Source organism: Dermochelys coriacea, chromosome 1 (assembly GCF_009764565.3).
Source record: "Dermochelys coriacea isolate rDerCor1 chromosome 1, rDerCor1.pri.v4, whole genome shotgun sequence".
In the NCBI taxonomy this organism is placed as follows: Eukaryota; Metazoa; Chordata; order Testudines; family Dermochelyidae; genus Dermochelys; species Dermochelys coriacea.
This window is the reverse complement of record NC_050068.2, coordinates 213949839-214021612: the sequence shown is the minus strand read 5'-3', so window position 1 is coordinate 214021612 and position 71774 is coordinate 213949839. Positions and strand designations below refer to the sequence as shown.

The window sequence follows — 71774 nt, the reverse complement described above, 5'->3', positions numbered from 1 at the left end:
GACTGTGTGGGTCCCTGTAGCCTTCTCCCCCCCCATGTTCTTGGGTGTCTGGGTGAGGAGGCTATGGAACTTGCGGAAGAGGGAGGGCGATTATACAGGGGCTGCAGCAGCTGTCTGTGGACTTGCTGCCTTTTCTCCATTAGATTCACCATACAGCAGAGCAAGTCAGTTTGCTCCCCCATGAGCTTGACCATAGCATCCTGACTGCTCTCATCGTGCGCATCCCTCCTCTCTTTGTAGTCATGTAACACTTTACATGACTCTGCAATGGTTTGCCTCCATACATTCAGCTGGTCCCTATCAGTGTGGGAGAACTGCATGAGCACGGCGAACATGTCGTCCTGAGTTTGTTTTTTCCACCTTCTAATCTGAACCAGACTCTGGGACGGAGTAGATAGGGGCTGCGTTGGAACATTTGCACATGCTGGGGGAGGAGAAAAAGGGAGGGTAGTATTTTAAAAGATACATTTTAGAGAACAAAGGCGACACTCTTTCTCAGTGAAACAGGCAATTCATAGTACACAGCACATGTTCTTTCTGTACAAGGTCGCATTTTGCCTCTTTTACTGAAGTGCCTGCCACTTTGGTGTGAGTAAGCCATCACATGCAGTCGGGCAACAGAATTCAGCTTGAGGCAGCCATGGTAAGCCCTAGGGGCACGCGGGATTCTGCTTCTTCCACATTCATTTCAATGCTTTAAAACTGCCGGGCCCCTTTTCCCATAGCAAGCAATGCCTGGTGGGTTTGCCATATAAAAGGAGGGCCTGCAGGCTCTCTGGGATGATCGCTTCACTCAACACCCTCCCCTCCTCCCCCCCCCCCCCGCACACCGCGTGGCTCCGATGAGGCTCTGAGCAGGGATGAGCCCTTTAAACTAACCGCAAACAGCTCAGCATGGCTGGGTTTCTCCCCACCCCCCACTGCGTGACTCCGATCAAGCTCTCACTCACCAAAAGTGCCTTCTCCAGGGTCATTGTCCGGGAGCCTGCCTTGGGCGTGGGGGGAGGCTATTGGCTGCAGCGTTAAGAATAGTTCCTGGCTAGGGGGGAAAATGGATTCCCCACTTGCCGCCTGTGCACTGTCCTCCTCCTCCTCCTCTTTGTCCTCCAAAAACTCATCCTCCTCGCTCCGTGCTACTCCCCCCTTGCAGGTGTCCATGGACAGTGGTGGGGTAGTGGTGGCATCTCGCCCCATAATTGCATGCAGCTTTACAGTAGAAGCAGCATGTGTGGGGTTGTGACTCAGAGCGCCTGTTCGCTTCCCTGACTTTTTGGTACGCTTGCCTGAGCTCCTTGATTTTTGTACGACACTGTTCTGTGTCCCTGGAGTAGCCTCTTTCTGACATGGCCCTGGAGACTTTAGGGTACGTATTTGCATTTCTTTTTTTGGAAGGTATAAAAGATCTGCCATAAAAGATCTGTCTCCCCAACATGCGATGAAATCCAGTACCTCCCGTTCGGACCATGCTGGAGCTCGTCTGCGAATCCGGGACTGCATGGTTGTCTGTGATGGTGGACTCTGCATGGTCGCCTGTGATGGTGGACTGTTCTGATGGTCACCTGTGCTGATGGTGAGCAAACAGGAAATTCAAAAGTTCCCGGGGCTTTTACTGCCTACCTGGCTAGTGCATCGGAGTTGAGAGTGTTGTCCAGAGCGGTCACAAGGGAGCATTCTGGAATAGCTCCCAGAGGCCAATAACGTCGAATTGCGTCCACAATACCTGTCACCTGGAACTGCGATCTCAATTTTAGCGCTACTCCACTTGCCGAGGTGGAGTACAGAAATCAGATTAAAAATCCCTTTAAATCGAAAAAACTGGTTTGGTCGTGTGGATGGAATAAGTTTTATTTCGAAGTAACTCGGCTAATTCCGAAATAACTGTGTACTGTAGACAAGGCCTAATATAAGTTATTTAAATTAATACTGACAGAGAACACTTTCTCCTTTCTCATATGCAGGGACCAGATAATTTTTTTTCTCTTTCAACCTTCCCAGCATGGAGCTTATATCACCATCAAAAGGTACAAGCTCTCTGTTCTCTTTCAATATGTCATGTGCAATCACCTTATGTATGTGGCGTTGCCCTTTGTGCAGCCAACTCATTTGCACATTGTGTGTTTCCCTTTGTGCATCTGATCAAATTTAGCTAGAATGGAGGAACACTTCTCTTGGTGCTAGCAGATGTGTGAAGTATAAAGGTGGGTGTTCTGATGCTGCATGCATATCAGTCGTGTATCAAGTTCTCTCTGTGTAATTTCAGTGTTGGCACGTGGATTTTCCTGGTGCAGCTGCTGCACTGGCACATAGTATTGTGGGACCTCCCCCACCCCGAAATGTAGGTGCAATAGAGACATATAGGGTGTGGTGTGGCAGAAAAGTTGACTAGATCCCTCATCCCATTGAAGCTGCTGTGCTGGCATATGGTGTGCATTTAGGTGGAGGGAGTTCCTTGGTGGTTCCCATACATGGGCTGAGTATGTGCTTGGGGTTCCTTCAGTGCAGCTGCCACATTGATGGGAAAAGGAGAGCAGTGTATAGGAGAGGGGGGAGTACAGAGGATGTGAAACTGCCCCATCAGCACATAGGATTGGGAAAGGGTTTCTTCAGTGCTCCTACTACATTAGCAGAGTGAGAGTTTGGAGTGTTTCCTAAGTGGAGCTGCCACATTACCATTGTAAGTTTGGAGGGAGGGAGGGGTTGTGGGTTCCTATTCCATACACTTCAGCACAGTAGGATGCCTGAGTTCCTCTCAGTGCAGCTAGTAATAGGGAAAGTAGGACAACAATAATGTGGGACTGGAATTTGTTCAGTGCAGATACTGTATCAGGGTCATGTTGACACTGACGGACAGGGAACACCTGGACTCCGTGTGTGTGCGTATCACATGAATTTTCAGAAACCAGGGTATAAGATAGTAGGGGTCCTCTCCTGCAGCAGATGTAGTGTAGGGCTCTCCTTTCAGTAGTATTACCATATCAGCCCAATAGCATGGGTGGCCTTCCCTTTGTGCGGCCGCAACATCATCCTGTTTGTTTGAAAGCAACTTCAGTGAAGATATTGCAGAGATATTTGCTGTCAAAAGCACTTAGTGCCAGGAAAGTATTAGTATATGCCAGTGGTCAAGCCAGAGGAAAACTAGAATTTCCATCCTGTGGTAAATTCTGCTATTTCAACAGTTTTCAGTCCGAATCAGGATGAAAAGTCAAAATACTGAAATTTGTTGCAGAAGGAAAAGTTAAGAAAAACCTTGATTCAAAATGTTTGTTCCAACCTTTTCAGACAAAATGAAATATTCTGACATTCCCAAATCAAAATGTTTTACTTCTCAGTTTAACTTGGAAGTGCATCTGCCCTAGTATCTCATGAGTGTTGTAGTGTGGGTGCCTCGTGTGCCCGTCTTTCTTTCTGCTGGACTACACATCCCATGTTGCACCATAGTCTTTGCTCTGGTTGAACCACTCTGGTATATCATGGGAATCTCAAACAAACATTTCAATGGAATATTCTTGACCAGTTCTAGCAAAGAGTTGCATGTTTTATATAATTTTTGACACTGTAATAGATGGGAGAAATGCAAAACAGGGGTGGGAAGGGTGACAGTTGGGGGGTGGAGTTAAAGTATAGGAAAGAACTATAGAATTTAACAATATAAGAGAGAAATTAGCATAACTTTTTGGATACTCAGGCTGATTATGCCCACCCTTTATTTGGAACAGAAAGTCAGATTAATAGCCATATTGGACCTGCCTTTGGGAGTTGTGTCAAATTCTGTTTTCATTAAAAATCTCCACCGACTAGGGTAGATTTTTTAGTTTTTCATCTTAAATTGAGATTTTTTGAGTTCTGACACAAGCTGTAATGTGTAGCGCCACCTCTGCTTTCATTGTGCAGTCTTTCGTCAGAAGGGAATGAACTGTAGACTGGGCCAAGCTAGCTCAGTGAATATGCACTGAGAGAATTTTATAAGAGAACAATAATGACATTTGCTCTCCAATTATTTAGCTTCTAGGAATCCTAAGTGTAAAGATCCATGTCCTGATAACTGGCTGCTCTACAAAGGAAAACGTTACTACATTTCTGATGAAGTGAAATATTGGGAGACTAGTGAGGAATTCTGTTCTCAGCAAGATGCTTTACTTGCTGTAATTGAAAGCAAAGAGGAATTGGTAAGTAGATCCATAGATTCCAAGGCCAGAAGGGACCTTGATTATGATCATCTAGTCTGACCTCCTGTAAAAAATAGGCCACAGAACTTCTCCAAATATAATTCCTAGAGTAGATTCTTTAGAAAAAGATCCACTCTTGATTTAAAAATTGTCAGTGATGGAGAAGCCACCACAACCCTCTGAAATTGTTCCAAGGGTTAATTACTCTCACTGTCAAAAATTTACACTTTATTTCCAGTCTGAATTTGTCTAGCTTTGACTTCTGACCATTGGATCGTGTTTTTCTGCTAGACTGAAGAGTCCATTATCAAATATTTGTTCCGCAAGCACCTCCCCTGCAGCTCCCATTGGCCCTGGTTCCCAGCCAATGGGAGCTGCAGGGGAGGTGCTTGGGGCAGGGGCAGCATGTGGAGCCCCCTGGCTGTCCCTACACATAGGAGCCAGAGGCGGGACATGCCGCTGCTGCCGAGAGCTGTGTGTAGTGGGGCATCTGACCCCAGTCCCTGGCGGGAGCTAGAGGACTGGATTAAAATGTCTGGAGGGCCAGATGTGGCCCCCGGGCTGTAGTTTGCCCAGCCCTGTTATATTCAGAAGACTTCATGGAAGGAGGCTGTAGTGTGGTGGGCCTGCCCGCTGGCTCAGGGGACAAAACATTCAGACACTCTCACTCCATGTCAGCCTTCTGCACAGACTCTTTTACTTTCTGTCACTTTTCTTTGTTCCTTATGGTTTTGTAACAAATGATAGTCCTGAGCTGGACTTATACTGCAGAATCCCCTACCCCACAGCTCAGGGAATCGGATCACAGCCCTCTCTTAACCTCAGGACACCAACCCTGCCAGAAAAGTGTTTATACCTTCTCACCTCCACCCCACAACAGCACTGAGGCCTCACTTATATCTTCCAGCTGGGAATCAGAGCCAGTCATTAGCTGCTGCTTAATTGGATCAGCTGGTTCCCAACACCTGCCTGCTGGACTTCTCCTTATGGAAAAGCCACAAGAAAAGCAGCACAAATAAAAAGGGTACAAGGTACATGAGGCATGAAAAATGCCTCATTTTAACGTTCAGACTTTTAAAAGCAGGCACCTGTTTAGATGCCTAAATACAGACTTAAGGGCATGACTTTAGGCACCCATTTAACAAAGAATCTTGGCGTCTGTTTTCAAAATCCACAACAAAAGTTTGAACTGGGCAATACATAAAACAAAAACAAAATAAAACAATTATAAATAACTAATATTAATATCTCTTCACTCCTTAACTCTTCAGATTCAAAATGTGAGCTCTGCCCCAATTTCCTGGTGCAAGTGCTGGAGGAACCAACTAGGGGCAGAGCTCTTCTTGACCTGCTGCTCACAAACCGGGAAGAATTAGTAGGGGGAGCAAAAGTGGATGGGAACCTGGGAGGCAGTGACCATGAGATGGTCGAGTTCAGGATCCTGACACAGAGGAGAAAGGAGAGCAGCAGAATACGGACCCTGGACTTCAGAAAATCAGACTTTGACTCCCTCAGGGAACTGATGGGCAGGATCCCCTGGGAGAATAACATGAGGGGGAAAAGGGTCCAGGAGAGTTGGCTGTATTTTAAAGAATCCTTATAGAGGTTACAGGGACAAACCATCCCGATGTGTAGAAAGAATAGCAAATATGGCAGGCAACCAGCTTGGCTTAACAGTGAAATCCTTGCTGATCTTAAACACAAAAAAGAAGCTTACAAGAAGTGGAAGATTGGACAAATGACCAGAGAAGAGTATAAAAATATTGCTTGGGCATGCAGGAGTGAAATCAGGAAGGCCAAATCACACCTGGAGTGCAGCTAGCAAGAGATGTTAAGAGTAACAAGAAAGGTTTCTTCAGTTATGTTAGCAACAAGAAGAAAGTCAAGGAAAGTGTGGGCCCCTTAATGAATGAGGGAGGCAACCTAGTGACACAGGATGTGGAAAAAGCTAATGTACTCAATGCTTTTTTTTGCCTCTGTCTTCATGAACAAGGTCAGCTCCCAGACAACTGCACTGGGCAGCACAGCATGGGGAGGAGGTGACCAGCTCTCTGTGGAGAAAGAAGTGGTTCAGGACTATTTAGAAAAGCTGAACGAGCACAAGTCCATGTGGCCGGATGCGCTGCATCCGAGAGTGCTAAAGGAGTTGGCGGATGTGATTGCAGAGCTATTGGCCATTATCTTTGAAAACTCATGGCGATAAGGGGAAGTCCCTGATGACTGGAAAAAGGCTAATGTAGTGCTCATCTTTAAAAAAGGGAAGAAGGAGGATCCTGGGAACTACAGATCAGTCAGCCTCACCTCAGTCCCTGGAAAAATCATGGAGCAGGTCCTCAAGGAATCCATTCTGAAGCACTTAGAAAAGAGGTAGGTGATCAGGAACAGTCAGCATGGATTCACCAAGGGCAAGTCATGCCTGACTAACCTAATTGCCTTCTATGACGAGATAACTGGCTCTGGGGATGAGGGAAAAGCAGTGGACGTGTTGTTCCTTCACTTTAGCAAAGCTTTTGACACGGTCTCCCAAAGTATTCTTGCCAGCAAGTTAAAGAAGTATGGGCTGGATGAATGGACTATAAGGTGGATAGAAAGTTGGCTAGATTGTCGGGCTCAACAGGTAGTGATCAATGGCTCCATGTCTAGTTGGCAGCCGGTATCAAGTGGAGTGCCCCAAGGGTCGGTCCTCAGGCCAGTTTTGTTCAATATCTTCATAAATGATCTGGAGGATGGTGTGGTTTGCACCGTCAGCAAGTTTGCAGATGACACTAAACTGGAAGGAGAGGTAGATATGCTGGAGGGTAGGGATAGGATACAGAGGGGCCTAGACAAATTAGAGGATTGGGCAAAAAGAAATCTGATGAGGTTCAACAAGGACAAGTGCAGAGTCCTGCACTTAGGATAGAAGAATCCCATGCTCCGCTACAGACTAGGGACCGAATGACTTGGCAGCAGTTCTGCAGAAAAGGACCTAGGGGTTATAGTGGACGAGAAGCTGGATATGAGTCAACAGTGTGCCCTTGTTGCCAGGAAGGCCAATGGCATTTTGGGATGTATAAGTAGGGGCATTGCCAGCAGATCGAGGGACGTGATCGTTCCCCTCTATTCGACATTGGTGAGGCCTCATCTGGAGTACTGTGTCCAGTTTTGGGCCCCACACTACAAGAAGGATGTGGAAAAACTGGAAAGAGTCCAGCGGAGGGCAACAAAAATGATTAGGGGACTGGAACACATGACTTATGAGGAGAGTCTGAGGGAACTGGGCTTGTTTAGTCTGTAGAAGAGAAGAATGAGGGGGGATTTGATAGCTGCTTTCAACTACCTGAAAGGGGGTTCCAAGGAGGATGGATCTAGACTGTTCTCAGTGGGAGCAGATGACAGAACAAGGAGTAATGGTATCAAGTTGCAGAGGGGGAGATTTAGGTTGGATATTAGGAAAAACTTTTTCACTAGGAGGGTGGTGAAACACTGGAATGTGTTACCTACGGAGGGGGTGGAATCTCCTTCCTTAGTAGTTTTTAAGGTCAGACTTGACAAAGCCCTGGCTTGGATCATTTAGTTGGGGATTGGTCCTGCTTTGAGCAGGGGGTTGGACTAGATGACCCTTCCAACCCTGAGATTCTATGATTCTATGAATGGATGGGTGCTGCACAGTGGGAGATGTTACTCTTACTCAGAAGATCGTAAGACTTGGAACTACAATAAAGAATATTGTTCAGAAAAAAAAATCTGAGCTGCTTGTTATTGAAGAGGAAACTGAAATGGTAAATCTGTATTGCTTACTGTGGCTCAACTTCTGATCTCGTTTACATGGATATAAATCTGAAAGAGCAGAATATTTCCCTGTATTAACAGAGGTCATTTCTATAAATATGCTCATATAATGCAGTATTAATGGCTAGTAAGCAAGTGTGCTGAGGGAAAATAGACCCCTGTATATGAAGAAACCTCTTGGCTGTCTGTATGAATGATGGGATATGCATCAACCTAAATTTCACATAAACAATATTTGCAGTAATTTGTCTTAGTGATAAATCCCAACAACAATAGATATTTAGTAACTGATTCAGGGATTTCTGTCCTTCAATTTTTGTCCTAAACTTCTGTGCACAACTAAACCACTCTAACGGCTGCTGGTTTTCACCGGTGGCTGGAGTGATTCCTTTGCATACCTTAGGCCTCCTTTGCAGAAGTTTAAATGTCTGTACAAGGCAGTGGAGAATCAGGTCCCATGGGCCAAATCCTAAACAACAAGTTTGTCACCCCTGTAACAAAAAAGAGACTAGAAAGCAGCTGGACCTCCCCAAATGGGGACTTCCCCAACATTTTTTGGCTCTTCGGTTGACAGAATTAGTGAAGTGCTCTTCAGCATCCCTAACCCCTGCAGTCCCTCGGCAAGAAGGCCCATTACAAGCCGGTGTGCTTTAGAACTTGCAGCTGGTCTGAAGTAAGCTAGCATGGGCTGGGGAGAGCACAGAATAGACCCCAAGATCTGCCTCCCATGCCACTCCCCCCATAGCAGCTGTAACCAGTGAACCTGGGCATAGCTGCAAATCTGGCCCCATGTGCATAGGTTGATGGTTTGTAAAACACTGTTGAATCCTTAGGCAGAAAAGTGCACAAGCAAATATTGTGTTACTATTGTACTTTATTACCACTGGAGTTTTGCAACATGCCATTATTATTAGGGTGTAATGATGTAATTCTATCTATAGGAATTTATAAACAAATTAAAGGACAAAGATGCTGTTTTTCTTTGGACTGGATTAAATTATGAAGAGAAGAAAGGAAGACGGATATGACTTGATGATTCCAAACAACAGGGACACAAGTAGATTAATTTTCAAATAAGAACAGTGAACATTTCCAGACATTATATTGAAAGCTTTTAGGTTTTTGCCTCTGGAGATGTGAGGTCAGATTCTCAGCCCCCAATACTTAAAGTGCTGTATGAAGGAGCTGTAAACAGGGCAGCTAGGGATTTCCTTGGCACAAGGGAATCCCTGCCTGGTGTAGAGCTGGAGGGGAAAAAGGATCTCCCAAGTAATTTACCCACCTCAAGAACCTTAGAAGCCTTGCAGAGATGTGAATTGCCCCATTCATTTCTATGGTGTGTTCTCCTTCCCAGTCCCCATTGGCTCCCAGCTTCCAAACAAAGAGCCAATCAGGTCAGCAACTTTCCCCACTCTCCACCCAACAGCAGGTAGGGTCAAAATATTTCTCCCCAATAGAGAGGCAGTAAACAGACCCTGCATGTCTGACATGGGCAGATGAGCTAATGAGTGGGCAGTGGTGCTTCTGCCCAGAAGGTGTGGAGCAGAACCTGAGGAGCTGCATGAGTCTACAGCTTTGATGTGCAACCCTTCTCAAGTTTTAAAAAATGTTTTCCATGCCTGTGATCCCCCTTTACTTTACGCCCTGCTCACCTGCAGCCCTAGCCATCACTTTAACTTACCTCAGTTGCTTGGACAAGTATATTCCTCCCCTCCCCCGCAAGATGATTTATCCATACAAAGGCACATTGCAAAAAAAGTAAAGCATACCACAAACCTCGAGCCCACTCTTGACAGGTGTAAATGACTATAGAAAGTGCAAGCAGTGTTGTTGCATCCGTATCTGGCCCAGCATATGACAAAGACAAGGTAGGTGAGAGAAACAAGGTTTCAGAAACATGTCTCTCTCACCAACAGAAGTTGGTCCAATAAAAGATATGCCCTCACTCACCTTATCTCTCCATATGAGGTGCAAGACAGTGGAAAGGCAAATCCAATGCTTGTTTTATCATCGATTCAAAGAGAGCAATCACAGGTCCTTGCTTTTCTCTCCACTAGGATAAATATTCTACATAGTTCCAGAGTCATTTTGCAGTGTTTTGTGTCCCCTCCCAGGACATTGCAAGCTTGATCCATAATTCATCTTTCATATACAAATTCCAATAAGCCAATATATTTACAAAAGGCTGAGATTTTGTAACAATGATAAGAATAGCAACCTGTTTTACTGAGAGGGGGAATGTTGGCCAAGATACTTCATGGACACCTCTACTCATTCCATGGGACCTTTAATTTCCAATTGGGTAGCCACCAGTGAGACACAGAAGGGTTAAAAACCATAAGGAATGTGTGAAGTCCATCAATAATGGCAGATCCTGTGAGATGCCCCCCTTCTCTGTGATCCAAAGGAAGCCCCATCTCTGTGGCCTTTGGGGACCTGACCCCCGGTCCTCCATGTCTCAGTCCCTCTGAAAGTAAGGTGGTACCAAGAAAGCATCTGTTCTTCTTTGTTTCACTATTTATGTTTTATGGTGTTGTAGAACCAAGTTATACTTTGATCTCCCTTATCTTTGTGTTGGTTTGGTTTTCAGTTTTAAAATAAAAGGAAGGAAGCAAGGAGAAAATTGTGCAGCTGATAAGATGATGGGAATGCATGCTGATAGCTGCAACTCCTGATACAAATGGATTTGTGAGAAAAGGGCCACTTTGATGCATATTGTGACGGGGCAAGGCCAGATGGCTATGGAAGAATAGTCTTATTGGGATCCGGGAAGTGGGCGGGCGAAGCCCGTCCACTGCTAAAGGATCCCCCCCAGCCTAAAAGGGGGATCCACAGGACCTAGATGCCCAAAAAATTCCGGGGGACAACTAATAAAATAACAGGGACCGGAGTGCGGTCAAAGGGTCAAAAAAAGGGAAAAAAAAGGGATGGGGACACCGAGCAGAGAACCCCGGACAGCGCCCACTGCTCCTCAAAGGCGTCAAGGGAGTCAGAGGACGCCGCCCAGAGGAACTCTGCCCGGATACGTGAACGGACCGAGGATTGGAAATAGGCCCTACAGTCACAGGAGACTCCATCGGCCAACCTCCTCACTCTGGTTTTGTAGATGGCCATTTTAGCTAGGGCCAGGAGGAGGTTGACCAGGAGATCCCGGGACTTTGTGGGGCCACGGATAGGGAGTGCATAAATGAGAAGGTGAGGGGAGAAGTGCAACCAAAAACGTAATAAGATATTGGTGAGGAGCCGGAATAGGGGCTGCAGCCTGGCACACTCCAGGTAGACATGTGCCAGGGTATCCCTCACGCGGCAAAAGGGGCAGGTGTCTGGGATTGTGGTGAACCGCGCCAAGTACACGCCCGTGCTCACGGCTCCGTGAAGGAGCCGCCAACTGACATCCCCGGCGGGCTTTGGGACTAAGATGGAATATAGGCTGGCCCACCGGGGCTCTTCACCCTCCAAAGGTGGCAGGAGGTCCCGCCATTTTGTATCGGGGCGGGACACGAGGGTGCGGGCGTGAAACATGTGGAGCACGAGCGTGTAGAGATGTTTTCTTGGCGCGGTTTGAAAACAGACCGGCTGCATCTCGTGCAGCCGGCTTCTAGTGAAGGGGTGAAGGGATCGATTGGGTCCACGGGGCAGGGGTCCAATTAAAAGGTCCGGCGGGCCTGGGGTAGTGGGTGGGCGGGGCGTGCCCTCGTGCAGGACCCGGTCGAGATAAACCCGAGCAGCGGGCGGCAAAGCGGCCTTCACCTCCTGAAGTATGCGTTGGGGAGTACAAGGTCTGGAAAGCCCCATGCGCTGAGCGAAGGTTAGGGGATCCAGCCAGTCTCCCCGGTCATAGTCCAGGAGGTCTCCGACTCTCGTGACCTCTGCCAGGACCAACCTCTGGCGCACCGAGCGGGACTCCGCCACCTGCAAACGGAGCTGGGGGTTGTGTAGCAGGGGCTCCGCGAGGAGATCTGCCCCCTCGGTGGCCGCCACGGACCTGCTCGTTGTAAAGAGTTTCCAGGTCCGGAGGAGGTCCTGGTAGAAGACCGGCAGCCCGGAGAGGTCTCGTGGAAGACCTCTCGGATGGAGATAAAGGAGCTGCCGGTCGTATCGGAGCCCTCGGAAGCGGCGCAGGAAGGAGTGCGCTAGTATGCTCCACGCCGGACTACCTGCACCATAAAGGAGCCTCTGCAGGGTCTGGAGGCGGAAGACATGGACCTGAGTAAACAGACATTTTAGGCCCTGTCCTCCCTCCTCCACAGGTAGATGGAGAACCCCTGCAGGGACCCAGTGCAGTCCTGACCAAAAGAACTCCAGAATCGATGTCCGCAGGTTGGTCAGGAAAGCCGGGGCTGGGACCAGGGTTTTGAGCCGGTACCAAAGCATGGACAGGACTAGTTGATTAAGCACTAATGCTCTCCCTCGAAGGGAGAGGCACCGGAGCAGTCCTGTCCATTTCCGGAGCCGCTCTATCACCCCGCCCTCTAAATTCTGCCAGTTCTCCGGCGGAGAGGGATGCGTGGCAGAAAGGTAAACGCCCAGATAGAGCAGCGGACCCGTGCTCCACCGGATGGCTTGAAGCGCGGGTGGGCGGGGGCTCGCCTGCCGCCAGTCCCCTACCACCAAGCCAGAGCTCTTGACCCAGTTGACCCGCGCAGAGGAGGCTGCTGAATAGATGGCCTGGCAAGCCTCCACTCGCACCAAGTCGCCCGGGTCCTGGACCATGAGGAGCACGTCATCAGCGTACGCCGACAGGACCAGCCGCAGCTCCGGCTCCCTCAGCACCAACCCTGTCAACCTCCTTCGGAGGAGACAGAGGAAGGGCTCGATCGCCAGAGCGTAGAGCTGGCCTGAGAGGGGGCACCCCTGCCGTACTCCTCGCCCGAAGTTGACCGGTTCGGTCAGGGTCCAGTTGAGTCTTACTAGACACTCTGCGGAAGCGTACAGCACCCGGAGAAAGTTCACAAACCTGGGTCCGAAGCCAAATGCCTGCAGAGTGCTCAGGAGATATCCGTGATCCATCCTGTCGAACGCCTTCTCTTGATCTAAGGACAGGAGGGCGAACGACAGACCATCCCTACACCCAAGTTCCAATAGGTCCCGGACCAGATATAGGTTGTCGAAGATACTGCGGCCCGGGACGGTGTAGGTCTGGTCTGGGTGGACCACGTCCGCCAGCACGGACCCTAGCCTCAGGGAGATGGCTTTTGCCACGATTTTGTAGTCCGTGCTGAGGAGCGAGACGGGACGCCAATTTCGTAAATCGCGGAGGTCCCCCTTCTTCGGCAATAAGGCGAGCACGGCTCGCCTGCACGAAAGAGGGAGGACCCCGCTCTGCAAAGACTCGGCCCAGACGGTGACTAGGTCTGGGCCCAGGACGTCCCAGAACACGCGGTAGAACTCCACGGTCAGCCCGTCCATGCCGGCAGATTTATTGGTGGGCATGCGACGGAGGGCTTCCGAGAACTCGGCCAGAGTGAGAGGCAGCTCTAGCCGGTCTCGGTCGCCCACGCTGACCGTCGGGAGCTCCTCCCACAGCACTCTGCAAGCGTTAGGATCGGTCGGCTCCGGGGAGAAAAGGCTTGCGTAGAAGGCTCTCGCCCTCTCGCACATCTCCACCGGATCCGTGAGGGGGGTGCCATCCTCAGTCAGTAGGCAGATGATATGTTTCTTAGCCCCCCTCTTTTTTTCCAGGGCGTAGAAGAAGCGGGAGCCGCAATCCATCTCCCGAAGGAGACGGATGCGGGATCGAACAAAGGCACCCCGGGCCCGATGGTCCTCGAGGCTCCGGAGCTCCTCCCGCTTCTCCCGGCACGCTCCGCAGAGGGGTGGATCCTCGGGGCTGGCGGCCAGACGCCTCTCCAGCTCTAAGACCTCCCGTTCCAACTGCTCTATCGCTGCATCCCTCCGTCGGCTGGTGCCCCGGGTGTAGTCACGGCAGAAGAGCCGGGCGCGCACCTTCCCTACGTCCCACCACCGCCGTGCCGAGGGAAAGGCACGCCGCTGCCCTCGCCAGGCCAGCCAGAATTCCCGGAAGGATGCCACGAAGCGCGCATCCTCCAGCAAACTGTTGTTAAAATGCCAATAGGCCGGCCCCGGCCTCTCCGCGCAGAGGGAGGCTGTCACGGTGGCTATGTGATGGTCAGAAAATGGTGCCGGCCGGATGCTGGAGGAATGGGCTCGTGTAAGATGAAAGCGTGATAAATAAATGCGGTCCAACCGGGAGTGGCGCGACCGATGGGCCTCCACCCGGACAAAGGTGAACGTGGAAGTGTCATCTGGGTGGTGGTCGCGCCAGACGTCCACCAGGGAGTGGTGTTCGACTATCTCCTGGAGGACGGCCACGGCGGCCGGGCTCTGCTCGGTTCCCGAGCGGTCCCGTTCCTCAAGGGTGATGTTAAAGTCCCCTCCCAGGACCAGGCACTCCTGAGGATCCAAGGTGCCGAGGAAGGCGGATGCCTGCTGATAGAATTGCAGCCGCTCCGGGCTCGCTGCTGGGGCATAGATGTTGACGAGGTTGACTACGAGCCCCTCCATTTGGACCCGGAGGTGCAGCAGGCGACCCGGCACAGCCTCGGCGACCCCCAGCACCTCGGGCCGTAGGTCGGGGGAGAACAGGGTCGCCACTCCACCCGTATGAACTGTGAGGTGGCTAAAGTAGACCCTGTCTCCCCAATCCAGCCGCCAGCTGTCTTCGGCGGTCGGATCCGTATGGGTCTCCTGCAGGAAAACCACAGAGTACCTCCCCTCTCGAAGGAAGGAGAGCACCTGGGACCTGCGGAGACCCATCTTACAGCCACGGGTGTTCAATGTTGCGATGGTAAAGGGTGCCATGAGGAGGGCTGGGGGGGATCCTCGCCGGCAGGAATGCTCGTGGCTCCCGGCGGGCCGCGTAGCAGTCCGTGACCCACCCCGTAGGTGAGTAAGGAGTCACGGAAGTGGCGGACCCGCTGGTAGGCCGCGGCGCCCTGTCTCCCGGTCCTTTTCCCCTCCCCCATGAGGGCCCTTGCGGCCCGGAGGATTTGATTAAAGTCCCCCCATCGCTGGAGGGCAAGTTGGACTTTGTTGCGGGAGCCACGGACGTCTTCTAGGAACTCCCGCAACTCCTCTCGCAGCGCATGGGGGGCTGGGGTTATGGTCTGGTTGCTTCCCGATGGGGCCCTTGGTACAGCCCCCTGGCCCAGCGGGACGGGCAGACAGGGTGCGGACCCCCGACGGGGCTCTTGATGGGTTGACCTGAATGCTGGGGCAATAGGGGGCGGCGGAGGGAGGATAGCAGCCCCTGGTGGGTCGGGACGGGCAAACACAAAGGCCATTCCCTGGGAGTCATCTGTTGGAAAGGGGAAGGAGACTGTCCCAGGGGTGGCAATAATATCTCGGGAGGTGGGCGGGAGAAGGGCAGGGGCAGGAGTAGAGGTGAGAGTCTGGGTCAGGAGAGGGCTCTCACCGATGCCGGGCGCAAGCTGTCTGGGGGATTTGGCAGCCACGGCATCAGGAGGTGGACTTTCTTCTGTAGGGTCCTCTCCCGGAAAGGAGGTCGAATGCTCCTCACCAGCGAGGGATGCCCCTGGTGGTTCAGGTTCCAGCCGCGTGGCACTGGCCGTCGCCTCAATTGGCTCGGTGGCTCTCAGCAGGGTGCCTTCTGCAGCCGGGTTGATGGAGGAGTCCAGGGGCTCCTCGAAGGTGGGAGCAGAAGCAACGGTTAGGGGGAGGGAGTATGGGGAAAGGGGGGCTGGAAAGAAGTCGCCCAGATCGAGGCCCGCTGGCATAGGATCGTCCTCCCCTTGGGTGACCGGGGTCAGACCCAGGGCCTCGATCTCCTCATATATAGAGGGGAAATTGTTTTCCGCTACCCCGGGATTCTCCCCGCCGGCACCTGACGCGATGGTTACTTCGGGGCACACTGGGGTTTCAGATGGTGCCTCGGGGGTCTTGGAGGGGAGGGACTCCCGTGGAGGGGAGATACCGTCTTCCAGTGCTGCCACGTCTTCCCCAGCCGGCTCTAGTGGGTGGAACACACCCGTGGGTAGAGCGGAAGGCTCGGCATCGGTGCCCCCCTTCCTGGTCTTCCGGGGGGCCTCCGCGTCACATGGGAGGAGCGGAGCTCGAGCCTTCCGCTTGCCCCGCTTCCCCTTGACTAGGGCCCAGCCCTCCATGGCATCATCCGGGGGCTGGCTAGCAGGGGTTGTGTCAGGGGGCAGAGGCGATGGCTCAGGGACTTGAGGGGGTAACGGTGGGGCAGCACCAGGGAGGGAAGATTCCCCTTGGGGCGGGCCCTCTCCCATGCTTGGCGCTGTCCCTGCCGCACCCTCCTCCACAGGCCCCGCCAGATTGCAAGCAGCGGTGGCGGGGTTCTCCCGCTCGTCTGGGCATAGTGGAGGAGGTACCCCTTGGGCCCGAGCGGGAGCAATGGTGGACTGGGAAGGAGAAGGGGCAGTTTCGGGTGCCGGGCAGCCAGGGGCGTCGGCGATGACGGGGCCGGTGCCCTGCCGGGGCTCGGGGGTTCTGAGTGCCCCTTCTTCCCGGGCCAGGGGGCAGTCCCTCCGGATGTGCCCCATCGCCCGGCAGAGGTAGCACCGGGCCTCCCCCGTGGAATAATGCACCCTGTAATGGGTCCCCTGGTAGGGGACTAGGAAGGACCCCTCGAGTGCCTCTCCCTTGCGCGCCGCCGGCGGCAGTTGAAGCTGCACTTGCCGGCGGAACGAGAGGACGTGACGGAGGGCGGGGTCTTTGCAGCCCAACGGGAGAGGGCTGATGACAGAGATGGGCTTTCCCAAGGCAGAAAGGGCAGGTAACAGGGCCGCATTGGGCAGAAAGGGAGGGACGGAGGTCAGAACCAGGCGGACGCCCAGGTCCTCTAGCGGCTCTAAAGGGACGAACACGCCCCCCACCGCCAGGCCCTTCTCCACCGCCTCCTGGGCAGCGGCCTCCGATGCTAAGAAGAAGACGACCTTGCCATACATTTTGGAGGCCGCCACAATGGCCGTGGGTCCCACCACCCTCGCCAACGCCCGCACATAGGTTTCCACGTGGGGTGAGGCGGGCACCAGGAGGCAACGGACGCCGTGCTTCCTGGTCATGGTGGGAAAGGGGCCCCGGCCGCTATAGATGGTAGCGGAGGCGGTGTGCTGGAGAAATGACGTAGCGGCAGGCGGGGGGGCTGCCGCCACCTGGGCGTATGCTCTGGGGGCCTGGGGAGGGACACCTGCAGAGCTGGTGGAGGGAACAGCGGGGAGGGGCGCCCCAGCTGGAGATGGGGCCGGGGCATCGGGGGCAGCCCCTGCCATGGAGGGCCTGGTCTTTTTAGCGGGGCCCTTCCCCTTCGTCTTCCCCTGGCCCTTCCCGCCGGCTGGGGGGACTTCCCCCAAATCTGAGGGGGTGAGAGACGTGGCAGCAGTGGAGGTCACCCCGGTGCCCGTCGCTGCTGGTGCCCCAGCGGGGGCGATGGCAGATGGTTTGGCAGCAGAGGTAGAAGCTTGGGGGGGTGACAGAGGGGCAGGCGGGGGAGGGGGAGTTCGGGCTACTGAAGAGGTCTCACCCGTCTCATCCCCCGCCATCATGAGCAAGGAGGAAATGGAGGACATCAAAAGGAGGAGGGGAGAGGGGAAGTAGGTCGACCACTCCTCCCCGCGAGGCTGCAGGCAGGGGAGGAGGGCGCCAAAAGGGGTGGGCTGGACGGGGGGCAATCAGGGGTTAGGGGTCAGTCACCGACACAAGGTGGAAATTCCGGCTCCTCTTGGTGCACTATGGAGGGGGGGATTCAACAACATTGAAGGTGCAGTGAAGAGGGTTGCAACTGAAATGGGGAATTGCACAAGCGCATGGGAGGGTGCATGGGCACATGGAGCGAGGGGTTAAGCGGTCTGGGGGTAGAACAGGGAAACCAAGGGGCTAGCTTCAGAGGCTGGGGCGGGGCGAACAAACAAAGGCTGCAGAAGGAAATGGGCGGGGCAGGCAAACAAACTGAAGCTAGTAAGGGGGGCTGGGGCAAAAGAGGAGGCAAAGTAAGTGGCAAATGGGGCAGGTAGTAAAGGGCAAAGCTGGGGGGTAGGCAGTCCAGGGGGGGCACATGTGCCCATGTGCACTTGCACAAGTCTTTTTAGCTGCTGCTGCTTCTGGCCCAAATGGTGGAAATAGGGCGTGGCAAGCCAAGCAAGCAGCTGAGTCCAGAGGCAGGAGCTGAGGCAGATGGTATACAGCCAGTGGGGGTGGTGGAGGGGGCAGTGGTGGTGGTAGTATTGGTGGGGGTTGGGGGGACACACAGATGGATGGGGGGGCAGCTCCACGCCACACCCTGTGTCCCTGTAAACACAGTCAAAACCCCCACCACAAGAGCACAGTTTGAAAATTACTCAGTCTTAGGGCCCCCTCCACGGTGGTCTGCAAAGTCTCTAGGTGCTGCCCCACTGGCAGATGATCCTCTTCTTCTCCTCCTCGGGCTTCAGCAGCTCCAGGCAGCGGCCTCTGCAGCAGCAGCAGCTCCAGGAACTCCAGGTGGTCGTCCAGGCAGGCAGAAAGGACCCCTCTCAGGTGGTGGTGGTGGTGGTGGTGGTATCCACAACAGCAGTGGCTGGGGTCCCTCACTTCTCCTCTCTGGGGAGTGGGCTAGCAGCCCCCTCCCCACCCCAGGGTTGCAGTTGCAGCAGTAGCAACACCCAAGTGTGGGGGGTCCAGCAACCAGGTAGCAGAGAATGGGGTGGGGGGTGTCTGGCCCAGGCAGGGGAGCAGCTGGAGCAGCAGTGAGAGCTTAGGGCCTAGTAGCAGCAGGAGTAGCAGCTTCCCACCTCCCTCCAAGCTAGAATGCTAGGGGAGAGCAGTCTTATTGGGATCGGGGAAGTGGGCGGGCGAAGCCCGTCCACTGCTAAAGGGTCCCCCCCAGCCTAAAAGGGGGATCCACAGGACCTAGATACCCAAAAAATTCCGGGGGACAACTAATAAAAGAACAGGGACAGGAGTGCGGTCAAAGGGTCAAAAGAAGGGAACCGGACGGGGACACCGAGCAGAGAACCCCGGACAGAGCCCACTGCTCCTCAAAGGCGTCAAGGGAGTCAGAGGACGCCGCCCAGAGGAACTCTGCCCGGATACGTGAACGGACCGAGGATCGGAAATAGGCCCCACAGTCACAGGAGACTCCATCGGCCAACCTCCTCACTCTGGTTTTGTAGATGGCCATTTTAGCTAGGGCCAGGAGGAGGTTGACCAGGAGATCCCGGGGCTTTGTGGGGCCACGGATAGGGAGTGCATAAATGAGAAGGTGAGGGGAGAAGTGCAACCAAAAACGTAATAAGATATTGGTGAGGAGCCGGAATAGGGGCTGCAGCCTGGCACACTCCAGGTAGACATGTGCCAGGGTATCCCTCACGCCGCAAAAGGGGCAGGTGTCTGGGATTGTGGTGAACCGCGCCAAGTACACGCCCGTGCTCACGGCTCCGTGAAGGAGTCGCCAACTGACATCCCCGGCGGGCTTTGGGACTAAGATGGAATATAGGCTGGCCCACCGGGGCTCTTCACCCTCCAAAGGTGGCAGGAGGTCCCGCCATTTTGTATCGGGGCGGGACACGAGGGTGCGGGCGTGAAGGGTGTGGAACACGAGCGTGTAGAGATGTTTTCTTGGCGCGGTTTGAAAACAGACCGGCTGCATCTCGTGCAGCCGGCTTCTAGTGAAGGGGTGAAGGGATCGGTTGGGTCCACGGGGGAGGGGTCCAATTAAAAGGTCCGGCGGGCCTGGGGTAGTGGGTGGGCGGGGCGTGCCCTCGTGCAGGACCCGGTCGAGATAAACCCGAGCAGCGGGCGGCAAAGCGGCCTTCACCTCCTGAAGTATGCATCGGGGAGTACAAGGTCTGGAAAGCCCCATGCGCTGAGCGAAGGTTAGGGGATCCAGCCAGTCTCCCCGGTCATAGTCCAGGAGGTCTCCGATTCTTGTGACCTCTGCCAGGACCAACCTCTGGCGCACCGAGCGGGACTCCGCCACCTGCAAACGGAGCTGGGGGTTGTGTAGCAGGGGCTCCGCGAGGAGATCTGCCCCCTCGGTGGCCGCCACGGACCTGCTCGTTGTAAAGAGTTTCCAGGTCCGGAGGAGGTCCTGGTAGAAGACCGGCAGCCCGGAGAGGTCTCGCGGAAGACCTCTCGGATGGAGATAAAGGAGCTGCCGGTCGTATCGGAGCCCTCGGAAGCGGCGCAGGAAGGCGTGAGCCAGTATGCTCCACGCCGGACTACCTGCACCATAAAGGAGCCTCTGCAGGGTCTGGAGGCGGAAGACATGGACCTGAGTAAGCAGACATTTGAGGCCCTGCCCTCCCTCCTCCACAGGTAGATGGAGAACCCCTGCAGGGACCCAGTGCAGTCCTGACCCAAAGAACTCCAGAATCGATGTCCGCAGGTTGGTCAGGAAAGCCGGGGCCGGGACCAGGGTGTTGAGCCGGTACCAAAGCATGGACAGGACTAGTTGATTAAGCACTAACGCTCTCCCTCGAAGGGAGAGGCACCGGAGCAGTCCTGTCCATTTCCGGAGCCGCTCTATCACCCCGCCCTCTAAATTCTGCCAGTTCTCCGGCGGAGAGGGATGCGTGGCAGAAAGGTAAACGCCCAGATAGAGCAGCGGACCCGTGCTCCACCGGATGGCTTGAAGCGCGGGTGGGCGGGGGCTCGCCTGCCGCCAGTCCCCTACCACCAAGCCAGAGCTCTTGACCCAGTTGACCCGCGCAGAGGAGGCTGCTGAATAGATGGCCTGGCAAGCCTCCACTCGCACCAAGTCGCCCGGGTCCTGGACCATGAGGAGCACGTCATCAGCGTACGCCGACAGGACCAGCCGCAGCTCCGGCTCCCTCAGCACCAACCCTGTCAACCTCCTTCGGAGGAGACAGAGGAAGGGCTCGATCGCCAGAGCGTAGAGCTGGCCTGAGAGGGGGCACCCCTGCCGTACTCCTCGCCCGAAGTTGACCGGTTCGGTCAGGGTCCAGTTGTGTCTTACCAGACACTCTGCGGAAGCGTACAGCACCCGGAGAAAGTTCACAAATCTGGGTCCGAAGCCAAATGCCTGCAGAGTGCTCAGGAGATACCCGTGATCCATCCTGTCGAACGCCTTCTCTTGATCTAAGGACAGGAGGGCGAACGACAGACCATCCCTACACCCAAGTTCCAATAGGTCCCGGACCAGATAGAGGTTGTCGAAGATACTGCGGCCCGGGACGGTGTAGGTCTGGTCTGGGTGGACCACGTCCGCCAGCACGGACCCTAGCCTCAGGGAGATGGCTTTTGCCACGATTTTGTAGTCCGTGCTGAGGAGCGAGACGGGACGCCAATTTCGTAAATCGCGGAGGTCCCCCTTCTTCGGCAATAAGGCGAGCACGGCTCGCCTGCACGAAAGAGGGAGGACCCCGCTCTGCAAAGACTCGGCCCAGACGGTGACTAGGTCTGGGCCCAGGACGTCCCAGAACACGCGGTAGAACTCCACGGTCAGCCCGTCCATGCCCGGAGATTTATTGGTGGGCATGCGACGGAGGGCTTCCGAGAACTCGGCCAGAGTGAGAGGCAGCTCTAGCCGGTCTCGGTCGCCCACGCTGACCGTCGGGAGCTCCTCCCACAGCACTCTGCAAGCGTTAGGATCGGTCGGCTCCGGGGAGAAAAGGCTTGCGTAGAAGGCTCTCGCCCTCTCGCACATCTCCACCGGATCCGTGAGGGGGGTGCCATCCTCAGTCAGTAGGCAGATGATATGTTTCTTAGCCCCCCTCTTTTTTTCCAGGGCGTAGAAGAAGCGGGAGCCGCAATCCATCTCCCGAAGGAGACGGATGCGGGATCGAACAAAGGCACCCCGGGCCCGATGGTCCTCGAGGCTCCGGAGCTCCTCCCGCTTCTCCCGGCACGCTCCGCAGAGGGGTGGATCCTCGGGGCTGGCGGCCAGACGCCTCTCCAGCTCTAAGACCTCCCGTTCCAACTGCTCTATCGCTGCATCCCTCCGTCGGCTGGTGCCCCGGGTGTAGTCACGGCAGAAGAGCCGGGCGCGCACCTTCCCTACATCCCACCACCGCCGTGCCGAGGGAAAGGCACGCCGCTGCTCTCGCCAGGCCAGCCAGAACTCCCGGAAGGACGCCACGAAGCCCGCATCCTCCAGCAAGCTGTTGTTAAAATGCCAATAGGCCGGCCCCGGCCTCTCCGCGCAGAGGGAGGCTGTCACGGTGGCTATGTGATGGTCAGAAAATGGGGCCGGCCGGATGCTGGAGGAGTGGGCTCGTGTAAGATGAAAGCGTGATAAATAAATGCGGTCCAACCGGGAGTGGCGCGACCGATGGGCCTCCACCCGGACAAAGGTGAACGTGGAAGTGTCATCCGGGTGGTGGTCGCGCCAGACGTCCACCAGGGAGTGGTGTTCGACTATCTCCTGGAGGACGGCCACGGCGGCCGGGCTCTGCTCGGTTCCCGAGCGGTCCCGTTCCTCAAGGGTGATGTTAAAGTCCCCTCCCAGGACCAGGCACTCCTGAGGATCCAAGGTGCCGAGGAAGGCGGATGCCTGCTGATAGAATTGCAGCCGCTCCGGGCTCGCTGCTGGGGCATAGATGTTGACGAGGTTGATTACGAGCCCCTCCATGTGGACCCGGAGGTGCAGCAGGCGACCCGGCACAGCCTCGGCGACCCCCAGCACCTCGGGCCGTAGGTCGGGGGAGAACAGGGTCGCCACTCCACCCGTATGAACTGTGAGGTGGCTAAAGTAGACCCTGTCCCCCCAATCCAGCCGCCAGCTGTCTTCGGCGGTCGGATCCGTATGGGTCTCCTGCAGGAAAACCACAGAGTACCTCCCCTCTCGAAGGAAGGAGAGCACCTGGGACCTGCGGAGACCCATCTTACAGCCACGGGTGTTCAATGTTGCGATGGTAAAGGGTGCCATGAGGAGGGCTGGGGGGGATCCTCGCCGGCAGGGATGCTCGTGGCTCCCGGCGGGCCGCGTAGCAGTCCGTGACCCACCCCGTAGGTGAGTAAGGAGTCACGGAAGTGGCGGACCCGCTGGTAGGCCGCGGCGCCCTGTCTCCCGGTCCTTTTCCCCTCCCCCATGAGGGCCCTTGCGGCCCGGAGGATTTGATTAAAGTCCCCCCATCGCTGGAGGGCAAGCTGGACTTTGTTGCGGGAGCCACGGACGTCTTCTAGGAACTCCCGCAACTCCTCTCGCAGCGCATGGGGGGCTGGGGTTATGGTCTGGTTGCTCCCCAATGGGGACCTTGGTACAGCCCCCTGGCCCAGCGAGATGGGCAGACAGGGTGCAGACCCCCGACGGGGCTCTTGATGGGTTGACCTGAATGCTGGGGCGATAGGGGGCGGCAGAGGGAGGATAGCAGCCCCTGGTGGGTCGGGACGGGCAAACACAAAGGCCATTCCCTGGGAGTCATCTGTTGGAAAGGGGAAGGAGACTGTCCCAGGGGTGGCAATAATATCTCGGGAGGTGGGCGGGAGAAGGGCAGGGGCAGGGGTAGAGGTGAGATTCTGGGTCAGGAGAGGGCTCTCACCGATGCCGGGCGCAAGCTGTCTGGTGGATTTGGCAGCCACGGCATCAGGAGATGGACTTTCTTCTGTAGGGTCCTCTCCCGGAAAGGAGGTCGAATGCTCCTCACCAGCGAGGGATGCCCCTGGTGGCTCAGGTTCCAGCCGCGTGGCACTGGCCGTCGCCTCAACTGGCTCGGTGGCTCTCAGCAGGGTGCCTTCTGCAGCCGGGTTGATGGAGGAGTCCAGGGGCTCCTCGGAGGTGGGAGCAGAAGCGACGGTTAGGGGGAGGGAGTATGGGGAAAGAGGGGCTGGAAAGAAGTCGCCCAGATCGAGGCCCGCTGGCATAAGATCGTCCTCCCCCTGGGTGACCGGGGTCAGACCCAGGGCCTCGATCTCCTCATATATAGAGGGGAAATTGTTTTCCGCTACCCCGGGATTCTCCCCGCCGGCACCTGACGCGATGGTTACTTCGGGGCACACTGGGGTTTCAGATGGTGCCTCGGGGGTCTTGGAGGGGAGGGACTCCCGTGGAGGGGAGATACCGCCTTCCAGTGCTGCCACGTATTCCCCAGCCAGCTCTGGTGGGTGGAACACACCCGTGGGTAGAGCGGAAGGCTCGGCATCGGTGCCCCCCTTCCTGGTCTTCCGGGGGGCCTCCGCGTCAGATGGGAGGAGCGGAGCTCGAGCCTTCCGCTTGCCCCGCTTCCCCTGGACTAGGGCCCAGCCCTCCATGGCATCATCCGGGGGCTGGCTAGCAGGGGTTGTGTCAGGGGGCAGAGGCGATGGCTCAGGGACTCGAGGGGGTAACGGTGGGGCAGCACAAGAGAGGGAAGATTCCCCTTGGGGCGGGCCCTCTCCCATGCTTGGCGCTGTCCCTGCCGCACCCTCCTCCACAGGCCCCGCCAGATTGCAAGCAGTGGGGGCGGGGTTCTCCCGCTCGTCTGGGCATAGTGGGGGAGGTGCCCCTTGGGCCCGAGCGGGAAGAATGGTGGACTGGGAAGGAGGAGGGGCGGTTTCGGGCGCCGGGCAGCCAGGGGCGTCGGCGATGACGGGGCCGGTGCCCTGCCGGGGCTCGGGGGTTCTGAGTGCCCCTTCTTCCCGGGCCAGGGGGCAGTCCCTCCGGACGTGCCCCATCGCCCGGCAGAGGTAGCACCGGGCCTCCCCGGTGGAATAATGCACCCTGTAACGGGCCCCCTGGTAGGGGACTAGGAAGGACCCCTCCAGTGCCTCTCCGTCGCGCGCCGCCGGCAGCAGTTGAAGCTGCACTTGCCGGCGGAAGGAGAGGACGTGACGGAGGGCGGGGTCTTTGCAGCCCAACGGGAGAGGGCTGATGACAGAGATGGGCTTTCCCAAGGTAGAAAGGGTGGGTAACAGGGCTGCATTGGGGAGAAAGGGAGGGACGGAGGTCAGGACCAGGCGGACGCCCAGATCCTCTAGCGGCTCTAAGGGGACGAACACGCCCCCCACCGCCAGGCCCTTCTCCACCGCCTCCTGGGCGGCGGCCTCCGATGCTAAGAAGAAGACGACCTTGCCATACATTTTGGAGGCCGCCACAATGGCCGTGGGCCCCACCACCCTCGCCAACGCCCGCACATAGGTCTCCACGTGGGGTGAGGCGGGCACCAGGAGGCAACGGACGCCGTGCTTCCTGGTCATGGTGGGAAAGGGGCCCCGGCCGCTATAGATGGTAGCGGAGGCGGTGGGCTGGAGAAATGATGTAGCGGCAGGCGGGGGGGCTGCCGCCACCTGGGCGTATGCTCTGGGGGCCGGGGGAGGGACACCTGCAGAGCTGGTGGAGGGAACAGCGGGGAGGGGCGCCCCAGCTGGAGATGGGGCCGGGGCATCGGGGGCAGCCCCTGCCATGGAGGGCCTGGTCTTTTTAGCGGGGCCCTTCCCCTTCTTCTTCCCCTGGCCCTTCCCGCCGGCTGGGAGGACTCCCCCCAAATCTGAGGGGGTGATCGACGTGGCAGCAGTGGAGGTCACCCCGGTGCCCGTCGCTGCTGGTGCCCCAGCGGGGGCGATGGCAGATGGTTTGGCAGCGGACGTAGAAGCTTGGGGGGGTGACAGAGGGGCAGGCGTGGGAGGGGGAGCTCGGGCTACTGGAGAGGTCTCACCCGTCTCATCCCCCGCCATCATGAGCAAGGAGGAAAGGGGGACACGAAAAGGAGGAGGGGAGAGGGGGAGCAGGTCGACCACTCCTCCCCGCTAGGCTGCAGGCAGGGGAGGAGGGCGCCAAAAGGGGTGGGCTGGACGGGGGGCAATCAGGGGTTAGGGGTCAGTCACCGACACAAGGTGGAAATTCCGGCTCCTCTTGGTGCACTACGGGGGGGGGATTCAACAACATCGAAGGTGCAGTGAAGAGGGTTGCAACTGAAATGGGGAGTTGCACAAGCGCATGGGAGGGGGCATGGGCACACGGAGCGAGGGGCTAAGCGGTCTGGGGGTAGAACAGGGAAACCAAGGGGCTAGCTTCAGAGACTGGGGCGGGGCAAACAAACAAAGGCTGCAGAAGGAAATGGGCGGGGCAGGCAAGCAAACTGAAGCTAGTAAGGGGCTGGAGCAAAAGAGGAAGCAAAGCAAGTGGCAAATGGGGCAGGTAGTAAAGGGCAAAGCTGGGGGGTAGGCAGTCCAGGGGGGGCACATGTGCCCATGTGCACTTGCACAAGTCTTTTTTAGCTTGCTGCTGCTTCTGGCCCAAATGGTGGAAATAGGGCGTGGCAAGCCAAGCAAGCAGCTGAGTCCAGAGGCAGGAGCTGAGGCAGATGGTATACAGCCAGTGGGGGTGGTGGAGGGGGCAGCGGTGGTAGTAATAGTGGTGGGGGTTGGGGGGGACACAGATGGATCAGGGGGCAGCTCCACGCCACACCCCCAGTGTCCCTACAAACACAGTCAAAACCCCCACCGCAAGAGCACAGTTTGAAAATTACTCAGTCTTAGGGCCCCCTCCACGGTGGTCTGCAAAGTCTCTAGGTGCTGCCCCACTGGCAGATGATCCTCTTCTTCTCCTCCTCGGGCTTCAGCAGCTCCAGGCAGCGGCCTCTGCAGCAGCAGCAGCTCCAGGAACTCCAGGTGGTGGTCCAGGCAGGCAGAAAGGACCCCTCTCAGGTGGTGGTGGTGGTGGTGGTATCCACAACTGCAGTGGCTGGGGTCCCTCACTCCTCCTCTCTGGGGAGTGGGCTAGCAGCCCCCCCCCTCAGGGCTGCAGTTGGAGCAGTAGCAGTACCCAAGAGTGGGGGGTCCAGCAGCCAAATAGCAGAGAATGGGGGGGGTGGTATCTGGCCCAGCCAGGGGAGCAGCTGGAGCAGCAGGGAGAGCTTAGGGCATAGTAGCAGCAGGAGTAGCAGCTTCCCACCTCCCTCCAAGCTAGAATGCTATGGGAGAGCAGTGGCAGAGAGAGATTCGCTCCAGGCTAAACAAATCCCTGGCACCAGGGTAAGTGAAATGCCAGCTGCTCCAGGTCAATTAAGACACCTGGGGCCAATCAAGAACTTTCCAGAAGGAGGGGAGAAGGCTAGGTTGATTGGGACACCTGAAGCCAATCAGGGGCTGGCTGAAACTAGTTAAAAGCCTCCCAGTCAGTCAGGTGGGTGTGCATGTCAGGAGCTGTGGGATTAAGCTGGGCTGTTGGAGAGTTTGAGTAGTACACACCATATTATGCACAAGGAAGGAGGAACTGAGGTAAGAATGAAGTGGAGCTTGAGGAAGTGAGGACTGCTGTGGGGGAAGTAGCTCAGGGAATTGTACATGTCATGTTTCTAAAAGGTCAGCTACCATAGCTGATACTATTAGGGTCCCTGGGTTGGAGCCCGGAGTAGAGGGTGGACCTGGGCTCCCCCCTGCCCTTTGCCCCCTGATTAATCACTGAGACTGGGAGACAACAGAGACTATGCAAGGAAGGATAACGTTTCCTCACCTCCCTCGCTGGTTTATGATGAAAATGGCTCTGTAGACTGTGACCCTTGTCTCTAGAGAAAGAAGGGTTACGTAGAGGGTCACAATGAGCCTCTGAGGCTAGTGAAATCCGCAAGGAAATGCAGGACTCACGGAGGCAAGGACAGAGCTTTGTCACAATATCTAAGACATCCTGGATGGTAGTGACAAATTGATTTAGAAGGTTTAACATAATTTCACATCAACTGTGATATTCCATGCAAAATGAAGGAAACACAACTTGAATTCTGGTGAAATTATACATAAAAGTATATTTAGGTATCAGACTCAGGTCTCACTCACAGCCACGCTTCCTTCCCTTATGAATGTGCCAAATCTGTGGGCATGACTGTGCTGCCCTTAACTACTAAAGCACACTCTCTTCCACAGCTGTGAAGATAACCCAGATATTCTGGTAACTTTCTACTATCTAGCATACAGTACTTAATAGTTGTGTAAGCCATTTGCAAAGCATGTGCAGTGTACCCTTCTCACAATTAGTCCATACGGAGGATAACAGCCTATCACTGTTATTAGTTACTTCTTTAGCTCAAAAGGTAAAGTTTTGTGCTGTGGCTCTAAAACTCCTCTGTTGAAATCCTTTTGATGACCTATGTGTGAGGTCAATGTCATTCCAGATAATAGAAATTTAGTCTATTTTAATGTTTCTGATAAAATATTAAAATTACATTCAAAACCCACTACATTAAAAGTACATTAAGGTTTCAGAGTCCATCACTTAAATGGAAATGCCAGAAATTAGGTTATCCTGTAATTATGAAAAAATGTTTATTATTTGATCACATATTCTTTGTTCTATGGGACTCCAGACTCTTTCAATGCATATGCTAGACAGTAAATGAGGCAGAGTGTTGCAAAAAGAGAAAGGACTTTCTCCTGTGTTCAAAGCATGTAACTGGAAGGCAGAAGTGGGGGGTTTTGGCTCTGCTACAGACCTCTTATATGATGATAGACTCATAATACATATGCCCAAGTGGGATAAATTAAGATTGCATGAGCAACTTTAATTCTGGCATTGCCCAATTTTTGAGTGCTAGACTTTGCAACCTTAACATTTATTTAATGTAGTGTTTTATATGTAATTGTAATTGTTGTATATAATAGAAATTCATAAATGCATTGCATTTACTATTCAGTGAAATTTTATTGCATAATCATTTAAATGAGAAATACTTATATTGCAGCATCCACCCAAACTCTGAAACATCAGAAGGTCCTTCATTACAATTACTGTTACATACACTTTTGCAGAGTCCAGGGAAAACTATACATGTAGGATCCAGAGCAGTGAATGGGTGTCATGTGCCCAGACTAATCAGACTAAGTTCAGCTGTCCACCAGCAGAACAAATGACTACACAAGAGCATTATTAAATGTACTTAGTAGACAAATTAAATGGAAAAATTAAGATTTTCTCTAATCCCACACAGTTTTACACCTCTTATGGGCTACTTGTTACAACATTAAATAAAAAAAAATTGGACAGAAATGTGATCAAGTTGAAAGTGTCCAGTTAAACAAAGAGTGCAAACCAGCCATCTCTCACACATTTCAGGAGATACGAGAAGTGTATATATACAGTCTAATACTTTACATTTTCACAGGTCAAGACCCTAGTCCATACAATGGATAGGTTCCCCTTTAGGTGCTTCCATTGGATATGATGGCAGTGAGCTGATCAGACATCTAGCAAATAGGAAAGCTGGGTCTATGGTAAACGGCACACTATGGCTTTTTTTGTTTAATGATACACTCCAGTTTAAGAGACTGTATGCTTAAATAATAACATTTTGTTAAAATGACACAAGTCCCTGAATTTTCTTTCTTGCATTCCGTGTTGAATTGCAGTGAATTCTGCTGCCCTGAGACTCATTATCAGATGTAATCCATGCTTGAAGAGGAATATCCTACTTCACAGGATTAATAATGCTGCTGCAAAAAAGGGAGTGAGAGAAGGTTACTAGATGATGGAGAAGAAAGGAGATGTCCAGGGACTTGCAAGTCAGCTTCTTATTGGAGGAGCAATCAGTGATGGAATCTCGGTACATACATTTACCGCAAGTTGATTATTTTTCACTGTGGACAGCAGTCCCTGAATAGAGGTGGCCATAACCAGCATCCAAGCAAATCCCTCTGCAATCAGTGCCGAGTTCCTAGAGAGCAAATCTACCTCAAGAATTGACTCTAGTTACAGAGATTAAGGCAGAGAACAAACTCCCTTGCTGCTCATAACAGCTCCCCCCGAAAAGAACAAACACGACAACATTTTCAAATACTGAACAGTGAACATACTAAGGCTTCTCACTATTCAAATGTGCTTACAAACCTCTGTTATCAGGAGCGCTAAATTTCTCGGAATGACCTTATGACGATTTGCTGTGGAGGGTGGGAGTGGAGAGAGGAGAGAAAGGTATTCAGCCATTCTTGGTTTTTTGGTTTTGTTTTTTTTTTTTTTAACCATTCATTATCAGTGGCACTAACTGCACTTATCGACTGTTATACAGCACCAATCCCTGCTACAGTTGGGGAGGGAGGTGCTGTTTATGCACAAGGTAGTGGCAGATGCTGCCTGAATTATAACTGGAATTGTGTTTTGATTGTTTGCATGCACTCAAAGCCATAGAGACTTTCATCTAATCCTTTTCTGTGTTGTAGAGTTCTGTCGCATTGAAAACTAGCGTGCTTTCTGCATCAGTTTAACTGCATTTTCCCCCGCCCTCTTGTGTATTCCTGGGACTTGGATATTTCTGAAGTTGGGGGGTTGGGGTTGGGTGTGGGACCACCCAACATGCCATCTGTTTCTCACACTAGGAAGGAGGGTCCACACACAAGAGAAGGAAAAGACAATGTTTGTTAAAAGTACTACATAGAATGTGTAATTAAAATTTCTTTAAAAAGAAAGATCAACCAACCAAAAAATCTTCAAAACACTAAGGGAACTCATTCATGAACACCAGTCAGATGTTACTGTCTCTGCACCTGCCTCCTTGTCCTCCTCCTGACAAGGGGGGAATGACAGGGGAGAAAACTGGAGATGTTTCCTCCACAGGGCTTGGGGGGGCAGGTACTTGGTGGGGTTCAGGGACTACTGCAGGCTCATCGTTCCCCTACTGGATGTGAGGGGTTTTGGGTACCAGTGGAGGGTGTGGTCCCAGAAGTCCTGCAGGCTCCATGTTCTCCCCCTGGTCACTGGGATAGTTCTTGAAAGCTGATCCTCTGGCTTAGCAGCACCCTCAGAGGAGGTGGAGATTTATGGACATGTTCAGGGGCCTAGGCTGCAGGCAGATCCCAAACTCATTCAGCCACCAGTTCAATGAGCCTCTCCCTTAGGGAATGCTCCCAATTCCTTCTGGCGTGCCTTCTGCTCCAGGAACCGGTTCATTAGTGTCTCTTCTTGCTGAAAAGCGAAATCCTCCCATGCCCTGAGGAAGTCAAACTTCTCCCAATTCCTCCTGTCCATCCCTATGAGCAGCTCTTCCAGGGTCCTTCTTCCTCTCCTGTCTCTGTAGTGCTGCTCCTGCCCCCCCCCAGTTGCATGGTTTCACCTCAGGAGCTGAAGATCCTGTCATTTCAAATACAAGGATAGCACTATATTTTTTTTTCCTTTCAAAGAAGCTGAGAAATCCCCCCATGTAATATAACTTTGCTGTAGAAAGCCAAAATTTTGATGCCTTTCAGCATTCCAGGAACCAACTGTTAGACTATCCTTGGCTCCCAGACAACTTCTGGCAGCCCATGAGGAAGGAGCAGAGGCTATTAATGGTAAGGAAAATTTACCAATATTTAAAAAAATAAAAATGTTGATAGGGTGCTTCAGAGGGTCCTGGGGCTTCATTACTGGTTGGCAATGTCTTCTTTAAAGGCTGGCCAACATTTGGAAAACATAGTGGTTTTCAACGCACCAGAACGGAATAGAGGAGGAGATCCGGTGATCTATGCCAGCGAGATGCTTCTGCTGAAGGTCAAATTTTCAAATTTTAAGGCCATTGCTGAACGGAGGGGGTTGGTCAGCTCTGAAAGTGGACCAGGCAGATTTATGCTGTTGTTGAACTTCAAGACCCTGACTGGAGTTTCTGCTACACCAGACATTTGCTGAAATACATTTACAGCACTGGGAGGTAACTTGACTGGAAATTGACTATATTCTCAACTAGCAGGTGGAGTTTCCACACCAAGGAAGATGTGAACCATGAATACCGTCCGCACCCCACCCACCCCAGCATCATAGAAAATCCTACTCCTATGCTCACAACAGGGAAATGGACAGGGCAAGAAGGAGACACCCTCCACAACTTTATTTGGTTCTCTTAAATTTCAGATCAGCACCACAAGTACCTCGGTTCTCCAAGGCAAAGGGACACTGCATTGTGCTTATCCAACTGCCAGACCAGCTCCTTCACCCAACCCGGTTTCCTATGGCATGTGCAGCATGGCTTGGTGTAAGAAGCCAGACACCAGAATCAGGGGTGCTGCAATCTTCCAACAGAGCCAGGAATGCGGTGACTAACTTTCTGTCAGAGAGCCAAAGTGTTCCACAACCAGGTTAAGTTCCTTTCCCAGGATTAACCCTCTGCCCACCTCAGCCACACCCTGGGAGGGATTGCAGGCCTAAATTATTTATCTCCTGTCTTAGAGCACATGGACAGCTCCCTTGGTCACAGAAAGGTTCTAAAGGACAGCAGATAACTTCTGCTCCTCCTGGGATCCCCATGCCAGAGCCAGACCTTTGTCAGCCTGGCTAGTCTGAGGACGAGATATCCTGTAACAGGGAGGTGCTAAGGTCCCAGCATTCTAGTTAGGAGGCAAGTATCAGAGGAGTAGCTGTGTTAGTCTGTATCCACAAAAACAACGAGGAGTCTGGTGGCACCTTAAAGAACCTTTAAGGACCTTTAAGGTGCCACTGGACTCCTCCTTGCTTTTTCTAGTTAGGAGGGGCATTCCCCTGTCAGATTAAAGCTCTGGTTTTGACCACACTTATATCATTTTTACATCAGTGCAACTCCACAGATTTCAATAGTAACTTTGCTTTACACCAACATGAGAGAACAATCAGGCTTTGAAACTTTAAAAAATGAAACAAAAACATAAGCACAATAATTCTTGTATTAGTTTGCTGCCTGTCGGGGAAGATTATATTATATATAATATAATTATAATATAATATTATATATATAGCCTGAGTGAGTGTCTGATTGGCTGCTAGCCTGCAGGGGGCGGGCATTAGGGTGTCTGTGTGTTTGCGTCAGGGAAGCCTGGCTGTTTAAAAATAGCCAGAGCCTCGCGAACCAGCTGAGCGGCAGCGGGGACAGCAGAGCAGCTCACAGCAGGAGTTTGCCTGGGAGTTCGCCTGGAGTGAGCCCAGTGAGGCTTACATCTTGCCAACGTCTCTGAGGAAGCTCATAGTAGGTAGGTGATATGGAAGGGGGGGGTTCAGCTGTTGTGACCTGCACTGGATGTGCCATGTTTGTCTTTCTTCCACAGGACAGAAGCGACTTTGTCTGTACAAAGTGCAAGCTGGTCTCCATATTGGAAGAGAAGATTGAAGGTCTGGAGCAACAGGTAATGACCCTGCGTTGTATACGAGAGACTGAGGATTTTCTGGACCAAACTCAGGATAGCCTTCTAGGGGCACAAAGCTCTAAAGATATAGAGCAGGTTGCACAGAGGAGCCAAGAGGCCAGTGAAGAAGCTTGGCAACATGTGACCTCCAGAAGAGGTAAGCGGAATGTCTGGGTTCCAGTAACACAGACACAGGTAACTAACCGCTTTCATGTTCTCTCCACAGGTACCAATGCGGAGAGTGGACCAGATGATATGTCTGGGGGGAGAAAGCAGAAGGAGACTCCGCTGGTTGGGAGGCATGAGATGCGATGTCCTGAGGTTGGGGGTTCCACGACCACCACTCCCAAGAGGAGAAGGCGGGTGGTGGTGGTCGGGGACTCTCTCCTCCGGGGGACTGAGTCATCTATCTGCCGCCCTGACCGGGAAAACCGAGAAGTCTGCTGCTTGCCAGGGGCTAAGATTCGTGATGTGACGGAGAGACTGCCGAGACTCATCAAGCCCTCGGATCGCTACCCCTTCCTGCTTCTCCACGTGGGCACCCATGATACTGCCAAGAATGACCTTGAGCGGATCACTGCGGACTACGTGGCTCTGGGAAGAAGGATAAAGGAGTTGGAGGCGCAAGTGGTGTTCTCGTCCATCCTCCCCGTGGAAGGAAAAGGCCTGGGTAGGGACCGTCGAATCGTGGAGGTCAACGAATGGCTACGCAGGTGGTGTCGGAGAGAAGGCTTTGGATTCTTTGACCATGGGATGGTGTTCCATGAAGGAGGAGTGCTGGGCAGAGACGGGCTCCATCTTACGAAGAGAGGGAAGAACATCTTTGCCAGCAGGCTGGCTAACCTAGTGAGGAGGGCTTTAAACTAGGTTCACCGGGGGAAGGAGACCAAAGCCCTGAGGTAAGTGGGAAAGCGGGATACCGGGAGGAAGCACAGGCAGGAATGTCTGTGAGGGGAGGGCTCCTGCCTCATACTGGGAATGAGGGGCGATCAACAGGTTATCTCAAGTGCTTATATACAAATGCACAAAGCCTTGGAAACAAGCAGGGAGAACTGGAGGTCCTGGTGATGTCAAGGAATTATGACATGATTGGAATAACAGAGACTTGGTGGGATAACTCACATGACTGGAGTACAGTCATGGATGGTTACAAACTGTTCAGGAAGGACAGGCAGGGCAGAAAAGGTGGGGGAGTAGCACTGTATGTAAGGGAGCAGTATGACTGCTCAGAGCTCCGGTACGAAACTGTGGAAAAACCTGAGTGTCTCTGGATTAAGTTTAGAAGTGTGTGCAACAAGAGTGATGTCATGGTGGGAGTCTGCTATAGACCACCGGACCAGGGGGATGAGGTGGATGAGGCTTTCTTCCGGCAACTCACGGAAGCTACTAGATCGCATGCCCTGATTCTCATGGGTGACTTTAATTTTCCTGATATCTGCTGGGAGAGCAATACAGCGGTGCATAGACAATCCAGGAAGTTTTTGGAAAGTGTAGGGGACAATTTCCTGGTGCAAGTGCTAGGGGAGCCAACTAGGGGGAGCGCTTTTCTTGACCTGCTGCTCACAAACCGGGTAGAATTAGTGGGGGAAGCAAAAGTGGATGGGAATCTGGGAGGCAGTGACCATGAGTTGGTTGAGTTCAGGATCCTGACGCAGGGAAGAAAGGTAAGCAGCAGGATACGGACCCTGGACTTCAGGAAAGCAGACTTTGACTCCCTCAGGGAACAGATGGCCAGGATCCCCTGGGGGACTAACATGAAAGGGAAGGGAGTCCAGGAGAGCTGGCTGTATTTCAAGGAATCCCTGTTGAGGTTACAGGGACAAACCATCCCGATGAGTCGAAAGAATAGTAAATATGGCAGGCGACCAGCTTGGCTTAATGGTGAAATCTTAGCGGATCTTAAACATAAAAAAGAAGCTTACAAGAAGTGGAAGGTTGGACATATGACCAGGGAAGAGTATAAAAATATTGCTCGGGCATGTAGGAAAGATATCAGGAGGGCCAAATCGCACCTGGAGCTGCAGCTAGCAAGAGATGTCAAGAGTAACAAGAAGGGTTTCTTCAGGTATGTTGGCAACAAGAAGAAAGCCAAGGAAAGTGTGGGCCCCTTACTGAATGAGGGAGGCAAGCTAGTGACAGAGGATGTGGAAAAAGCTAATGTACTCAATGCTTTTTTTGCCTCTGTTTTCACTAACAAGGTCAGCTCCCAGACTGCTGTGCTGGGCATCACAAAATGGGGAAGAGATGGCCAGCCCTCTGTAGAGATAGAGGTGGTTAGGGACTATTTAGAAAAGCTGGACGTGCACAAGTCCATGGGGCCGGACGAATTGCATCCGAGAGTGCTGAGGGAGTTGGCGGCTGTGATTGCAGAGCCCTTGGCCATTATCTTTGAAAACTCGTGGCGAACGGGGGAAGTCCCGGATGACTGGAAAAAGGCTAATGTAGTGCCCATCTTTAAAAAAGGGAAGAAGGAGGATCCTGGGAACTACAGGCCGGTCAGCCTCACCTCAGTCCCTGGAAAAATCATGGAGCAGGTCCTCAAAGAATCAATCCTGAAGCACTTAGAGGAGAGGAAAGTGATCAGGAACAGTCAGCATGGATTCACCAAGGGAAGGTCATGCCTGACTAATCTAATCGCCTTTTATGATGAGATTACTGGTTCTGTGGATGAAGGGAAAGCAGTGGATGTATTGTTTCTTGACTTTAGCAAAGCTTTTGACACGGTCTCCCACAGCATTCTTGTCAGCAAGTTAAGGAAGTATGGGCTGGATGAATGCACTATAAGGTGGGTAGAAAGCTGGCTAGACTGTCGGGCTCAACGGGTAGTGATCAATGGCTCCATGTCTAGTTGGCAGCCGGTGTCAAGTGGAGTGCCCCAGGGTCGGTCCTGGGGCCCGTTTTGTTCAATATCTTCATAAATGATCTGGAGGATGGTGTGGATTGCACTCTCAGCAAATTTGCGGATGATACTAAACTGGGAGGAGTGGTAGATACGCTGGAGGGGAGGGATAGGATACAGAAGGACCTAGACAAATTGGAAGATTGGGCCAAAAGAAATCTAATGAGGTTCAATAAGGATAAGTGCAGGGTCCTGCACTTAGGATGGAAGAATCCAATGCACCGCTACAGACTAGGGACCGAATGGCTCGGCAGCAGTTCTGCGGAAAAGGACCTAGGGGTGACAGTGGACGAGAAGCTGGATATGAGTCAGCAGTGTGCCCTTGTTGCCAAGAAGGCCAATGGCATTTTGGGATGTATAAGTAGGGGCATAGCGAGCAGATCGAGGGACGTGATCGTTCCCCTCTATTCGACACTGGTGAGGCCTCATCTGGAGTACTGTGTCCAGTTTTGGGCCCCACACTACAAGAAGGATGTGGATAAATTGGAAAGAGTACAGCGAAGGGCAACAAAAATGATTAGGGGTCTAGAGCACATGACTTATGAGGAGAGGCTGAGGGAGCTGGGATTGTTTAGTCTGCAGAAGAGAAGAATGAGGGGGGATTTGATAGCTGCTTTCAACTACCTGAAAGGGGGTTTCAAAGAGGATGGCTCTAGACTGTTCTCAATGGTAGCAGATGACAGAACGAGGAGTAATGGTCTCAAGTTGCAATGGGGGAGGTTTAGATTGGATATTAGGAAAAACTTTTTCACTAAGAGGGTGGTGAAACACTGGAATGCGTTACCTAGGGAGGTGGTAGAATCTCCTTCCTTAGAGGTTTTTAAGGTCAGGCTTGACAAAGCCCTGGCTAGGATGATTTAACTGGGACTTGGTCCTGCTTTGAGCAGGGGGTTGGACTAGATGACCTTCTGGGGTCCCTTCCAACCCTGATATTCTATGATTCTATGATATTACACACTTGTAATTTTTGTGAACTGACACTAGAGAGAGCTGGTGATCAGGGGAAAGGAGGTTTTCTTTGTAGTCTCACTTGTCCTGTTTACCAAGGTTCCTGCTGGCAGGAGGCTGCTGTTTTCAGTGGGGCCTGGAGAGCCTAGGATGGAGAACAGCTGGACCTAGACTAGTTCAGTGGTACAGACAGATCTGGAAGCTCAGAGTTACGGAAAGGGAAGGTGTGGGAGAACTCTGAAAATGTTTTTAATTCATGGAAGACTCTTCATTTCACAGTCTGTATTTAGCTACAGTTCAATGGTATTTTTGTTCTTGTCTCACTGTTCCCTCCCCATTCCACAGATACATATATTCCAAATATCTCCAAAATATATTAATTGCTGTTTATTTTTGTCTAATTGTTTATTTGGATTAACCCATCAGACTACTAGCAGTTCAGGTCTTTGGACCCCAAAACCTTGCAATCAGCATACTTTTAGTGACATAGTCTTCTATTTTTAGCTGTCAATAAACTATTAGCAAGTATTTTATTTATTGTCACTACTCCTTACATGTAGGTTTTTTTTCTCTCCCCACTCCAAACACTCTGATTGGGTATGTACCCCACGCAGGCCCTGAAAGGGTTAATGTGGGCCTGAGAGGCTAATTAACACATCTGGCAGCACCTGAGAGAGAGCTCGCCTCCCGATTTCACTGATAACCGAGCCCAGTGTGGAAGGGGCTGGGTGGTGATTATAAAGCCAAAAAGGTTGTAGTAGAAAGAGTCTGAAAGAAAACAGAGAACATGAGAATTATAATTAAAGCTGCTGAAAAGTGTTATGAATGAATGACTTCCATATTTTCCGAAGTGAAGGAAATATTGAAGGTTAAAAGAACGGTAGTGACTGTTTTCAGCTGGAATGCCTACAGTCTACTAGCAGATGGGCAGGAATTAAATAAAAATATTACTGATATGAAAACCAAGCCTGATGTAATGTGGACACAAGACACTGGGTTAATAGAAAAGCTAGACTATAAAATCCAGGGATATGGTGTATATATAGACCTCAGAGAGAAATAGGAAAGGGTGGTAGTGTCTGCACCTTCATGAAGTAGATCCTGAGCTACTTTGAAGCAGAAGCTAAGTATCGAGTATACTGCTACTGAGATACTGATACAAAGCAATTCTGCTCCTCTAAGACTTTATAATGTCTATAACCCATGCAGGAAACTAGAAACTATGGAACTGAAAGAATTAATTGTGGATGTCACATGCCTGCTCATTATCTGTGGTGATCTGAATAGTCACAACAGATTATGGGGAAGTAAGAAAAATGATAAAAATGGAAAATGTTTAGAGCTATTCTTTGAAGAGAATAATTTAGTAATATTAAATGATGGAGCACCTACCAGATTCAATGCAGTTGATGGAAGCTTCTTTAGCTTCTATACCATAAAATTCAGCTGGGAAATTTACCGAGAGAAGGGAATTAATTACATATTAAGGAAATAGGAAATACCAAAGAGGAGGATAATATCCATAGGCGTAGTTTGACTTCTATATCTGGGAGGGAGACAGCTCCTGTCGGGCCATGGGGCTGCATGTGAGGGCCACTATGTTTCAAAAAGTCAGCAATGACAAGGATCAGAGGATAGAAATTAGGAAGAGGAAAAGAACATTCATTAAGGATAATTATGAGAGGATGAAGAGGTGGGAGGAGGATGTGGATATTATTTTAATGAAAACTTTAGTATGAGAGAACTCCAGAACATGATAAGGAATAAAAGCACCTAGCCAGGTAAGGATGGAATAAGCTTGAAATGCTTTAACTTCTTAGTGAAGGAAGCATGAGTGTGATACTAAAATTCCATAATATCATATGGCTAAAAGGCGAAATAGCTAATGACTGGAAACATGCAATTATTGTCCCAGTGAGGCAATTGGGTAAGATGTGCTCAGGTCCTGAGGCATACAGACCAATTGGCAAACCAAAGTATTCATGATATGACATGAAAAAAGCCTACGATGTGTCACGGAGAGAAGGACTTCTTCATAAAGTGGCCTCCATGTGTGTTCCAGGAAAATGTACAGATGGAAAAGGGACTTCTTGAGCAAAAGAACTATACATCTCTGAATAGGGAAACCTTTTTCCAACATATATTCAATTGCAAATAGAACTCCACAGAAGAATGTAATTAGGCCAACCCTTCTTAATATCATGATAAATGACCTCCTTAAGGAGATGAGTACAGGAATAGGGATCATGTTATTTGCTGATGATTGTGCCATACGGACCAAAAGCAGAAACCATGAAAGCACCTCCAAAAGATTCAATGATGCACGTGAGAGAAGTGCAGAAAAGAGAAACGGGTGGGGGCTTCAGTTTCTCCATAGACAAAACTAAGGGAATGATTTTCACAAAAAAGGAAAATCCAGAAAGATGTAAAGTTATATCTGTATGACCAACAGATAAATATAACGAAAAACTACAAATTCTTAGGTGTGATATTTGATAACAAGCTCACTTGGAGGGACCACAATGAAAATATTAAAGATCAGTCCAAAGGCAGAATTAACTTACTTAAAAGTGTCTGTGGAACATCCTGTGGCGTGGATAAGAAAATAGTGGTAATGCTAGAAAGTTAGTCCAATTATTGAGTATGGATGCCAGACCTTTGGGTTAGCAGTGAACGTAAATCTAAGAAAATTAGACTATGTCCAAGCATAGGCAATGTATATTGATGTGGTGCATTTATTACTATGCCACTGTATGTACTACAGATAGCAGCCTGTGAAATGCCCATCATGCTTACAAGGAAGCTTTTGGACTTAACCTTTGACTAAGTAATAGTGAAGATGACATCACAAAGCTAATATATAATGATTGTTGGGAATTAAGTGGAGATTGGGTAAGACAAAAAAAATCAAAATTCCCAAGGTAAGTAGAGTACAGATGTGATAAGGAATATTGATGGAAATAGAAGATTGAAAAATCTATAGCTATGGGGAAATACTCTTTATCCCCCCGAGAGAAACATGGAATTATATAATGAAAGAAATGCAACAAGAATAATGATAAATATACAAGATATAGCAAATCAATAAACTGGTGATAAGTGTGAACACTACTGCCAAATATATACAGACAGCTTCAAAGAGGAAGGAACAGGAAGAGTGGGAACAGCTTTCTACATGCCTTCACTCAGACTCAAGAAAACCATAATGCTATCTAACTTCGTAGCTATCTTTACAGCTGAGCTAAGAGAGACTATTCTAGCCCTAAATTGGGCTTTAAATGTGTGGCTAGCTGCCGTAGCCATCCTGACTGATCCAGACAGCAGGCAATATACAGTGGTAAATCTGAGAGCAGAAATTATATTCTTAATGAAATATTACTGCTAACAACCAAACCGTTACAATTGGATATAACCATAGTAATAGCATGGCTCCTGGCACATGTAGGGATAGCAGACAATGAACTGGTGGACAAACAGGCAAAAAGTGCTATTAATCATGAACAAGTTGACCTAGGAATCCCCTTAAGCAAACTGGAATTTAAACATCTATTCAAAAATGAGCCAAGGAGGGAAGGGCAAGAACTGTGGGCAAATGAAAGAAAGGGGAAAAATTCTTAGACGTATGCTCACCAGTTGAAAATGTTGATATGACCCAAGCCCTGAGAGGAAGACTGAAGTGACTCCATTTAGAATTCTAACAGGACATTGCAGGCTAAATAGTAATTTATTTCTAATTAACAAGTATAAAGATGGATTATGCGTAACATGTAAGGTCCAGGAAATGATAGATCATATTCTCTGGGATTGTAAAGACTGTACCAGTGAAAGGAAGTATTTATATAGAAAAGTCAGAGGTCTTAAAGTAACAAAATTTTGCTTGCAACATCTATCAAGTTTCAGAGTAGCAGCCGTGTTAGTCTGTATTCACAAAAAGAAAAGGAGTACTTGTGGCACCTTAGAGACTAACAAATTTATTTGAGCATAAGCTTTCGTGAGCTACAGCTCACTTCATTGGATGTAGCTCATGAAAGCTTATGCTCAAATAAATTTGTTAGTCTCTAAGGTGTCACAACATCTATCAAGAATACAAGGAAAAGGGAGCCTAATAAAAAAAAAGCTCTTCTGCAATTCTTGAAGGATACCAGGAAAGATGCAAGACTCTAAGTCATGAAGAAGATACAAAATACAGTGCATGGTGGTAAAACACTCAGGAAGTGAGTCTTGTATGCCACAAAAGCCAGGAAGAAGAAGAAAGAAGCTACAAGCAGAGTCTGCAGTCATGCTCTGGGGGATGGAAGCGGTTCAGGGAGGCACCAAGGAGTCTGAGGGAGAAGACCTTAGCTGCCAGCTACAGGGTCCCGGACTGTAATCTGAGTAGAGGCAGAGCCTGGGTTCCCCTATCAGCCACCAAGAAAAGTGAGGTGAAACCCCTTGAGATAAGGGAAGTAAGGACCATGGAGCCGAGAGAGAGACATAAGACCTGCCGTAAGGTCACTGGACTGTATTACTCTGGAAGGTGCCCTAACAGGGGTGGACTATAGCATGACCTGGCCAGAGGCCCAAGTTGCAGGAAGAGAGACTGCCACAATAATGGAGCAACCATTGGTATGGGGTGCTAAATGGTGACATACCCACTATGCTAAGCGTGGCCATGAGGAGGTGCTCATGTGGTGAGTGAACCCCATTACAAACACATATACACCTTCTCTTGCTTTCTCACTATATTTCTCTTCTGCCTTCTTAGACCCCAAATTCCCAATTTTGCGACCTAAACTAGTCTCGGATTAGCCCTGTTGTGTTCCTCTCCCTGTGATAGTCCTCCATTCAGGAGCCAGTCCCTGTCTGCTTCCATACAAGAGGATGCAGCTTCCCTTATTGCTGCTTTCTGGCCCTACTTCCCCAAAACTCCTCCCTCCCCATGGTTATACCTGCCTGCACTGGGAAATGGTAAAGACTGAGATTTTCTTTTCACTGACTTTCCTCCGACCCTGGGTTTCTCTCTTCCTTTTAAAAACATTAGCAGGGAACAACCCATATCACTCTTCTTAAACAGAGCCAATGACTGCCTCTGCTTCCAATGGGTTTAGGTAATGTCAAGGCTCAAAAATTCAGGAACGGTCTTCTAGCCAGGGGTGAAAGTAACTTAAAGGACTTACCAGTACTCCGGAGTCCTGAGCAGGGGGGCATGGCCTTGACCAGAAGAGGCATGGCCTCAACCGGAAGAGGCGGGGCCTTTAAATACCTGGGTCCTTTAAATCAAGATTTAAAGGCCCCAGGGCTGTGGCTGGGAGCCCCCAAGCCTTTAAATCACCCCCAGAGCTACCAGCTGCAGAGGCAGCTGGGAGCCCTGGGGCTCAGAGGTGATTTAAATGGCCCCGGGCTCCGGCCACCGCTACCACAGCAGAGCTCCAGGCCCTTTAAATCACCGCTGGAGCCCTGCCGCTGCTACCCCGAGGCTCCGGCAGCAGGGCTCGGGTGGCGCTTTATAGGGCCCGGGGCTCTGGCTGCTGCAGGGAGCCCGGGGCCCTTTAAAGCACCAGCCTGGTCCAGCCCGGCACGGCGTACTGGCTCTTGCTGGTATGCCATACCGGACCAGACCAGCTTACTTTCATCTCAGCTTCTAGCCAGCTGGCTGCTCCCCTGGAGTCAGAAAGGGAGAAACAGGAACAGAGAGGGCTTCTGCTCCAATGGCTCAGCTGTGGTTCACCAAAGGGAGCTCTGCTACACCCTGATTTTCCTTCTCCAGCCCTCTCCACGCAGCCGTTATTCTCCTTCCTCCACATATTGTTCCCCATATTCTGTCTTTAGCATGCTCCCCTCACATCTCCAGTCCACACCATAAAGGCTAATGGTGAAATTGAAAAGTCGGAGTTTTGCTATTTAATTCAACAGAGCCAGGATTTCACTCTGAAGGTAGTAAGGGGACACCTTGAATACTGTGTGCAATTCTGGTCACCCCACTTCAAAAAAGATATATTAGAATTGTGAAAACAACAGAGAAGGGCAACAAAAATGATTAGGGATATGGAACAGGTTCTGTACGCAGAGAGGTTTAAAGAACTATAGAGGTCTATAAAACCATGACTGGTGTGGAGAAAGTGAATAGGGAAGAATTATTTACCTCTTCACATAACACAAGAACCACGGATCACCCAATGAAATTATAGGTACTAGGTTTAAAACAAATACACAGGGAAGTACTTCACACAATGCACAGTCAACCTATGGAACTCTGTGCAAGGGGAAGTTGTGAAGCACAAAAGTATAACTGGGTTAAAGAAAAAATTAGGTAAGTTCATGGAGGTCCCTCAATGGTTGTTAGTCAAGATGGTCAGGGACACAACCCCATGCTCTGGGTGTCTCTAATCTTCTGACTGCCAGAAGCTGGGACCGGACAACAGGGAATGGATCATACAATAAATTGCCCTGTTCGGTTCATTCCCTCTGAAGCCTCAAGAGCTGGCCACTGTCAGAGGACAGGATACTAGGCTAGATGGACCATTGGTCTGACACAGTGTGGGCTATTATTATGTTCATAAATAATCGCCAGGTAAATTCTCTCCCACACATACATAAACTCCCCTGCGCACAACTCATTTATCATATTCACCTATACTCATCCCCCACCATCAACACACCTACATTCCCCATCACATTCACCAGTCAATGTGCAACTGAATATGGTCCATGCTGTTTATAGAGATAAGAGATAAGCAGGTGGTGGTATGGTAATAACAGTTGTACTCAGGGTTTGTGTTTTGTCTTGTGCTGTCTTCATCTGGATATGTGAAAATTGTATTATTATGATGGAAAAGTGGGAACAGAAGAAAAAATGATGGTGAGAAAATTCTCTAAAAATTCAGCTCAGGTGGAGACCCAGCATGGAATATTTCAACCCAAAAGGTTAAAGTTTTGAAAAATTATGAGCAACTGAGGATAGGGAGGTGGTAAAAGTTATAATGGAAACCAGATTGCTACCTTGATTATAGAAGGTGCATCTAAAACTTCTATAATATCCAAATGATGTAGCATTCATTAAATCAGAAAGTTATACTCCAATACTACCCTCAAACAGTTTGTTTTGCAGGCAGCCTGGCCTAGTGGATAGCACACTGGACTGGGCCTAAGGTGACCTAAATTCTATTATTCCCAGCTCTGCCACTGGCCTGCTGGGTGACCTTGGATGAGTCACTTTGCATTTCTGTGCCTCAATTTCCCCATCTGTAAAATGACAACACTGACCTTCTTTGTAAAGCACTTTGAAATGAACTCTGAGCTATATCAAAGCCATGTATTGTTATTGTGTAGGATGAGACCTACTTATCAAACCAAATTGGAAGAAAATCAGTTTAGAAATTTCAAAGCTATGAAAGATTGAATTCAGCATGCCTCCACCAAACATGCCTCAAGTCACAACGGGCACAAATTCACTACTAACCAAGTATGATCATTTATTTTCAGATGTTCAGAACTTAACTTACAACCACAAGTTTTGAAAACACACACGCACACCCCCCGAAGCAGGGAGTGGAGGGTGGAGTGGGGAATAACTGTGTGCTGGAGGGGGCTGTCATCAGCTGCTGGTTAAAACTATGTCATCAGTTTGAAAAGAAGTGTGGGCTGGTTCCTCTCTCTCTCTCTCTCTCTCTGACTCACCACATCACTGTATACTGTTAAAACAATCATCTCATAGAATTCTTAAAAAGCTTCACTGACTGTGTTTCCACAACTTTCCTTGGTAACCTGTTCCAGTGCCTAACTACACTTATAGTTAGAAAGCTTTTTCTAATATCCAACCTAAATCTCCTTTGCTGCAAACTAAACTGATTACCTCTTGTCTTTCCCTCAGTGTATATGGAGAACAATTGATCTCTGTCCTCTTCATAACAGCTATTAACATATTTAAAGACTTTTGAGATCCGTCTTCAGCCATCTCTTCTCGAGACTAAACATGCCCTATTGTTTCAAACTATTCTCATAAGTCATGCTTTCTAAATTTTTTATTATCTTAGTTGCTCCCCTTTGGATTCTCCCCAATTTGTGTATGTCTTTCTTAAAACAAGGTGCCCAAAACTGGACACAATACTCCATCTGAGGCCTCACCAGTAGTAGTAGAGTAGCAAAATTACTTCCTGTGTCTTACATATGATGTTCCTGTTGGCACACCCTGGAATGATATTTGCCTTTTTGGTAACAGCATCACTTTGTTTACTCATTCGATTTGTGATCCACTGTAATGCCCAGATCCTTTTCAGCAGCACTACTGCCTAGCCAGTTATTCTCCATTTTGTATTTCTGCACTTAATTTTTCCCTCCTAAGAGTAGTACTTTTCACATGTCTTGACTGAATTTCATCTTGTTGATTTCAGACCAATTCTCCAGTTTATCAGGGTCATTTTGAATTCTAATGGTGTTCTCCAAAGCAAACCCCTCCCAGTTTGGTGTCATCATCAGATTTAGAAACATATTCTCCACTCCATTATCCAAGTCATTAATGAAAATAGAGACTAATACTTGAACTGGATGCTGGCTAGTCTCTGCAAGACCCCTACTAGATATTTTTTCCCAATGTGACAGTGAACGATTGATAACTACTTTAAGTACAGCCTTTCATCCAGTTATGCACCCACTATATAGAAATTTCATCTCTATACCATATTTCCCTAGTATGCTTATGAGAATGTCATGTGGGATTGTGTCAAAAGCCTTACTAAAGTCCAGATATCACATCTACTACTTTCCCCCCTATCCATTAGGTTGGTTACCCTGTCAAAAAGGGAAATTAGAGTAGTTTAGCATGAATTGTTCTTGATAAATCTATGCTGGTTATTACTTATCATCTAATTATCCTCTATGTTTTAATAAATTGATTGTTTAACAATTTGTACCAGTATCTCAGTATCAAAGTTAGGCCAACTGGTGTATAATTCCTTGGGTCCTCCTTTTTCCTTATTTTGAAGATAGGTACTATGTTTGCTGTTCGCCAGTCCTATGAAGAGCAAATTTATGGTCTTTAGGGAATGTACCTGATAGCTCCAAGGATCAGATACTTAAAAAAATACATGGAAGGGGAACATTCTTACCGGCTCTTACATCCCATCTCAAGCACCTTCACACATGCACTTCAATTCACACAAGTCGAACACCACTACACTTTTCAGAGTAGCAGCCCTGTTAGTCTGTATTCGCAAAATGAAAAGGAGTACTTGTGGCACCTTAGAGACTAACAAATTTATTTGAGCATAAGCTTTCGTGATCTACAGCTCACTTCATCGGATGCATCATGAAAGCTTATGCTCAAATAAATTTGTTAGTCTCTAAGGTGCCACAAGTACTCCTTTTCTTTTTACTACTACACTTGTCAATATACTCAGTATATAAAGTATAAGGATTTTCAGCAAACCAGTAGTTCATTATACATTTCTTTGCCTCGTGCTGCTGCTTCTTTTTCTGGTTAGGTGACAGAGAAATTTTGTTTCAATGGGAAAAAATATCCATAAACAGGGCCTAGACTCCATTGATTTTTCTCTGACCTGTGTTGCTCTTCCCCCTGCACCACACACAAGGCTGTTCTACTACAGATGGGCCTGAAGTGCAGCCCCAGGAAGGGAGAAGTAGCATTAGGATCCAGCCTTTAAAGCTTGGGTCTTTCTCTCTCTCTCTCTCTCTCTCTCTTTCAGCTCATTAACCAGGAAGCAGAAAATTTAGTTATGTTTTCAGAAAAGCAGAAGAAACCTGGAGTGATGGGCTCACCAGACACTAACCACAGTTTCTGTGACAGCATGTGTTCAACTTCACATCTCTGCTCACACTCTGCTCTTCTCACACAGTGAAAGACTCGCTTTTACACCCACAGAGGATGGTGTCACTTGCAGGCACTAACCTCACTTCCTGTGAGTCTTTTGCACACCAGTTGGAGCTGTTCAATATGCTAAAGCTAGAGAACTGTTAGCTGACAACTCGTATAACCGTTGATGCTTATCAACAAAATCACAGACAAACAATCTGCTAGATATTAACTCCTATAGCCCATCCCTGAAGCAGTAAAGATTGAAGTGTTTTGCCACTTGGGCATAGGCCTGAGACAATGTGCTATCTGCTCTGGAAATGTCCACCTGTATTTCATTGTTTCAGAGTCATAGCATATTTTTCTACAGCTTTACACTCTTCTGAAGACACATGAACACTGTCCCTTTGTCCCACAGCTGCAGAGGATTTTAACTCCAGACTAAGAAATTGTTTTTAAATGGAAAGTCACATCTTTTGCTTTTAATAATGACATTGTTTTGTCCAATAATGGTTTATTTTTAAAAAATGGATGTGAGGTGTATTGAAAACTGAATTAAAATTATAAGCTATCACTTAACATCTGTAAAGAGCTTTCGGCTCATGCTTGCAGGCTTGGGGGTTCTGTAGGGAAGCATGCAATCTGAACCTTGAGTAGTTAGTCGGCAGAGAGCCAGCCAACAGTCAGGTGGAGTGAGTTGTGCCTCACTGATTTAGGGAGCAGCCTGCTTTGTTTTTCTCTGTTTTGGGTTCTTGTGTATTATCATTCAGAATTCTAAGAAATAAAGTAGTGTTACATTCCAACCTTCCAGGAAGAGTATTTGTTTTTAATCTAACTTTCTTGTATGTACCCCACAAACATAACAGGGTGCATAAAGCTGAGCTCCTAAATCCATGTTCAGGCACTCAAGTAAGTGGCCTGCTTTTCAAAAGTGCTGTACTTTCAATAGCTCCAGAGGAAATCATACTGACAGAGAGCAACAAAGAGCCCAGCTGTGAGTTTTTCACTGGGTTTCTTTGTGCTGGAGGAAAAGGGAGATTTACAATTGGATTGTTCCCTTCTGGGGAAGAAGGGAATAGAAAGACACTATTTTGTTTGGTTTCAGAGTAGCAGCCGTGTTAGTCTGTATTTGCAAAAAGAAAAGGAGTACTTGTGGCACCTTAGAGATTAACAAATTTATTTGAGCATAAGCTTTCGTGAGCTACAGCTCACTTCATCAGATGCATCCAAAAATGCTCACGAAAGCTTATGCTCAAATAAATTTGTTAGTCTCTAAGGTGCCATAAGTACTCCTTTTCTTTTTACTATTTTGTTTGTTTTGCCCTCCTCAAACAAGAAAAGGATTTACAGACCTGGGTTCCTCTCCATTCTGGAAAAAAGAAAAGGAGTACTTGTGGCACCTTAGAGACTAACAAATTTATTAGAGCATAAGCTTTCATGAGCTACAGCTCACAGCTCACGAAAGCTTATGCTCTAATAAATTTGTTAGTCTCTAAGGTGCCACAAGTACTCCTTTTCTTTTTGCGAATACAGACTAACACGGCTGCTACTCTGAAATCTCCATTCTGGAGCGTCTTTGTTTTTGTGTGTTCAGTCTGCTTGAGGACACTAGGCTCTTCTTAAATGAAAGGAGCTAAGGACTGAGGGCTAGATCCACAAAGGGACTTAGGCACCTCACTGCCACTTTAGGTGCCTAAGTCCAGCATTTATTTGCCACTGAGATCCTCAAACTCAGCTGCTACCTAAACCTGTAGGCCTCTAAATTGCTTCTAGATGCCTAAATTTCTGCAGGTGGACATGTGCACAGTCACCTGAGTCCTGATTTTGCTGAGCTGCTCAGCACCCTAGCTCACACCAAAGCCCTGGAAGGATTCACAAACTAGGCATTCCTCCACCTATCTCACCTGCAGGGCTTCATCCAGTAGCTGTTTTCAGAGCACATCTAAACCACACAAAAGACAGAGGAAAAGGAGTTGATGTTGGTTGTGCCAATTGCCCCATAGTTCGAGCACTCACCTGTAAAATAAGAAACCTGAGTTCAAGTCCCTGCTCCATGTCAGGCAGAATGGATGCTTTGAACTCAGGTTTCCTACATGCTGGGTGAGTGCTCTGGATATAAGGCGGCAGTGGCATCACCACTGCTGCCTCCTCTTCCTTTTGTGTGTGTGAGAAAGGACTGACTTGGCCGACGTGACTAACTCCAGAAGAAAGTTCATGGCTGCGAATCCCAAGCAGAAGTAGTCTCCTTTGGGGGGCGGGGGCGGTCTTAGGCCTGGCCTCTCCGCATAGCATTTCCCACTGGTTAGTTCAGGCAGCTCCCTGCTCAGTGTGCTGGTTTTGGAGGATCCCATTCTTAGGCACCAGCTCTCCCCATGCTTTGTAAAGGGAGTTTGGACATCTAACTAAGGGATGTGGCTTCCACCAGGTGGTAGGTGCCTAAACGTTCTGAGGCCCCTGAGGCTTTTAGACTCAGATCCTCAAAGGTATTTAGGCACCTTGCTCCCACTGAATTCATTGGATCTGGGCCTTAAAAGTACTGGATACAGGAACTGGGTGGTCCAAATAATGGAAAGTTTGGCTGTGCTCTAGGGCTTTCCTCAGGGAACATTGTGGTTATGAGGAAGAAGTAGGACTCTTGAGAACCCATAAAGTTTAGGAGGCCAACCCAGACTCTTGCTGTATTCCAGGGAATGCAGCTGGAACTCATGGAGCGGAGATGGCTGAAGTAGTGCTTTTTTCCTATAAGCAATGAACCAAAAATTGACCCCGTGACACACCCAGTAATAACAAACACTAACAAATAGTTTGAGACAAATGGCATGAACATCTTGTCTGACTTAACTTTTGTGTATATATATAATAAAGCCATACAACGGTAAAGCTTTAAAGTCATGCACTGACCTGAGCCAAAGCATTTGAATTCTGAGCACATTAACACTATGGAAGAAGGCTGCCTAAGCTGTAGATAGGAGTGAGATTTCCATGGACTGAATATTCCATGGGCAAGGCACTATCTGCTATTGTGGCTGGTAAATCAGGGAGTCAGAGCTGGTGACCAGAAACTGATTGAGGACAAGGCCAGGATTGGCCATGAAGGGGTTGAAAAGTACGAGGAGAATCATGAAGGCAGAAGCAATTAAATCTCAAGAGAAATATTTATTGCATGGAAAAATCTGCAGCCATACAAACCTGTCCTAAACGTAACAGGAATCCACTTTTTCGTTGTGCAATGCATCAAGCACAATACAAGAGCGTTGCAAAAATTATATTCACCTCTTACCCTGAGGTGAGTAATATTGTCTTTGTTTTCCAGTATCTGTCATAACTGTAAGTGCAAAGTGAGTAGATTTTACACCTGGGCTGCTAAATATTCCTGACAGTCTTGCAAGTCTGCTTTATGAAATAAGTGTAACGGATAGTGTGAAACAGCCACTTTCTCAAGATATGTGAGAATCTGCTCCATTGCAAGGCATGTGACAGTTTGACTATGTTGTAACTCAATAAAAATGTGCAAAAAATTACATATTTTATACCACTTCCCATAAGGCAGCTTTTTTATCCTACCTCATGTATATGGCCTTTGGACTCCAGTACACCTTCTAGTCTCTCAAAGAGCCATTCCTCTCACACATCATGAAAAAATCAGTCACCTGACTTTCTCCCTTTGCCCTCCCCTTTTCTGCAGACAAGGGACTAGATTCTCACTGGGTAATGACTCTTTTGCACCTCTCAGGAGACACAAAATAGCCTTAATTCAACCATAAATGCCCAGCAGACAATTCCGCTGGCATAGAAAAACTGCCATCTGGTGTATGTGTAGCCAAGTCTTGGGTCTCTATCCCCACATCCTCTGCTCCACCATAGCAATCCTCCACTGGTGCAGCGTCTGTTAAGGACCTATGAGATCGGTGGAACTGAAAGCCACCTACAAGCAGCATTGAGTTTGGTGTGGGCTGGAAACACCACCTAATGCCTCCCGCACTTTGTCCTGCATCCAGGAATTTTTATCTGAAGGACGCATTCAATTCCCCGTGATAGAGTCAGCTAGAGCCGGAGCCAGGGAGTGGGGGCTGCAGGGAAGCCTACTCTTGCTGTCAGCCTGTATTGCACAGTATTACCATAAGTACACACCATGGTGAAAGATAAACAGCCCAGTGTGTGTGTCTGTGAAACCATCTGAACTGGTCAGGCAGTGTGGTTGATGAAGTAGCAAGGGAGCTGCCCTGTGGGCTTGTTCAGAGTGAGTAAGTCCCTCAGCTGATGAGCATACATATGGGACACCTGCGTGATGGCAGGAGATGTGGGCACCATGGACAAGATGCTGTCCTGACTAGTGGAACAACAAAAGGAGATGCAGCAGACCCAGCAGGTGGAGAGGCAAGCACTCCCAAATTGGCAGGCAGTTGCAAGAATTCATCAAGTGGCAACGAATGTTGCAAGAATTCATCAAAGAGCAGGGCCAGTTATAGCAACAGCTCCTGCAAAGGCTGGTGAGTGCTAGTGAGGGGACTGGGAATCAAATAGTGGACCTGGGACTATATAAAATGGCCCCAAGGGATGACTCTGATGCCTTTTTATTAATGTTTGAGCAGTGCCGGATGGGACAAGGTTGCATGGGCACTTCAGATGGTCCCTTATCTGGCCAGCAAGACTCACGCAGGCTATATGGCCCTGAGCGAACACCTGTCGAAAGACTATGATACACTGAAGGCTGCTACTTTGGACAGAGTTGGCCTGTCAGCTGAGAAATACTACCAAAAGTTCAGGGCAGCCATGTGAGATGGCAGGCTATGCCCCAGCAGCTTTGAGCAGAAATTGTCAGACTGGGCCACACGATGGTTGCAGCCAGATAGATGGGACACTGAAGTCCTAATGAACTCCATTACTCTGGAGCAGATTATACAGAGCCTTCCTGAGACTACAAGGGTCTGGGTTCAGAAGCACCAGCCAGAATCACTAGAGGCAGCAGTGAAATTAACAGAGGAGTATGTGGAGATGGACTTTCCATTAAAAGAGCTCCGTACCCTGATGACCGAGAGCAGGAGAAAGAAGGTTGAAGAACCCCATGCAGCGAAGCCCAGAAAGGAGATGTAGGGGCAAAAGAGGTACCAGTAGTCTGTGACCAGTGCCGGCCGAAGGACACATAAAGAGAGACTGCCCTTACATGGACTCCAGGTTCATGGAGTTCTGTGAACAGGCATAAAAGGGGAAGTAGGGATAAGAATGATTCCAGTCAATGTAGGCCAAAGAACAAAGAGGGCCGTTGTGGCTTCAGAAGCAGCATTTTCCCTCATATGGAATGCCCAGGTGGCAACAGGAGGGGGCAATGCTAACAGTCTATTGTATACATGGGGAAAAGAGCACTTATCCTGTGGCTGTCATCCCCTTAGAAGTAGAAGGGAAGTTTTGATGGCAGTGAGTAGGGATGGTAAAGTCATTACCTTACTCAGTAATGTTAGGGACTGACAGGACCCCATTTTCCTTAGGTAAAAAGGGTAGGCAGTGGGGAAATGGACCCAACTGGTGGGTCCACATGAGAAGCCCACAAGTGTAGATCCTCCAGGGAGTCCTCCAAGTTCAGTGTGTGATGACCCTATGCATAAGGAAACAAGCTCAGAAAGAGGTGGCACACTGGAGGATTTGTGGGGAGGAGAAAAATCCAAGATGGGGGCAATGAAGCAGGGAATGACAGAACAGGGATACTGGAAGACAAGAAGGGTGGAGGCTCAGCAAATGTCCAGAAGGAATAAGCCCTGGACCAGACACAGGGTAATAAACAAGCTGAAGAGAGAGATGGGGTCCTGACATGGAAGTTTTGCTGGGCGAACCTAACCCAACAGTCCCAGACCAATGGCAAGATAAGTCAGGGGAAGAGAGAGGTCTTGAAATTGTGGCCCTAGAGGGACAGTGCACATGGGTAGATATAAGCCCAGAGCCAAGTAAACTGGGAGGAAGACCAGTGGGATGTGATGGGTGTGATGACCTATGGGCCAAGGCCGAGCTGTGGGGGCAACCTCCACCTCAAAGTGTACTTCTATGGGTGGAAGGCAGGAGACCCTCACCCGTGGTCCAATGAGAGCCATCCCCAAAGAGCACAGGAACTCCAGTGGAATCCCAACCTCATAATGAGGCATGAGGGTAAGATATGGGCAGCAAAGAAGGCCTCATTTAGAGGCAAGAAAGGGCCTCAATTGAAATAAGGAAGGAGGTGTGTGACAGGGAGCTATCAGCAGCATCCTGATCACTGATATTGCTGTAGTCTAAGGAAGGCTGCAGGCTGAGCTGAGGGCACTTATACACCTGTTCAGTTGAGGAGTGAGCACTTGGGTGACAATCACTAGCTAACAAGGTAATTGGGGAGAATATAAGGGGAGGAAACAGGAGGCATGGGGCAACTCAGAAGGAGGCTTGTAAGGGGGTTGCTGGAGCTGGGGAGTGGGGACTGCAGGGAAGCCTATCCTTGCTGTAAGACTGTATTACATAGTATTACTATGTAAGAGGCGAATAAATACACACCTTGGTGAAAGATAAACAGCCTGATGTGTTTGTGACTGTGAAGCCATCTGAACTGACCAGGCAGTGAGACTGAGCTGCCCAGTGACACGCTCTCCCACTCCCATAGCCATATGTGCTGAGATATAGTCACACTAAGTCCCAGCCGCCCTCTCTGCTCCCTTTTAATGCTGCATCAAATAATGCTTTGTTTGATCAAATATACTGTGGTTTAAACATCTAACAGCAAGGGAGTTCAGGTATTACAATGCCCAGCTGCCTCTAATACAGTCAGTGATACACATCACTGCTGAGTATTTTAGCTTCTGTGGAATCTTGTTCTAAGGATTAATCCAAAGTCTATTTTAGGGAGCGTGGTCATTTCATCTACTTCACTGGACTTTGAATAAAACCCATTATTATTTATAGTCAAATATCTCAAAGTCTAAGAAGATGTATCATTCTATAAAACACATTTTATCATACACACTGTAAGGAGAGGGATCACTTAAGATGAGCTATTACCAGCGGGGGGGGGAGGAGGAAAACCTTTTATGGTGATAATCAAGGTGGGCCATTTCCAGCAGTTAACAAGAACGTCTGAGGAACAGTAGGGGGGTGGGGGATGGGGGAATAAACATGGGGAAATAGTTTTACTTTGTGTAATGACCCATCCACTCCCAGTCTCTATTCAAGCCTAAGTTAGTTGTATCTAGTTTGCAAATTAATTCCAATTCAGCAGTCTCTCGTTGGAGTCTGTTTTTGAAGTTTTTTTGTTGAAGAATAGCCACCCTCAGGTCTGTTATCGAGTGACCGGAGAGATTGAAGTGTTCCCTGACTGGTTTTTGAATGTTATAATTCTTGACGTCTGATTTGTGTCCATTTATTCTTTTACATCGAGACTGTCCAGTTTGACCAATGTACATGGCAGAGTGGCATTGCTGGCACATGATGGCATATATCACATTGGTAGATGCGCAGTGAATGAGCCTCTGATAGTGTGGCTGATGTGATTAGGCCCTATGATGGTGTCCCCTGAATAGATATGTGGACGGAGTTGGCAACTGGCTTTGTTGTAAGGATAGGTTCCTGGGTTAATGGTTCTGTTGTGTGGTCTGTGATTGCTGGTGAGTATTTGCTTCAGGTTGGGGGGCTGTCTGTAAGCAAGGACTGGCCTGTCTCCCAAGATCTGTGAGAGTGATGGGTCATCCTTCAGGATAGGTTGTAGATCCTTGATGATGCGTTGGAGAGGTTTTAGTTGGGGGCTGAAGGTGATAGCTAGTGGTGTCCTGTTATTTTCTTTGTTGGGTGTGTCCTATAGTAGGTGACTTCTGGGTACTCTTCTGGCTCTGTCAATCTGTTTCTTCACTTCAGCAGGTGGGTACTGTAGTTGTAAGAATTCATGATAGAGACCTTGTAGGTGTTTGTCTATGTCTGAGGGGTTGGAGCAAATGTGGTTGTATCGTAGAGCTTGGCTGTAGACAATGGATCGTGTGGTGTGATCTGGATGAAAGCTAGAGGCATGTAGGTAGAAATAGTGGTCAGTAGGTTTCCGATATAGGGTGGTGTTTATGTGACCATCGCTTATTAGCACCGTAGTGTCCAGGAAGTGGATCTCTTGTGTGGACTGGTCCAGGCTGAGGTTGATGGTGGGATGGAAATCGTTGAAATCCTGGTGGAATTCCTCATTCCATCATGTGCCAGCAATGCCCCTCTGCCATGTACATTGGTCAAACTGGACAGTCTCGACGTAAAAGAATAAATGGAGACAAATCAGACGTCAAGAATTATAACATTCAAAAACCAGTCGGAGAACACTTCGGTCTCTCCGGTCACTTGATTACAGACCTGAGAGTGGCTATTCTTCAACAAAAAAACTTCAGAAACAGACTCCAACGAGAGACTGCTGAATTGGAATTAATTTGCAAACTGGATACAATTACTTTAGGCTTGAATAGAGACTGGGAGTGGATGGGTCATTACACAAAGTAAAACTATTTCCCCATGTTTATTCCCCCATCCTCCCCCCCCCTACTGTTCCTCAGACGTTCTTGTTAACTGCTGGAAATGGCCCACCTTGATTATCACCATAAAAGGTTTTCCTCCTCCCCCCCCCGCTGGTAATAGCTCATCTTAAGCGATCCCTCTCCTTACAGTGTGTATGATAAAACCCATTGTTTCATGTTCTTTGTATGTGTATATAAATCTCCCCACTGTATTTTCCACCGCATGCATCCGATGAAGTGAGCTGTAGCTCACGAAAGCATATGCTCAAATAAATTTGTTAGTCTCTAAGGTGCCACAAGTACTCCTTTTCTTTTTGCGAATACTGACTAACACGGCTGCTACTCTGAAACCTGTAGGGTCTCAGCCAGCCAGCAGGGTTGCATTGTTTCTTGAAGATCCATCCATTTAAAATGGCAGCTATCATGGAGGATCTTCTCCTTCCTTTAGAAAGCAGCACAATTCTTGCCATCTGCATTTCCTCTTAATGCCAACCTGAGGAGAAAAATTAGTTTAGAACTTGGTATTAAATAAAAACATAGGGTACAGAGTTGGGGGTGAGTGAACCAGTTGTTTTTTGTTTTTTATTCAGGTGCTTCGCAGGTGCAGGCACTTTCAGTTCCATTTAAGTGGATGGTTGATGTGTTCACAAGGGATCTGGGAGCCCAGGGTACTTGGAGGAGGAATGCAGCAATTTCTATGCCCATATGGATCATCATTAGAAAGAGGAGAAATAACTTATATGAAGCAGAAATGTTGAGCCTCAGTAGTGAAAAGGTGGGGAGGGGCTGTTCAGCCACATCAGTTCCATTGCTGGTTCGTACAATAGGCATGAGGTTCAGCCCAGATGCTTCCTTCTTTCAAAAAATGCCAAGTTCACAATGGTGATATTGGAGATGAGCAGATGAGGTTGTTCCATGACTACAAATTCAAGTGCTCTCCTCTACTAATAGCAGGTGGCATCAGGACCATTCTAAAGTAATATCAACTTTGGCCTGATAGCCACCAAGTAGGGATGGTATGCATGTGGTGGCTCTGAACAACCATAATCCTTTGGCCATATGTTAACAGAGACTAAGGCTCAACCACTAGCATTGTATAGATCCGCCAATGGAGTGGGCTGAAGAATTTAACAAAATTAATAGTATTATTCAGCCATCTCTATCCTCCAATACACTTCTGCATTTCTCTCTCTGTTGCTTATTCTTTTCAAAAATTCATAGATCTAAGGCCAGAAGGGACCACAGTAGTCATCTAGTCTGACCTCCTGTATAACATAGGCCATAGAACTTTCCCTAAATAATTCCTAGAGCAGATCTGTTAGAAAAACATCCAATCTTGATTTTATAATCATCAGTGATGAAGAATTCACCACACCCCTTTGTAAATTGTTCCAGTTGTTAATTACGCTAGCTGTTAAAATTTATACCTTATTTCCAGTCTGAATTTGTTTAATTTCAACTTCCAGCCATAGGATTATATTATATCTTTCTCTGTTAGATTGAAAAGCCCATTATTAAATTTTTGCTCCCCCATGCATGTGTTTATAGACTGTAGTCAAGTATTAATATTTAATATTAATATTAATATTCTCTTTGTTAAGCTAAATAGACTCAAGAAACTCAATCTATCAGTATATAGCATGTTTTCTAAGTCTTGAACCATTCTCATGGTTCTTCTCTGAACCCTCTCCAATTTATCAACATCCTTCTAGAACTGGAAACAGTATTCCAGCAGTGCCAAATACAGAGATAAAATAACCTCTCTACTCCTACTTGAGATTCCCTTATTTATACATCCAAGTTGCCCCTGTTTATGCATTCCATTAGCTCTTTGGGCCACACCATCACACTGGGAGATCATGTTCATCTGATTATTCATCATTACCCCCAAATCTCTTTCAGAGTCACTGCATCCCAGGATAAAGTCCCCCATCATGGCCTACATGGAATGCCCACCTTGCCCAAAGCTATCTGATTTCTAAGGACTTATAAAAAGATAATTAACTCCACTTTAATACCAATTAAAGAGCCATGGAATGCAATGATCAGAGACTGGGGAACAGGTTTTAGTTGTCATTGTTGCTTTTCAAAGATCCTAGCTTTACTTAGTACAATCAGTCTTTGGGAGATTGGCCATGCTGTGGATTTTGGAATCTAAGCTGGATCTAAATGCAATACTATTATTGCAATACTAGATTTGTGATTTGGGATATAGCCAGCACAGGGCTATGGAGTCCAAGGTGTATCCGTATTTAAAATAAAAAGTAACTTCACACTTAAAAAATATCCTCCAGAAATCTCCACCTATATCCTTTTCATTGGGAGTCATCAAGCCAAATCCGTCTTTTCTCCATCTCCGTTTAACCCAATCCAGAAATATTTAGCCTTTTCTTATCTGGTATCTGTACATTCCTGTGGAGTAACCAGAAATACATTACTCACTGATGAAGCATTTCAGCTCTGCTTCATTCTTTATCATATCATTTGCTCAGTTTTAACTCAGACCATTAATATGCATGAAGTCAAGAACATTGTCTCAATCATAGCAATAACTAATTTGGTTAAAACAACATTAGAAACACATGGCAATCCTTATAACATCTTTCATACTGTCCCCAGGGAAACCTGACTCATACAAAAGGGCATTTCCAAAAGTCCAAGGTTTAGATAAAAAATCTGTTCTCCAGGGCTTTGGGTTCTCAGGTCTTCACAGAATTCTGAGGCAGCTTTTAGACTGCTATATCAGATCACCTTTTGAAAGGAATCTGCCTTCTATAGTCTGAAGGGGACAAATGATTGATGCTCTGTTGCAACAAACTCCCTTCCAGCAGCAGAAGCAAATCTCTTCATCCAGAATGGCTGAGGTGGGTAAAAGGCTCCTGACTCCTCCACCAATCTTCTGCACCTATCAGAGCTGAGCGTGCTTTCCAGAGATTCCATTTGCACCAGATCACAGCCAGAGGGACAAAAGGCCAGACTGAGTTGGTATCCTCCCAAGTGGGGCTCCTGTTTGCCAGGAGCTAAGGGCCCATTTACATCCTGTTTCTCAGAGTGAACCTGCTTGCTCAGAGGTTCATATAAAATCTAGAACACATGTGTTTTTCTTAGTGGTTAAGGAGGTGAGCCCTCTCCAAAACGCTTCATAGGATTATGAGAGGATTTGTGGCAGCCCCAGTGGATCTCAGCCCACTTTCTCTTTCACCTTTAAAAAGACAAGCCCAAACCCAAGAAAGTTAAATGCAAAATATCCTATCTTAATGTAAAATTGAGGCTGAGAATTTAAATTTAAATTTAAACTCAGTCAGGAAATTCAGAGTTAAATTATCTAATAATAAATCACTCAAAGCACACACACATACGCTGCAGTTCTGATTACCAATTAGGTTATCTTCATGGCTGCTTATAGGATATGGGAATGAGTTAATGCTCCCAGGAGAACATTACTATTTGAATTTCCTCATTTATGAGTTTAAATTCTCAACCTTAATGTTGCATTGATGCCATTTTTTGCATTTAGTTGCCTGTTTGCAAGGTTCAAACAGCTACATAATTGAATGAATGAAGCTTAATGCTGCCCTCTAGATAGTGGCATTCATGTTGCTGAGGTAAGGTGATTACAGTACCCAGCAGAATCAGTGCAGTCACCACCAGAGCAACTTAGAACCAGCATGAATGCTGAAAGCCAGGGCCTGCAAATGAGAAAAATGGGATGTATGGCCACTGGGAGGCATTCACGGACAGAGGACAGTTCTCTCAGGATGGACTTCATCTGAGTAGGGAAGGAAATAGACTTCTAGGATCGAGGCTGGCACAACTGATAAAGAGAGCTTTAAACTAGGAATTAGGGGGAGATGGATGGGAGATGTCCAGGAAATCTCTACGCCAGATTTTAGCATTGAGAGGGAAGAAGACGAAGTAAGAAAGGATACAGCCGTGGGTAGGAGAATGTATATAAGGAACGAGGGTGGTGTGGATACTAGTCTAATAGGTTATACTGGCTGTAGAATGACTGTGCCTAATAGGGTACAAAATGTGAGCAAGGCCAAACAGCAAAAATTAAGATGTTTGTACACCAATGCGAGGAGCCTAGGTAACAAAATGGAGGAACTAGAGCTACTGGTGCAGGAAGTGAAACCAGATATTATAGGGATAACAGAAACATGGTGGAATAGTAGTCATGACTGGACTACAGGTATTGAAGGGTATGTGCTCTTTAGGAAAGACAGAAACAAAGGTAAAGGGGGTGGAGTAGCATTGTATATCAATGATGAGGTAGAATGTAAAGAAATAAGAAGCGATGCAATGGATAAGACAGAGTCCGTCTGGGCAAAAATTACATTGGGGAAGAAAACTAGTAAAGCCACTCCTACGATAGTGCTTGGGGTGTGCTATAGACCTCCGAGATCTAATTTGGATATGGATAGAGCCCTTTTTAATGTCTTTAATAAAGTAAATACTAATGGAAACTGCGTGATCATGGGAGACTTTAACTTCCCAGATATAGACTGGAGGACCAGTGCTAGTAATAATAATAGGGCTCAGATTTTCCTAGATGCGATAGCTGATGGATTCCTTCATCAAGTAGTTGCTGAACCGACTAGAGGGGATGCCATTTTAGATTTAATTTTGGTGAGTAGCGAGGACCTCATAGAAGAAATGGTTGTAGGGGACAATCTTGGCTCAAGTGATCATGAGCTAATTCAGTTCAAACTAAATGGAAGGATTAACAAAAATAAATCTGCAACTAGGGTTTTTGATTTCAAAAGGGCTGACTTTCAAAAATTAAGGAAATTAGTTAGGGAAGTGGATTGGACTGAAGACCTTATGGATCTAAAGGTAGAGGAGGCCTGGGATTACTTTAAATCAAAACTGCAGAAGCTATCAGAAGCCTGTATCCCAAGAAAAGGGAAAAAATTCATAGGAAGGAGTTGTAGACCAAGCTGGATGAGCAAGCATCTTAGAGAGGTGATTAAGAAGAAGCAGAAAGCATACAGGGAGTGGAAGATGGGAGGGATCAGCAAGGAAAGCTACCTAATTGAGGTCAGAACATGTAGGGATAAAGTGAGACAGGCTAAAAGTCGAGTAGAGTTGGACCTTGCAAAGGGAATTAAAACCAATAGTAAAAGGTTCTATAGCCATATAAATAAGAAGAAAACTAAGAAAGAAGAAGTGGGGCCGCTTAACACTGAGGATGGAGTGGAGATTAAAGATAATCTAGGCATGGCCCAATATCTAAACAAATACTTTGCCTCAGTCTTTAATAAGGTTAAAGGGGATCTTGGGGATAATGGTAGCATGACAAATGGGAATGAGGATATAGAGGTAGATATTACCATATCTGAGGTAGAAGCAAAACTGAAACAGCTTAATGGGACTAAATCGGGGGGCCCAGATAATCTTTATCCAAGAATATTAAAGGAATTGGCACCTGAAATTGCAAGCCCATTAGCAAGAATTTTTAATGAATCTGTAAACTCAGGAGTAGTACCGAATGATTGGAGAATTGCTAATATAGTTCCTATTTTTAAGAAAGGAAAAAAAAGTGATCCAGGTAACTACAGGCCAGTTAGTTTGACATCTGTAGTATGCAAGGTCCTGGAAAAAATTTTGAAGGAGAAATTAGTTAAGGACATTGAAGTCAATGGTAAATGGGACAAAATACAACATGGTTTTACAAAAGGTAGATCGTGCCAAACCAACCTAATCTCCTTTTTTGAAAAAGTAACAGATTTTTTAGATAAAGGAAATGCAGTGGATCTAATTTACCTAGATTTCAGTAAGGCGTTTGATACCGTGCCACATGGGGAATTATTAGTTAAATTGGAGAAGATGGGGATCAATATGAACATCAAAAGGTGGATAAGGAATTGGTTAAAGGGGAGACTGCAATGGGTCCTACTGAAAGGCGAACTGTCAGGTTGGAGGGAAGTTACCAGTGAAGTTCCTCAGGGATCGGTTTTGGGACCAATGTTATTTAATCTTTTTATTACTGACCTTGGCACAAAAAGTGGGAGTGTGCTAATAAAGTTTGCAGAAGATACAAAGCTGGGAGGTATTGCCAATTCGGAGAAGGATCGGGATATTATACAGGAGGATCTGGATGACCTTTTAAACTGGAGTAATAATAATAGGATGAAATTTAATAGTGAGAAGTGTAAGGTTATGCATTTAGGGATTAATAACAAGAATTTTAGTTATAAGTTGGGGACACATCAATTAAAAGTAACAGAAGAGGAGAAGGACCTTGGAGTATTGGTTGATCATAGGATGACTATGAGCTGCCAATGTGATATGGCTGTGAAAAAAGCTAATGTGGTTTTGGGATGCATCAGAAGAGGCATTTCCTGTAGGGATAAGGAGGTTTTAGTACCGTTATACAAGGCACTAGTGAGACCTCACCTAGAATACTGTGTGCAGTTCTGGTCTCCCATGTTTAAAAAGGATGAATTCAAACTGGAGCAGGTACAGAGAAGGGCTCCTAGGATGATCCGAGGAATGGAAAACTTGTCTTACGAAAGGAGACTTAAGGAGCTTAGCTTGTTTAGCCTAACTAAAAGAAGGTTGAGGGGAGATATGATTGCTCTCTATAAATATATCAGAGGGATAAATACAGGAGAGGGAGAGGAATTATTTCAGCTCAGCACCAATGTGGACACAAGAACAAATGGGTATAAACTGGCCACCAGGAAGTTTAGACTTGAAATCAGACGAAGGTTTTTAACCATCAGAGGAGTGAAGTTTTGGAATAACCTTCCAAGGGAAGCAATGGGGGCAAAAGATCTATCTGGCTTTAAGATTCTACTTGATAAGTTTATGGAGGAGATGGTATGATGGGATAATGGGATTTTGGTAAGTAATTGATCTTTAAATATTCAGGGTAAATAGGCCAAATTCCCTGAGATGGGATATTAGATGGATGGGATCTGAGTTACTATAGAAAATTCTTTCCTGGGTATCTGGCTGGTGAATTTTGCCCATATGCTCAGGGTTTAGCTGATTGCCATATTTGGGGTCGGGAAGGAATTTTCCTCCAGGGCAGATTGGAGAGGCCCTGGAGGTTTTTCGCCTTCTTCTGTAGCATGGGGCATGGTTGACTTGAGGGAGGCTTCTCTGCTCCCTGAAGTCTTTGAACCATGATTTAAGGACTTCAATAGCTCAGACATGGGTGAGGTTTTTCATAGGACTGGGTGGGTGAGATTCTGTGGCCTGCGCTGTGCAGGAGGTCGGACTAGATGATCAGAATGGTCCCTTCTGACCTTGTATCTATGAATCTATGAAAAAAGAATTGCTTTGGGGGGAAATGCAAGGATGGATATACAGGGCCAGGTTCACTGTACACTTTGCCCTGCTCTTATTTCACCTTCTGGTTTTATATGATACACGGTAAGTTTATTTTGATTTTAGTAATACAGGAGAAAGATTGTGAATGTTTATGTTAAGGTCCATTTCATATGGAACTCAGAGAGCTGGGCTATCTAGAGGTTAATGCACCCAACATCCAGCCTCTTGTCCCTCTGTCAGGATGGTAGGAATAACTGATCCTGATCTTAAGCTCAGAGGTTTGGCTTTCCACCTGCATCTGGGCCTCAGCCCTTAAGGGGTTGTGATAAGGGGATCTGGGCTCTCACTCTTCACCAGGTGCCAGCTCAGGGCCCTGTGGAAAACAACACCAGCAGGGTCCTCACTGCTGTAAGTCGAAAATTGCTTCCCTGAGTACTTCCTACCAAGAGGTCCCTTAAGCTTCAAGCGTGGGCCCTACAGTCCAAATAGTCTGTCATAAATATAAAGGGAAGGGTGAACACCTTTAAAATCCCTCCTGGCCAGAGGAAAAACCCTTTCACCTGTAAAGGGTTAAGAAGCTAGGATAACCTCACTGGCACCTGACCACAATGACCAATGAGGAGACAAGATACTTTCAAAGCTGTGGGGGGGAGAGAGAAACAAAGGGTCTGGGTCTGTCTGTGTGATGCTTTTGCCAGGGACAGAACAGGAATGGCATCTTAGAATTTAGTAAGTCATCTAGCTAGATATGCGTTAGATTATGATTTCTTTAAATGGCGAGAAAATAAGCTGTGCTGAATAGAATGGATATTCCTGTTTTTGTGTCTTTTTGTAACTTAGAATAGAATATCAGGGTTGGAAGGGACCTCAGGAGGTCATCTAGTCCAACCCCCTGCTCAAAGCAGGACCAATCCCCAATTTTTTGCCCCAGATCCCTAAATGGCCCCCTAAAGGATTAAACTCAGAACCCTGGGTTTAGCAGGCCAATGCTCAAACCACTATCCCTACCTCAAACCGCTATCCCTCCCCCGAAACTTAAGGTTTTCCCTAGAGGGATTCTCTATGTTTTGAATCTAATTACCGTGTAAGGTATTTACCATCCTGATTTTACTGAGGTGATTCTTTTTACCTTTTCTTCTATTAAAATTATTCTTTTAAGAAAACTAATTGCTTTTTCATTGTTCTTAAGATCCAAGGGTTTGGGTCTGCGTTCACCTATGCAAATTGGTGAGGTTTTTTACCAAACCTTCCCCAGGAAGGGGAATGCAAGGTTTTGGTGAAGATTCTGGGGGGAAAGACGTTTCCAAACAGCTCTTTCCTAATAAAAAAAACCCAGTTAGACGTTTGGTGGTGGCAGTGAAAGCCCAAGAGCAAAAGGTAAAATAGTTTGTACCTTGGGGAAGTTTTAACCTAAGCTGGTAAAAGTAAGCTTAGGAGGTTTTCATGCAGGTCCCCACATCTGTACCCTAGAGTTCAGAATGGGGAAGGAACCTTGACATAGTCAACCTCTCAAGAACAGTGTAGCGAGGGGGCATGGTGAGGAACCCCTGGCTACCCCCTGGTGGGTGGAGCCAGAACACCAGCTCCCACTCTGCCAGAAGCAGAGGGGCAGGACAGGAAGTATAAAAGGTGGGCCCTGCAGCTCAGTTGGGCTGGAGCTGCTAAAGGAGACAAATGTCTTCTGTCCACTGCTGGGGCTTGAGCCTGAAGAGGATCCCTGCTTTGCTGAGGACTTACCAGAGCTACTTGGGCTGCTGGCCGACCAGGGCCCCGAGGAGCTGCTGGGACTGCCATGAGCAGTGTACCCTAGGGAGACAGAGCCCAAGCCACAGATACACTGTGATGGGACTGTAGAATGTAGCCCAGGGACACCGACTAGTTTGGTTGTGTTGTTGCCTGAACCCCAGTTAGTGTGTTTTGGGTGGATCCCCGCTGATTCAGTGGTGGAACACTTTGCCACTGTTAGGGCTTTGGGCTGGAACCCAGTGGAGTAGGGTGGGCCTCGGTCCCCCCTCTCCCCTGCTGTCAACCCCACCCCTGAGATATCAGCCTCCCCACCTTAGGCCAAGAGGCCTGCATTTGTCTGCCATCTGCCAGAGCTAAGATGTCAAACTGTCTATTTGCTGCTCTGCCCTGTCTGAGCTTCTAGGCTGCTGGGGCTCTGCCCTGCCTGAGGGTCTGTGCCCAGAGACTCTTTATTTCTCTGCCCTACCTGCAGCCTGGGCCCTGGACTACCTGGTGCCGTGCCTTGCCTAGAGCATCAGGGCCATACAGACTGCTAATCTCTAAATAATCCTTGCCTTATTAAGGACCTGAGAGTGAGGGGACATGGCCTCCCTCTGAGATTGACAGGGAGGGACAGCCAGGCACTTCTACAAACAACAACAACAAAAAAGTCCAAAGGATCAGGGCCCTGCAGGACCTGCTGGTTCTCAAAGCAGGTGCAGGTTGGAGAAGGCATTGCCCGTGGGTCTGAACCATTCTGTGTCCCCTCTCAGGTTCAACCTTTCATCTAGGTTCCTGGAGAAGAATTCCTGTCTCCTGCAGCCTGTTCACCTCCCTTTGCCTGGCTTCTGAGCAACTTTTAACCCATTCCTCCAGCCACAGCATGCTCGGCAGGTCTGGAGGGTGAGGCTACCTGAGTTCCGTATAGTCTTTGGGTCCAGTGTGGGGTTTGTATACCCCATCACACACCCTCCCCCTCAGCCCCTGAGTTGTAGTGTCACTGGACTGATCCTGATCTCTCCTCTCATGAAAAGAAATCAGCATTTTTATTTTCCTGGCCTGCATGGTGGGACACCTGAAAGGTATATGACTCCAATGAGAGGTATGTGTGGGTTGCGGTCTTTCATAGAGTTCAGCCATCGGAGTAGTTCCTGGTCCGTTACGAGGTGGAAAGGTTGCCCTCATAAGTAATATTGCAGGGCATTAACACCCTATTTTAATGACAAGGCCTCTTTTTTGATGACTGAGTATGCTACCTGCTGAGTATACGGGACGGGACACTCTTCTCTGAATTCTTGAGACAGCACTGTCCTGAGCCCAACATCTGATGTGTTGGTTTGTACAATAAATGATTTCATGAAGTCCAGGTGGAAAAGTACTGGCTCCTGGCTCAAACAGTCTTTTAATGCCTCATCACAGCTTTTTGTCCAACAGATTTTTGGGGCACCAAATCCTTTACCAGGTCCAACAAAGGAATGGCAATGTTGGTGAAGATGGCGATGAATTGCCAATAGAGCAACCGACACTAGTCCCAAGAAACAGCAAACTTGCTTCTTGGTGGAGGGGATGGGGCAATCTGCTAGGGCTCGGACTTTGTCCACCAGGGATCATAAATGTCCCCCTCTTACTGTATACCCCAGGTAAGCGACTTCCTGGGTGGCCAGGCAGCACTTGGTTGGCTTGACCATCAAACCTGCCTCCTTAAGAGCTTGTAGTATTGCAGTAATGTGCTTTATATGGTCAGCCCACCCTTCACAGTATATAACAATATCATCAATGTAGTTGCAGCACCTTATCCCTCAATCACTGAAAAGTGGCAGTGGCCCCGTGGAGCCTGAAGGGCATGGTCTTAAATGGATATAACCTGAATGGGGCAGAGAAAATGGTCTTCTCTTTAGACTCTGATGTCAAGGGCATCTGCCAATAGCCTTTAATTAAGTCAAGAGTGGATATATACCTGGCTGCCACTCAAACTACTAGAAAGATTGTTGACCCTTGGCATAGGGTTTGCGTTAAATTTTGAAATTGCGTTCAATCTTGGGGAAATTAATGCCGAACTGTATTGACACATCCTTTTTGGGCTGGAGAATAATGGGGCATCTCCACTCTCTGTGAGACTCTTCTATGACCCCTAGGTCTAACATGGCCCAGAGCTTTTGGCATACTGTCTCCCACAGCTTTGGAAGGGGTTGCAAACCCTCATGCACCTTTCATCTGTGTTCAATGTTGATATGGTAGGACACCAGATCTGTTTGCCTGGGCAATGTTGAGAATATCTCTGGGAATGAGGCAACAGGCTGACAAACTTGTTGCTCTTGGTCAGGCTGTAGATGTCTCCCAAATGGCACAGGGATTGGATTTTAGGGCATAGGAACCCGCAGGTTCAGTTTGAGGTCAGGGAATGAGGTGATAAGCAGACCCGCCTGTCAATCTTTCTCACTCATTTCACCACCTAGAAGGGGCCCTGGCATTGGGACAATACCTTTGATTCCAACATTGGCACCAGGAGCAACACTAGGTCTCCCAGCTGGAACTCACATACATGGGTCCTCTTGTTATAGGTCTGCTCTGAGTGGTGCTGCACCCTTTGTAACTTTTTCCTTGCAAAGCCACCCAGAGTCTTCAACTTCTGGCAGAACTCAATAACATACCGCATCACAGTCTGATTGTTCTGAAGTCCTGCTTTTCCCATGTATCTTGGAGAAGGCCCAGAAATCCCTATGGCTGCCTCCCATACAATAATTCTAATGGGGAGAAGCCTGTGGATGCTTGAGGCACCTCATGGATGACGAACAGGCGAGGTGGGAGCAGGGGGTCCTAGTATCAGGGATCAGTGGTGACAAACATAATGTTCTTCAATGTCTTGTTGAACCGTTCTACCAATCTGCCCGGTTTGAGGGTGGCATACCAATGTTTTAAATGACTTGACCCTTAGCAGGTCCCATAGTTCCTTCATTAATTTGGAGGTGAAATTGGTTTCCCTAATCCAGCAGCATCTCCTTAGGGATCCCCACCTTCAGGAGTTCACTGGTGACAACAACTACTGTAGCTAAGTGGAGTGGGATGGCTTTGGGTTATTGGGTGGCACAATCCAGGATCACCAAGATGTATTTGTACCAACTACAGACTTTTCTAACCACTGGGTCCACAACTATCCTTTCAAAGAGCACCCCTATGATGGACAGTGGCTTTTGGGAACTTTTTCTGACCTGTCCACTGGCACTCAGGGCAAGATGCACAAAAGTCCCACACCTGTGAGTGGACGCACAGCCAGTAGAATCACATAGCCACTCTGTCAAGTGTCTTTTCTCTCCCCGAGTGGCCCCTGCACAATATTGCATGGGGAAGTTGGAGCAACCTCCTTCAGAACTTCATGGGGACTAGCAGCTGCATCCTCACTTCCCCCATCTTGGAGACTTCATGGCCTGATTTTCCCTTTCTTCAAACAGCTCAGAATGGGACCACTGTTTCAAGAGCCCAGGGTCTAGAACTGTGTCAGCCACATGATTTGTTCACAAACCTGACCCAAGGTTGGGTCATAGACTTAAGAGAATAAAGCAATCGCACCAGACATCAAGCTGAGTGGTGGTGGTGGGCCCTTACTACTCCAGTTTGGCTCTGGTGCATGATCATTTACCTGCAATGATTGTCCTGCCTCTGGGTCCTCAACTTCCTCTGTGGCACTCCCCTCATGGTGCCCTTCCTTGGCCACCATGGTCATCTCCCATTTTCTGGGGTCTTTAGGTCTTGACTCTATGTCTGCTGGGGTTGTGCCACCCCACGTCTGGACAGCCTCTTCAAAAAACCTCCAGTCAAGCCCCAGGATGACTGGATAGGCCAGGTCTTTGGCCATCTGGCGTGCACCCCCATCTTGTTGTGGTTTTGCATGGTCAATCTCACTTCTCTTGTTGGGCAGGGCTTCCGAGCCCACCCGATCTTCACTGACCAGGGTCTGGCTGCAGCCAGAATCTGAGTCCTTGGATGGTTAGTCATCCACATGTACAGAGCCTAACATTTTCCTTGGGCCGCTCTTCTGAGCCTGGCTGTCTGCATACGGGCCTGCCCATAATTATAACCCATGAACAGGCAGTCTCCCTGGAAATGGCATTGTTGCCCACAGGCAAAGCAAGCCCCCACAGGCTACCTGGACCCAGTATGGTCTTTTATCCCCTTTGGGCTCAGTGTGGGGTTTGTATAACCCATCACAATCCCTCAATAGGTAGTTCAGTGCTTGAGTCCCTGGGTTAACTTCTGAGAAAATGGGTCATAGTTGGATAAAAGAGCCAGCTGGAGGTTTTCCCCATTGTTGAGGTAATCCCCATGTAGCATATCATGGGCAAGCAGATTGTGGCAGGGGGCCTGGCTGGAGGGCAGTGCACTCTGACAATCCCCAGCTGCTAGACACCCATTTGGAAGTCATTACAGCAGGGATGTAGTTTAGAGCAGCCCTTAAGCTGTTCTAAACTACACTGGGTACGAACTGGTCCCTTGTTAACCTCTGATGCCTGCAACTGGCTCCCTTGCAGCTCTCTTGTCTCTTCTGCACATAAAAGATACTGAGTACAGTAAAGTTCTGAGCCCTTTGTGTGATTGACTGAATTGCCCAGAATTTAACAGCTAAATACATTTGCCCACACAGTCACTGAATTACCAGTATGCACAGCAATGAACTATAAAGTCATTTATAACACAAAAGGTGTAAGAGATGCTCTAAAAAATAAATTCCAGTCTAATGAATTATATTCATTTCCTTCTTGTTGTTCTCATTACAATTTGTTTCTTATTTGAAAGCACTCCCCCACCCTTTTGTAGATACAAGTAATTTCAGAACAAAGCATATTTTAGAAAAACTGAGAATGCAAATTTAAGACTACTTCAGAAATTGCTGTCCGAAGAGCAGGGCCTTGTCTAAACAGACACACAGTGGGTGTCAAGCTTGAGTATAAATCTATCTCACACTAGCCTGCCACACAGTAAATGTCCATTCAGATCCTGCTGCCATGCACTAAAAATTCTCTAGTGTGCTTTGATTGACTGTGCTTGAAATGGGAATAGATTAACATGCACTAGGTGCTGTTAAGTGCTGAAGGGTGCAATATTGTTGTTGTGGTAACACTGTCCAGGAGCTGCTTTGAGCTGTTATAGCAGCTAGTGTTTCTATTCCTGGAGTGCCAAGGTTATTAACACAAGCATAGAAGGCTGCTTGCTAATTCAGCAGACCTCGATATTATTAATAAAAAAGGACCACCAGCATAAGTTGGTGACAAAGGCACTCGGACAGGTTTATTGCCCTTAAGGCACAGTCCTAGCTTTCCATAGGATCTCCAGATACACTAACACATGAGTGCCAAGTGGCAAAGAATGGCTCAGTCAGCAGCAGGAAATTCTGCTGTCCCCTAGGCCATGTGAAGGATTAAGGCAAGGTATCCTGACATTTATAGACTGAGACAAACAATTTACATACCACCTCATGTGATTTATGATCTCTTCTTGTTACCTCCCTTTGTATCATGCTCCAGGTGTCTTAGGCAAAACATCCTCTTATCTGGTATTAAGTCAGGATGTCCCTGGGCTAAGCTTTTGGCGTGAGTTCTCACACATACCCACTGTCTGTTGCTTCTTAGGAGTGCCAAGTTTTAGCAATGCTAGCAATACTTTTGTCAAGGTCATGTGTTGGACAGTGAATTTGTAGGTTTCAGAGTAGCAGCCGTGTTAGTCTGTATTCGCAAAAAGAAAAGGAGTACTTGTGGCACCTTGCTCTAATAAATTTGTTAGTCTCTAAGGTGCCACAAGTACTCCTTTTCTTTTAGTGAATTTGTAAACATCTGTTTTAATACATGGCCTAACTTTGCTTCACAGCCTCTGGTTCAGGCCTCAGGTCTTGCACCAGGCCCAGTGCTCCAGGCTCTCTCTCTCTCTTACACTAGGGAACTCTTAGTATGTGGCAGGGGGGTCCACAGGGATAGTTAGTGCATGGCACGCTGATGTGAGGTAGATTTACACTCCAGCTTGCTGCGTAGTAAGTGTTCGTCTAGACAAGCCCAAGTTGTCATAAAGCTCACCAATTAATAGAAATGTCACAATTTAGAATGCTCAAATCATTGTCTTCATTGAAAAGATGCACAGTGTACAGACACAAATATTATATTTACTATTTGCTAAAACGAGGAAATAAATTAACGAAATCACAATGAAGCACCACAATACCAGAGGAGAAAGTCTTTGATCTGTTGCTCTTGTTAGATTTCTGATGTGCTTCGACATTGACATATATGGCCTCTCTGCTATACGGAGAAAGGAAATGATGACAATTGCAGACATATGGATTATTAAATAGAAAAATTAACAAACTAGTACAAGAAATGCTTTTTCTGAAAAGAACACAGATTCTTCATGCACTGGAGCTGTTCTTTGATAGACAGAAACAATGCCACCTGGAGAAATCGGGGATTGAATTCTACATTGCTTCAGCATCTGAGACTTCCTATGAAACCCCAGACCAGGAAAGTCCATTTTCAGAAACACAGGGCTAGTCCATGAGACAAAATGAGTATTAGATCTGAGGCCTGATATCTCACCTACCCAGCTCTTAAATGGCATGTTTAAAACTTTTGTTTCTAACTCAGTTAGGCTAGGAGATACCAGATCTTATAATCAGGGCCCTTTGTTTTGTGCAATTTCATCACTGAGGAATTTATTATGGAATTCATCCCTCACAACACAATTGAGCCACAAAAGACAATCAACACGCCCTTCCTTTCTCCCTGCCTGCCAGAGCCTAGCCGTGGCAGCAGAGAGTGGCAGAGAAATCTTTCCTCCTTCCCTGAACTAAACTCCCCAATTCAGGCACAACCTCCACATGCTTTGTGAATAGTGGGGAAGGATCCCAGAGGTTTTCTTTGCCCTGCAGGTCCAATCATCAAACATCCCTCCCCCATGGAGATGGGGGTTGTATGATTCCAGTTCCACTGATCATGAAAGAGGCTGTGTTCCCTGGAGGAGCTGTGATTGAGGGGACACCTGGGGAATAGGAAACAGGTTGAGTTGGGCTGGAAGCAACTCAGTCACATTTACAGAGCAGTGCATAGGGCTTAATGAAGGTTCACTTGGTCAAATTAACCTGCATTCAGCTTCACTCATTGGTAATGAAATTGGGGGAACATTCACCAGAAGTCACACTCACACCATGTGCCTTTTCAGAGACTTTGTGTTTGTTCTTGTTTTTAAACTTGAAAAAAATCAATCCAGACTGAAAGTGCATGTTTGCTCTCTGTCAATGGAGAAACATGACACATTTCTTTGTATAAGGATGGGATTGTAAAAATTCAAAAAGCTCAGAGGAAGAAGAGAAAAATATAAATCTGATTTTACACAGACATATAGTTAATATAAGGTGTAACCACAAAGCTGCATGTGGTTGAAATCCCAGTCCTGCATTTCTAAAGTTATGTCAAGTTACTAATGTTTTATGGCAGTGGTTCTCAACCAGGGGTCCACAGAGGTCTTCCAAGGGATACAGCAACTCATTTAGATATTTGCCTAGTTTTACAACAAGCTACGTAAAAAGCACCAGCGAACTCAGTACAAACTAAAATGTCATACACATAATAACTTGTTATATACTGTACACTGAAATATAAGTACAATATTTATATTCCAACTGATTTTATAATTATATGGTAAAATGAGAAAGTACGCAATTTTTCAGTTATAGCATGCTGTGACACTTT

General features: G+C 48.5%; 2 long non-coding RNA genes across 2 annotated transcripts; one reads left to right on the top strand and one right to left on the bottom strand.

Moving 5' to 3' along the window:
• The first annotated feature begins 27474 nt into the window (after positions 1 to 27474).
• Positions 27475 to 50801, top strand: LOC122460015. Its single transcript, XR_006281032.1, has 3 exons — positions 27475 to 29332; positions 50010 to 50019; positions 50790 to 50801. It is a non-coding gene; the product is annotated as an uncharacterized LOC122460015 (long non-coding RNA).
• A 4593-nt stretch (positions 50802 to 55394) lies between these two features.
• On the bottom strand, positions 55395 to 64106 carry LOC122457781. The gene is made up of 3 exons (XR_006277458.1): positions 64057 to 64106; positions 57343 to 57450; positions 55395 to 55531 (listed from the first exon to the last, which is right to left on the bottom strand). It is a non-coding gene; the product is annotated as an uncharacterized LOC122457781 (long non-coding RNA).
• Positions 64107 to 71774: the final 7668 nt, after the last annotated feature.